Source organism: Stegodyphus dumicola, chromosome 2 (genome assembly GCF_044657685.1).
Source record: "Stegodyphus dumicola isolate Sdum_Otavi_A_Nest chromosome 2, ASM4465768v1".
NCBI classification, from domain to species: Eukaryota; Metazoa; Arthropoda; class Arachnida; order Araneae; family Eresidae; genus Stegodyphus; species Stegodyphus dumicola.
The window spans coordinates 117,755,416-117,827,504 of NC_140769.1; the positions used below are offsets into that span (position 1 = coordinate 117,755,416).

Sequence of the window (72,089 nt, forward strand, 5' to 3'; positions counted from 1 at the left end):
AAAATATATGAAAGAATTTATTTTTAATCCATTTCAGCGATTGAGTGGACTGGGAAACATTTTCTTAGAGCTCAGGGGGAAAAAAGGCTCTTTCCATGAGAACTAACACGCTTAAGCTTTAAAAATATAGGAACAAATTTATTTTTAATCCATTTCAGCGATTGAGTCTACTGGGAAACATTTTCTTAGAGCTCAGGGGAAAAAAAGGCTCTTTCCATGACAGCTAACACTCTTGAGCTTTAAAAATATAGGAACAAATTTATTTTTAATCCATTTCAGCGATTGAGTCTACTGGGAAACATTTTCTTAGAGCTCAGGGAATGTGTCTCCAGGTTGAATGCACAGCACACACGGATGGGAAGTCGAAACTCGAGTGGCTTAAAAAATAAATATACGAAAGCTGGGTTATCGAGCTGACTAGGAAAAATTTTCAGAGTTCTGGAAATAATTCTGAGTTCAAGCATGGGACATGAGAACCGAAATGTATTACAATCATCATGTCATCATTGTTTTCGAAAGCCAAAAGAACATCTCATGAAAGAACATCTTTTTTTCCTGGTTGTGGGATGGAGTAGAGATGCTGCATCTTGAACAACCCACACTGATCTGAACAGAAAAATGAAATGTTCTTATAGATATAAGAAATGAATTGAAAGTGAAAGTAAAAATGAAATTGTATTGGCTGGAAATATTTCTTGGCTGTTGAATTGGAAAAATATTTCCAAAGCTATTAAAAAAAAAAAAAAAAAAAAAAAAAAACCTCTTCCTTTTTTTTCTATTAATTTGATGTCTTCACTTTGTTTACTTTGGAATGGAGAAACCCAAATACTTTTTAAAACATATCCTTTTTAAAAACTTTAAAACATATCCTTTTTAAAAACTTATCTTATCTTATAAACTTTAAACTCATCCTTTTTAAAACATATAATTCCTAGAATGAGTCATGGTCTATTTTTAGAAACAGTGAGACAACATTCCCACACAAAAGGGGGTAGGGTTAATTTTTATCATGTCTAGAAGACATGATAAAAATTAACACAAATTTTTTTTTTTTTTTTTACATCTCAGAATTTTTTTTCTGAGCTCTGAAAATTTTTTCCCAGTCGGTAACCAATTGAAAAATTTCCAATCGGCTTTTACTTTCACTTTCAACTCTTTTCTATAAAAGCATTCCACGTTTTCTGTTCAGAACCGTGCGGGCTCTCCATGGTGCAACATGCTTTTTTCTCTCTCTACCTCATCTGCAGCTAGGGTGTTTTTCCTTCTTCAAGAAGTGGAATTTTTTGGGAATACCTTACAATTTCACGAGCTAGCTGTTTCTTATATTTCGAGGAGATTTCAATGAAATTGTTTATAGATGTCATCTATTGCAGATGGGGAAAAAGTCTATACTGGATCGCTGGAGACATCTCATCCAGATAGGTCACGTTATATTTTTTCCCACACCTAAATAAACTGGACATGAGCCATCCTTTTGTTTTCTCATCCAACAAAGATAGACACTGCAGACCGTTTTGGGTTTTCACTCTTCGCGAACCGAGACGAGCCGCAGCCACACTTTGCGTTTTCTATGAGCGCAATAATGGATTACGTGAGCAGCCATTTTGTTTCCCATCTCACCCAGATAGGTCATGTTGTATTTTGTTTCATGCACCTAGCCAATTTTGGACATGAGCCATCCTTTTGTTTTTTTTTTGCCTATCGAACCAAGATAGACTCTGGAGACAATTTTGTTTCTCAACGGAAAAGTAAATTTTCTGAATGGGTACCGGTGTTCGCGTTTAGGGGAAAATGTTTCCTGTTTGAAAAGCTAGGGTTTTCGTTTGGATTTCGTCAGCAACCGTTTATCAGGTACTAGCGAAATTGGATGATCCATCCATGGATCAGAATTTCCCATCTGTAATTTGGATGGATCAAGATTTCAACATAGTTTAAGAAAAATCCTTCAATCCTATTTGAAAAGAGATGTCATGATATTGAAAGACATTTTTCCATGACGGACATTGAAAGACATTTTCCCATGACTGACATTGAAAGACATTGAAAGACATTTTTTCATGACGAAATCTCTCTATCCCACAGCTTCTTCTAAAGTGAACTTAAAGAGATTTTTCATACCGGGTTTTCAATTTTCACCTCAAACCATACCGTTGACGACGTGTGAGACACAAACCATGACATAAATTTCAGTTTCTATGACAGCTAACACGCTTGAGCTTTAAAAATGTATGAAAGAAGTTATGTTTAATCCATTTCAGCGATTGAGTGGGCTGGGGAAAAAAAAGGCCCTTTCCATGACAGCTAACACGCTTGAGCTTTAAAAATATACGAAAGAATTTATTTTTAATCCATTTCAGCGATTGAGTGGACTGGGAAACATTTTCTTAGAGCTCAGGGGAAAAAAAGGCTCTTTCCATGACAGCTAACACTCTTGAGGTTTAAAAATGTATGAAAGAATTTCTTTTTAATTCATTTCAGCTATTGAGTGGGCTGGAAAAAAAAAGGCCCATTCATGAGAGCTAACATGCTTGAGCTTTAAAAATATAGGAACGAATTTATTTTTAATCCATTTCAGCGATTGAGTGGACTGGGAAACATTTTCTTAGAGCTCAGGGGAAAAAAAGGCTCTTTCCATGACAGCTAACACTCTTGAGGTTTAAAAATGTATGAAATAATTTCTTTTTAATTCATTTCAGCTATTGAGTGGGCTGGGAAAAAAAAGGCCCTTTCATGAGAGCTAACATGCTTGAGCTTTAAAAATATAGGAACGAATTTATTTTTAATCCATTTCAGCGATTGAGTCTGTTGGGAAACATTTTCTTAGACCTCAGGGAAAAAAAGGTTCTTTCCATGACAGCTAACACGCTTGAGCTTTAAAAATGTATGAAACAATTTGTTTTTAATCCATTTCAGCGATTGAGTGGGCTGGGAAACATTTTCTTAGAGCCCCGGGAATGTGTTTCCAGGTTGAATGCACAGCACACACGGATGGGAAGTCGAAATTCGAGTGGTTTAAAAAATAAATATACGAAATTTGGTTCATCGAGCTGACTAGGAAAAATTCTCAGAGTTCTGGAAATAATTCTGAGTTCAAGCATGGGACATGAGAACACAAATGTATTACAATCATCATGTCATCATTGTTTTCGAAAGCCAAAAAAATTCCTCATGAAAGAACATCTTTTTTTCGTGGTTGTGGGATGGAGTAGAGATGTTGCATCTTGAACAACCCACACTGATCTGAACTGAAATATGAAATGTTTTATAGATATAAGAAATGAACTGAAAGTGAAAGTAAAAATGAAATTCTATTGGCTGGAAATATTTCTTGGCTGTTGATTGGGAAAAATATTTCCAAAGCTAAAAAAAAAAAAAAAAAAAACTCTTTCTTTTTTTTCTATTAATTTGATGTCTTCACTTTGTTTACTTTGGAATGGAGAAACCCAAATACTTTTTAAAACATATCCTTCTTAAAAACTTATCTTATCTTATAAACTTTAAACTCATCCTTTTTAAAACATATAATTCCTAGAATGAGTCATGGTCTATTTTTAGAAACAGGGAGAAAGCATTCTCACACAAAATGGGGGTAGGGTTAATTTTTATCATGTCTAAGAAGACATGATAAAAATTAACAAAGTTTTTCTTTTGTTTTTTTTTTTTTACATCTCAGATTTTTTTTTCTGAGCTCTGAAAATTTTTTCCCAGTCGGCAACCAAGTGAAAACTTTCCAATCGGCTTTCACTTTCACTTTGAACTCTTTTCTATAAATGTATTCCACGTTTTCTGTTCAGAACCGTGTGGGCTCTCCATGGTGCAACATGCTTGTTCTCTCTCTACCGCATCTGCAGCTCTATGACAGCTAACACGCTTGAGCTTTAAAAATGTATGAAAGAAGTTATTTTTAATCCATTTCAGCGATTGAGTGGGCTGGAGGAAAAAAAGGCCCTTTCCATGACAGCTAACACTCTTGTGGTTTAAAAATGTATGAATGAATTTATTTTTAATCCATTTCAGCGATTGAGTCTGCTGGGAAACATTTTCTTAGAGCTCAGGGGAAAAAAAGGCTCTTTCCATGACAGCTAATACGCTTAAGCTTTAAAAATATATGAAAGAATTTATTTTTAATCCATTTCAGCGATTGAGTCTGCTGGGAAACATTTTCTTAGAGCTCAGGGGAAAAAAAGGCTCTTTGCATGACAGCTAACACGCTTAAGCTTTAAAAATATATGAAAGAATTTATTTTTAATCCATTTCAGCGATTGAGTGGACTGGGAAACATTTTCTTAGAGCTCAGGGGAAAAAAAGGCTCTTTCCATGAGAACTAACACGCTTAAGCTTTAAAAATATAGGAACAAATTTATTTTTAATCCATTTCAGCGATTGAGTCTACTGGGAAACATTTTCTTAGAGCTCAGGGGAAAAAAAGGTTCTTTCCATGACAGCTAACACTCTTGAGCTTTAAAAATGTATGAAAGAATTTTTTTTAATCCATTTCAGGGATTGAGTCTACTGGGAAACATTTTCTTAGAGCTCAGGGAATGTGTCTCCAGGTTGAATGCACAGCACACACGGATGGGAAGTCGAAACTCGAGTGGCTTAAAAAATAAATATACGAAAGCTGGGTTATCGAGCTGACTAGGAAAAATTTTCAGAGTTCTGGAAATAATTCTGAGTTCAAGCATGGGACATGAGAACCGAAATGTATTACAATCATCATGTCATCATTGTTTTCGAAAGCCAAAAGAACATCTCATGAAAGAACATCTTTTTTTCCTGGTTGTGGGATGGAGTAGAGATGCTGCATCTTGAACAACCCACACTGATCTGAACAGAAAAATGAAATGTTCTTATAGATATAAGAAATGAATTGAAAGTGAAAGTAAAAATGAAATTGTATTGGCTGGAAATATTTCTTGGCTGTTGAATTGGAAAAATATTTCCAGAGCTATTAAAAAAAAAAAAAAAAAAAAAAAAACCTCTTCCTTTTTTTTCTATTAATTTGATGTCTTCACTTTGTTTACTTTGGAATGGAGAAACCCAAATACTTTTTAAAACATATCCTTTTTAAAAACTTATCTTATCTTATAAACTTTAAACTCATCCTTTTTAAAACATATAATTCCTAGAATGAGTCATGGTCTATTTTTAGAAACAGTGAGACAACATTCCCACACAAAAGGGGGTAGGGTTAATTTTTATCATGTCTAGAAGACATGATAAAAATTAACACAAATTTTTTTTTTTTTTTTACATCTCAGAATTTTTTTTCTGAGCTCTGAAAATTTTTTCCCAGTCGGTAACCAATTGAAAAATTTCCAATCGGCTTTTACTTTCACTTTCAACTCTTTTCTATAAAAGCATTCCACGTTTTCTGTTCAGAACCGTGCGGGCTCTCCATGGTGCAACATGCTTTTTTCTCTCTCTACCTCATCTGCAGCTAGGGTGTTTTTCCTTCTTCAAGAAGTGGAATTTTTTGGGAATACCTTACAATTTCACGAGCTAGCTGTTTCTTATATTTCGAGGAGATTTCAATGAAATTGTTTATAGATGTCATCTATTGCAGATGGGGAAAAAGTCTATACTGGATCGCTGGAGACATCTCATCCAGATAGGTCACGTTATATTTTTTCCCACACCTAAATAAACTGGACATGAGCCATCCTTTTGTTTTCTCATCCAACAAAGATAGACACTGCAGACCGTTTTGGGTTTTCACTCTTCGCGAACCGAGACGAGCCGCAGCCACACTTTGCGTTTTCTATGAGCGCAATAATGGATTACGTGAGCAGCCATTTTGTTTCCCATCTCACCCAGATAGGTCATGTTGTATTTTGTTTCATGCACCTAGCCAATTTTGGACATGAGCCATCCTTTTGTTTTTTTTTGCCTATCGAACCAAGATAGACTCTGGAGACAATTTTGTTTCTCAACGGAAAAGTAAATTTTCTGAATGGGTACCGGTGTTCGCGTTTAGGGGAAAATGTTTCCTGTTTGAAAAGCTAGGGTTTTCGTTTGGATTTCGTCAGCAACCGTTTATCAGGTACTAGCGAAATTGGATGATCCATCCATGGATCAGAATTTCCCATCTGTAATTTGGATGGATCAAGATTTCAACATAGTTTAAGAAAAATCCTTCAATCCTATTTGAAAAGAGATGTCATGATATTGAAAGACATTTTTCCATGACGGACATTGAAAGACATTTTCCCATGACTGACATTGAAAGACATTGAAAGACATTTTTTCATGACGAAATCTCTCTATCCCACAGCTTCTTCTAAAGTGAACTTAAAGAGATTTTTCATACCGGGTTTTCAATTTTCACCTCAAACCATACCGTTGACGACGTGTGAGACACAAACCATGACATAAATTTCAGTTTCTATGACAGCTAACACGCTTGAGCTTTAAAAATGTATGAAAGAAGTTATGTTTAATCCATTTCAGCGATTGAGTGGGCTGGGGAAAAAAAAGGCCCTCTCCATGACAGCTAACACGCTTGAGCTTTAAAAATATACGAAAGAATTTATTTTTAATCCATTTCAGCGATTGAGTGGACTGGGAAACATTATCTTAGAGCTCAGGGGGAAAAAAGGCTCTTTCCATGACAGCTAACACTCTTGAGGTTTAAAAAATGTATGAAAGAATTTATTTTTAATCCATTTCAGCGATTGAGTCTGCTGGGAAACATTTTCTTAGAGCTCAGGGGAAAAAAAGGCTCTTTCCATGACAGCTAACACGCTTAAGCTTTAAAAATATATGAAAGAATTTATTTTTAATCCATTTCAGCGATTGAGTGGACTGGGAAACATTTTCTTAGAGCTCAGGGGGAAAAAAGGCTCTTTCCATGACAGCTAACACTCTTGAGCTTTAAAAATATAGGAACAAATTTATTTTTAATCCATTTCAGCGATTGAGTCTGCTGGGAAACATTTTCTTAGAGCTCGGGGAAAAAAAAGGTTCTTTCCATGACAGCTAACACTCTTGAGCTTTAAAAATGTATGAAAGAATTTTTTTTAATCCATTTCAGGGATTGAGTCTACTGGGAAACATTTTCTTAGAGCTCAGGGAATGTGTCTCCAGGTAGAATGCACAGCACACACGGATGGGAAGTCGAAACTCGAGTGGCTTAAAAAATAAATATACGAAACCTGGGTTATCGAGCTGACTAGGAAAAATTTTCAGAGTTCTGGAAATAATTCTGAGTTCAAGCATGGGACATGAGAACCGAAATGTATTACAATCATCATGTCATCATTGTTTTCGAAAGCCAAAAGAACATCTCATGAAAGAACATCTTTTTTTCCTGGTTGTGGGATGGAGTAGAGATCCTGCATCTTGAACAACCCACACTGATCTGAACAGAAAAATGAAATGTTCTTATAGATATAAGAAATGAATTGAAAGTAAAAATGAAATTGTATTGGCTGGAAATATTTCTTGGCTGTTGAATTGGAAAAATATTTCCAGAGCTATTAAAAAAAAAAAAAAAAAAAAAAAAAAACCTCTTCCTTTTTTTTCTATTAATTTGATGTCTTCACTTTGTTTACTTTGGAATGGAGAAACCCAAATACTTTTTAAAACATATCCTTTTTAAAAACTTATCTTATCTTATAAACTTTAAACTCATCCTTTTTAAAACATATAATTCCTAGAATGAGTCATGGTCTATTTTTAGAAACAGTGAGACAACATTCCCACACAAAAGGGGGTAGGGTTAATTTTTATCATGTCTAGAAGACATGATAAAAATTAACACAATTTTTTTTTTTTTTTTTACATCTCAGAATTTTTTTTCTGAGCTCTGAAAATTTTGTCCCAGTCGGTAACCAATTGAAAAATTTCCAATCGGCTTTTACTTTCACTTTCAACTCTTTTCTATAAAAGCATTCCACGTTTTCTGTTCAGAACCGTGCGGGCTCTCCATGGTGCAACATGCTTTTTTCTCTCTCTACCTCATCTGCAGCTAGGGTGTTTTTCCTTCTTCAAGAAGTGGAATTTTTTGGGAATACCTTACAATTTCACGAGCTAGCTGTTTCTTATATTTCGAGGAGATTTCAATGAAATTGTTTATAGATGTCATCTATTGCAGATGGGGAAAAAGTCTATACTGGATCGCTGGAGACATCTCATCCAGATAGGTCACGTTATATTTTTTCCCACACCTAAATAAACTGGACATGAGCCATCCTTTTGTTTTCTCATCCAACAAAGATAGACACTGCAGACCGTTTTGGGTTTTCACTCTTCGCGAACCGAGACGAGCCGCAGCCACACTTTGCGTTTTCTATGAGCGCAATAATGGATTACGTGAGCAGCCATTTTGTTTCCCATCTCACCCAGATAGGTCATGTTGTATTTTGTTTCATGCACCTAGCCAATTTTGGACATGAGCCATCCTTTTGTTTTTTTTTTGCCTATCGAACCAAGATAGACTCTGGAGACAATTTTGTTTCTCAACGGAAAAGTAAATTTTCTGAATGGGTACCGGTGTTCGCGTTTAGGGGAAAATGTTTCCTGTTTGAAAAGCTAGGGTTTTCGTTTGGATTTCGTCAGCAACCGTTTATCAGGTACTAGCGAAATTGGATGATCCATCCATGGATCAGAATTTCCCATCTGTAATTTGGATGGATCAAGATTTCAACATAGTTTAAGAAAAATTCTTCAATCCTATTTGAAAAGAGATGTCATGATATTGAAAGACATTTTTCCATGACGGACATTGAAAGACATTTTCCCATGACTGACATTGAAAGCATTGAAAGACATTTTTTCATGACGAAATCTCTCTATCCCACAGCTTCTTCTAAAGTGAACTTAAAGAGATTTTTCATACCGGGTTTTCAATTTTCACCTCAAACCATACCGTTGACGACGTGTGAGACACAAACCATGACATAAATTTCAGTTTCTATGACAGCTAACACGCTTGAGCTTTAAAAATGTATGAAAGAAGTTATGTTTAATCCATTTCAGCGATTGAGTGGGCTGGGGAAAAAAAAGGCCCTTTCCATGACAGCTAACACGCTTGAGCTTTAAAAATATACGAAAGAATTTATTTTTAATCCATTTCAGCGATTGAGTGGACTGGGAAACATTTTCTTAGAGCTCAGGGGAAAAAAAGGCTCTTTCCATGACAGCTAACACTCTTGAGGTTTAAAAATGTATGAAAGAATTTCTTTTTAATTCATTTCAGCTATTGAGTGGGCTGGGAAAAAAAAAGGCCCTTTCATGAGAGCTAACATGCTTGAGCTTTAAAAATATAGGAACGAATTTATTTTTAATCCATTTCAGCGATTGAGTCTGTTGGGAAACATTTTCTTAGACCTCAGGGAAAAAAAGGTTCTTTCCATGACAGCTAACACGCTTGAGCTTTAAAAATGTATGAAACAATTTGTTTTTAATCCATTTCAGCGATTGAGTGGGCTGGGAAACATTTTCTTAGAGCCCAGGGAATGTGTTTCCAGGTTGAATGCACAGCACACACGGATGGGAAGTCGAAATTCGAGTGGTTTAAAAAATAAATATACGAAATTTGGTTCATCGAGCTGACTAGGAAAAATTCTCAGAGTTCTGGAAATAATTCTGAGTTCAAGCATGGGACATGAGAACACAAATGTATTACAATCATCATGTCATCATTGTTTTCGAAAGCCAAAAAAATTCCTCATGAAAGAACATCTTTTTTTCGTGGTTGTGGGATGGAGTAGAGATGTTGCATCTTGAACAACCCACACTGATCTGAACTGAAATATGAAATGTTTTATAGATATAAGAAATGAACTGAAAGTGAAAGTAAAAATGAAATTCTATTGGCTGGAAATATTTCTTGGCTGTTGATTGGGAAAAATATTTCCAAAGCTAAAAAAAAAAAAAAAAAAAAAAAAACTCTTTCTTTTTTTTCTATTAATTTGATGTCTTCACTTTGTTTACTTTGGAATGGAGAAACCCAAATACTTTTTAAAACATATCCTTTTTAAAAACTTATCTTATCTTATAAACTTTAAACTCATCCTTTTTAAAACATATAATTCCTAGAATGAGTCATGGTCTATTTTTAGAAACAGGGAGAAAGCATTCTCACACAAAAGGGGGGTAGGGTTAATTTTTATCATGTCTAAGAAGACATGATAAAAATTAACAAAGTTTTTTTTTTTTTTTTTTTTTACATCTCAGATTTTTTTTTCTGAGCTCTGAAAATTTTTTCCCAGTCGGCAACCAAGTGAAAACTTTCCAATCGGCTTTCACTTTCACTTTGAACTCTTTTCTATAAAAGTATTCCACGTTTTCTGTTCAGAACCGTGTGGGCTCTCCATGGTGCAACATGCTTGTTCTCTCTCTACCGCATCTGCAGCTCTATGACAGCTAACACGCTTGAGCTTTAAAAATGTATGAAAGAAGTTATTTTTAATCCATTTCAGCGATTGAGTGGGCTGGAGGAAAAAAAGGCCCTTTCCATGACAGCTAACACTCTTGTGGTTTAAAAATGTATGAATGAATTTATTTTTAATCCATTTCAGCGATTGAGTCTGCTGGGAAACATTTTCTTAGAGCTCAGGGGAAAAAAAGGCTCTTTCCATGACAGCTAACACGCTTAAGCTTTAAAAATATATGAAAGAATTTATTTTTAATCCATTTCAGCGATTGAGTGGACTGGGAAACATTTTCTTAGAGCTCAGGGGGAAAAAAGGCTCTTTCCATGAGAACTAACACGCTTAAGCTTTAAAAATATAGGAACAAATTTATTTTTAATCCATTTCAGCGATTGAGTCTACTGGGAAACATTTTCTTAGAGCTCAGGGGAAAAAAGGCTCTTTCCATGACAGCTAACACTCTTGAGCTTTAAAAATATAGGAACAAATTTTTTTTAATCCATTTCAGCGATTGAGTCTGTTGGGAAACATTTTCTTAGAGCTCAGGGAAAAAAAAGGTTCTTTCCATGACAGCTAACACTCTTGAGCTTTAAAAATGTATGAAAGAATTTTTTTTAATCCATTTCAGGGATTGAGTCTACTGGGAAACATTTTCTTAGAGCTCAGGGAATGTGTCTCCAGGTTGAATGCACAGCACACACGGATGGGAAGTCGAAACTCGAGTGGCTTAAAAAATAAATATACGAACGCTGGGTTATCGAGCTGACTAGGAAAAATTTTCAGAGTTCTGGAAATAATTCTGAGTTCAAGCATGGGACATGAGAACCGAAATGTATTACAATCATCATGTCATCATTGTTTTCGAAATCCAAAAGAACATCTCATGAAAGAACATCTTTTTTTCCTGGTTGTGGGATGGAGTAGAGATGCTGCATCTTGAACAACCCACACTGATCTGAACAGAAAAATGAAATGTTCTTATAGATATAAGAAATGAATTGAAAGTGAAAGTAAAAATGAAATTGTATTGGCTGGAAATATTTCTTGGCTGTTGAATTGGAAAAATATTTCCAGAGCTATTAAAAAAAAAAAAAAAAAAAAAAAAAAAAAAAAAAAACCCTCTTCCTTTTTTTTCTATTAATTTGATGTCTTCACTTTGTTTACTTTGGAATGGAGAAACCCAAATACTTTTTAAAACATATCCTTTTTAAAAACTTATCTTATCTTATAAACTTTAAACTCATCCTTTTTAAAACATATAATTCCTAGAATGAGTCATGGTCTATTTTTAGAAAGAGTGAGACAACATTCCCACACAAAAGGGGGTAGGGTTAATTTTTATCATGTCTAGAAGACATGATAAAAATTAACACAATTTTTTTTTTTTTTTTACATCTCAGAATTTTTTTTCTGAGCTCTGAAAATTTTGTCCCAGTCGGTAACCAATTGAAAAATTTCCAATCGGCTTTTACTTTCACTTTCAACTCTTTTCTATAAAAGCATTCCACGTTTTCTGTTCAGAACCGTGCGGGCTCTCCATGGTGCAACATGCTTTTTTCTCTCTCTACCTCATCTGCAGCTAGGGTGTTTTTCCTTCTTCAAGAAGTGGAATTTTTTGGGAATACCTTACAATTTCACGAGCTAGCTGTTTCTTATATTTCGAGGAGATTTCAATGAAATTGTTTATAGATGTCATCTATTGCAGATGGGGAAAAAGTCTATACTGGATCGCTGGAGACATCTCATCCAGATAGGTCACGTTATATTTTTTCCCACACCTAAATAAACTGGACATGAGCCATCCTTTTGTTTTCTCATCCAACAAAGATAGACACTGCAGACCGTTTTGGGTTTTCACTCTTCGCGAACCGAGACGAGCCGCAGCCACACTTTGCGTTTTCTATGAGCGCAATAATGGATTACGTGAGCAGCCATTTTGTTTCCCATCTCACCCAGATAGGTCATGTTGTATTTTGTTTCATGCACCTAGCCAATTTTGGACATGAGCCATCCTTTTGTTTTTTTTTTGCCTATCGAACCAAGATAGACTCTGGAGACAATTTTGTTTCTCAACGGAAAAGTAAATTTTCTGAATGGGTACCGGTGTTCGCGTTTAGGGGAAAATGTTTCCTGTTTGAAAAGCTAGGGTTTTCGTTTGGATTTCGTCAGCAACCGTTTATCAGGTACTAGCGAAATTGGATGATCCATCCATGGATCAGAATTTCCCATCTGTAATTTGGATGGATCAAGATTTCAACATAGTTTAAGAAAAATCCTTCAATCCTATTTGAAAAGAGATGTCATGATATTGAAAGACATTTTTCCATGACGGACATTGAAAGACATTTTCCCATGACTGACATTGAAAGCATTGAAAGACATTTTTTCATGACGAAATCTCTCTATCCCACAGCTTCTTCTAAAGTGAACTTAAAGAGATTTTTCATACCGGGTTTTCAATTTTCACCTCAAACCATACCGTTGACGACGTGTGAGACACAAACCATGACATAAATTTCAGTTTCTATGACAGCTAACACGCTTGAGCTTTAAAAATGTATGAAAGAAGTTATGTTTAATCCATTTCAGCGATTGAGTGGGCTGGGGAAAAAAAAGGCCCTTTCCATGACAGCTAACACGCTTGAGCTTTAAAAATATACGAAAGAATTTATTTTTAATCCATTTCAGCGATTGAGTGGACTGGGAAACATTTTCTTAGAGCTCAGGGGAAAAAAAGGCTCTTTCCATGACAGCTAACACTCTTGAGGTTTAAAAATGTATGAAAGAATTTCTTTTTAATTCATTTCAGCTATTGAGTGGGCTGGGAAAAAAAAGGCCCATTCATGAGAGCTAACATGCTTGAGCTTTAAAAATATAGGAACGAATTTATTTTTAATCCATTTCAGCGATTGAGTGGACTGGGAAACATTTTCTTAGAGCTCAGGGGAAAAAAAGGCTCTTTCCATGACAGCTAACACTCTTGAGGTTTAAAAATGTATGAAAGAATTTCTTTTTAATTCATTTCAGCTATTGAGTGGGCTGGGAAAAAAAAAGGCCCTTTCATGAGAGCTAACATGCTTGAGCTTTAAAAATATAGGAACGAATTTATTTTTAATCCATTTCAGCGATTGAGTCTGTTGGGAAACATTTTCTTAGACCTCAGGGAAAAAAAGGTTCTTTCCATGACAGCTAACACGCTTGAGCTTTAAAAATGTATGAAACAATTTGTTTTTAATCCATTTCAGCGATTGAGTGGGCTGGGAAACATTTTCTTAGAGCCCAGGGAATGTGTTTCCAGGTTGAATGCACAGCACACACGGATGGGAAGTCGAAATTCGAGTGGTTTAAAAAATAAATATACGAAATTTGGTTCATCGAGCTGACTAGGAAAAATTCTCAGAGTTCTGGAAATAATTCTGAGTTCAAGCATGGGACATGAGAACACAAATGTATTACAATCATCATGTCATCATTGTTTTCGAAAGCCAAAAAAATTCCTCATGAAAGAACATCTTTTTTTCGTGGTTGTGGGATGGAGTAGAGATGTTGCATCTTGAACAACCCACACTGATCTGAACTGAAATATGAAATGTTTTATAGATATAAGAAATGAACTGAAAGTGAAAGTAAAAATGAAATTCTATTGGCTGGAAATATTTCTTGGCTGTTGATTGGGAAAAATATTTCCAAAGCTAAAAAAAAAAAAAAAAAAAAAAAAAAACTCTTTCTTTTTTTTCTATTAATTTGATGTCTTCACTTTGTTTACTTTGGAATGGAGAAACCCAAATACTTTTTAAAACATATCCTTTTTAAAAACTTATCTTAACTTATAAACTTTAAACTCATCCTTTTTAAAACATATAATTCCTAGAATGAGTCATGGTCTATTTTTAGAAACAGGGAGAAAGCATTCTCACACAAAAGGGGGGTAGGGTTAATTTTTATCATGTCTAAGAAGACATGATAAAAATTAACAAAGTTTTTTTTTTTTTTTTTTTTTACATGTCAGATTTTTTTTTCTGAGCTCTGAAAATTTTTTCCCAGTCGGCAACCAAGTGAAAACTTTCCAATCGGCTTTCACTTTCACTTTGAACTCTTTTCTATAAAAGTATTCCACGTTTTCTGTTCAGAACCGTGTGGGCTCTCCATGGTGCAACATGCTTGTTCTCTCTCTACCGCATCTGCAGCTCTATGACAGCTAACACGCTTGAGCTTTAAAAATGTATGAAAGAAGTTATTTTTAATCCATTTCAGCGATTGAGTGGGCTGGAGGAAAAAAAGGCCCTTTCCATGACAGCTAACACTCTTGAGGTTTAAAAATGTATGAATGAATTTATTTTTAATCCATTTCAGCGATTGAGTCTGCTGGGAAACATTTTCTTAGAGCTCAGGGGAAAAAAGGCTCTTTGCATGACAGCTAACACGCTTAAGCTTTAAAAATATATGAAAGAATTTATTTTTAATCCATTTCAGCGATTGAGTGGACTGGGAAACATTTTCTTAGAGCTCAGGGGGAAAAAAGGCTCTTTCCATGAGAACTAACACGCTTAAGCTTTAAAAATATAGGAACAAATTTATTTTTAATCCATTTCAGCGATTGAGTCTACTGGGAAACATTTTCTTAGAGCTCAGGGGAAAAAAAGGCTCTTTCCATGACAGCTAACACTCTTGAGCTTTAAAAATATAGGAACAAATTTATTTTTAATAAATTTCAGCGATTGAGTCTGCTGGGAAACATTTTCTTAGAGCTCAGGGAAAAAAAAGGTTCTTTCCATGACAGCTAACACTCTTGAGCTTTAAAAATGTATGAAAGAATTTTTTTTAATCCATTTCAGGGATTGAGTCTACTGGGAAACATTTTCTTAGAGCTCAGGGAATGTGTCTCCAGGTTGAATGCACAGCACACACGGATGGGAAGTCGAAACTCGAGTGGCTCAAAAAATAAATATACGAAAGCTGGGTTATCGAGCTGACTAGGAAAAATTTTCAGAGTTCTGGAAATAATTCTGAGTTCAAGCATGGGACATGAGAACCGAAATGTATTACAATCATCATGTCATCGTTGTTTTCGAAAGCCAAAAGAACATCTCATGAAAGAACATCTTTTTTTCCTGGTTGTGGGATGGAGTAGAGATGCTGCATCTTGAACAACCCACACTGATCTGAACAGAAAAATGAAATGTTCTTATAGATATAAGAAATGAATTGAAAGTGAAAGTAAAAATGAAATTGTATTGGCTGGAAATATTTCTTGGCTGTTGAATTGGAAAAATATTTCCAGAGCTATTAAAAAAAAAAAAAAAAAAAAAAAAAAACCCTCTTCCTTTTTTTTCTATTAATTTGATGTCTTCACTTTGTTTACTTTGGAATGGAGAAACGCAAATACTTTTTAAAACATATCCTTTTTAAAAACTTATCTTATCTTATAAACTTTAAACTCATCCTTTTTAAAACATATAATTCCTAGAATGAGTCATGGTCTATTTTTAGAAACAGTGAGACAACATTCCCACACAAAAGGGGGTAGGGTTAATTTTTATCATGTCTAGAAGACATGATAAAAATTAACACAATTTTTTTTTTTTTTTACATCTCAGAATTTTTTTTCTGAGCTCTGAAAATTTTGTCCCAGTCGGTAACCAATTGAAAAATTTCCAATCGGCTTTTACTTTCACTTTCAACTCTTTTCTATAAAAGCATTCCACGTTTTCTGTTCAGAACCGTGCGGGCTCTCCATGGTGCAACATGCTTTTTTCTCTCTCTACCTCATCTGCAGCTAGGGTGTTTTTCCTTCTTCAAGAAGTGGAATTTTTTGGGAATACCTTACAATTTCACGAGCTAGCTGTTTCTTATATTTCGAGGAGATTTCAATGAAACTGTTTATAGATGTCATCTATTGCAGATGGGGAAAAAGTCTATACTGGATCGCTGGAGACATCTCATCCAGATAGGTCACGTTATATTTTTTCCCACACCTAAATAAACTGGACATGAGCCATCCTTTTGTTTTCTCATCCAACAAAGATAGACACTGCAGACCGTTTTGGGTTTTCACTCTTCGCGAACCGAGACGAGCCGCAGCCACACTTTGCGTTTTCTATGAGCGCAATAATGGATTACGTGAGCAGCCATTTTGTTTCCCATCTCACCCAGATAGGTCATGTTGTATTTTGTTTCATGCACCTAGCCAATTTTGGACATGAGCCATCCTTTTGTTTTTTTTTTGCCTATCGAACCAAGATAGACTCTGGAGACAATTTTGTTTCTCAACGGAAAAGTAAATTTTCTGAATGGGTACCGGTGTTCGCGTTTAGGGGAAAATGTTTCCTGTTTGAAAAGCTAGGGTTTTCGTTTGGATTTCGTCAGCAACCGTTTATCAGGTACTAGCGAAATTGGATGATCCATCCATGGATCAGAATTTCCCATCTGTAATTTGGATGGATCAAGATTTCAACATAGTTTAAGAAAAATCCTTCAATCCTATTTGAAAAGAGATGTCATGATATTGAAAGACATTTTTCCATGACGGACATTGAAAGACATTTTCCCATGACTGACATTGAAAGCATTGAAAGACATTTTTTCATGACGAAATCTCTCTATCCCACAGCTTCTTCTAAAGTGAACTTAAAGAGATTTTTCATACCGGGTTTTCAATTTTCACCTCAAACCATACCGTTGACGACGTGTGAGACACAAACCATGACATAAATTTCAGTTTCTATGACAGCTAACACGCTTGAGCTTTAAAAATGTATGAAAGAAGTTATGTTTAATCCATTTCAGCGATTGAGTGGGCTGGGGAAAAAAAAGGCCCTTTCCATGACAGCTAACACGCTTGAGCTTTAAAAATATACGAAAGAATTTATTTTTAATCCATTTCAGCGATTGAGTGGACTGGGAAACATTTTCTTAGAGCTCAGGGGAAAAAAAGGCTCTTTCCATGACAGCTAACACTCTTGAGGTTTAAAAATGTATGAAAGAATTTCTTTTTAATTCATTTCAGCTATTGAGTGGGCTGGGAAAAAAAAGGCCCATTCATGAGAGCTAACATGCTTGAGCTTTAAAAATATAGGAACGAATTTATTTTTAATCCATTTCAGCGATTGAGTGGACTGGGAAACATTTTCTTAGAGCTCAGGGGAAAAAAAGGCTCTTTCCATGACAGCTTGTAAGGATCTTAAGTTTTACTAACGTTTATTTTATTTTAAATCTTTACTATCACTTCTTATTTTCTACTTCCGGCCAGAATTATAAGCGTGAAGGAGTTTATGCAAAGTTGTCTGGCGAACGCCAAGTATTTAAGTGTGGCCTTTTTGCCAAGCAGAAGAGAGGAAGCCGTGAGTTCGAAGCAGGCCGCTTACCTTAGAAGTTACGCAGTTGCTACTTTGCCTTCCAGGCCAGAGGTTTTAATCCTCTTGATAAATTAAACGTATTGTAGTGTTCACAGTCTCTGTGCTACATACGCTTTCTGTTATTATAAGGCCAATCTTATTCTAAAGTTAAATTAGAGTTTAGTTTTATTTTGATATCTTTTAAGTTAGATCCCGAGTGGAGGGTCATTGTATTCCGAAGTACGGAAGTCATTGTATATAAAGAAAAAAAATAAAGGGTTTTGTATACCCTTCGTCTGTATCCTGTCTACTTACTACAATTAGTGAACATAGCTTTAGTAAGCTCTCTGTTCTAGTCAGGTCATTGTATGTTTCCGAAGAAGGTTAGAAGAAACATTGAACCTGATAGTGGCGCCCGACGAAGAATAACCATGGCCGAGTTTCAAGAAGAACCTGTGCTGCCTGCAGAAACAGCTCAGAATCCAGAAATGCCAGCTGCCGCCCTGGAAGGATTTGGGTATATTGTCCAGACCATGCGCGCTTCGATGAAACCGGAAGCAACGTTTAATGGAAACTCACAGGTAACCAGTTTTTTGGAAAAATTGGATGACCACTTCATGCTCTACCCCGTGCACGAGTTTCAAAAAGTTACCTTAGCTACCAGCGCTTTGAGGGGCCAAGCGCTTAACTGGTTCAAATGTATCGGCAGAAGTCTCTTGGGTCAAGCAGGAAGTCCCACCTATACCTACGAAAATTTCAAGACTGCCCTACTAAAAGCCTTCCCTGTTGTAAGGGATCGTGCGAAATTAGAAACAGAACTGTTCAGTATATATCAACAAAGAATGGAAAACCTCTCCAGGTTTATTTTAAGAAAAATTCACGTTTTCAAGCTCTTGTATGGAAACCGTCCGGATCCTGAAATAATTCAAGTGATTTTGCCGAGGTTACTACCCCAAGTGCAAGACTTTATTGAATTGAGAAATCCGACTACACTGGAAAAATTATTTGAGCTAGCAATCCAGTTTGAAAGTAGAAGAACGGCGGACGTCGAAAGAAGACGCCAATATCAACAGCGAAACCAATTTGGTACGCCAAGACTACAGCAAACTCAAGCACATGGCTACGGAGAAAAAGCGAATCAGTGGGCAAGGAAACCCGAGCATTCAAAAACAGCCGGCGAACGTCGACAGTTCAATAGCAACCCAGGAAAAAAGTCTCAAGGCCAGTGGAGAAAGAAGGAAAGCACCGAAAGAAAAAATAATTTAAACTAAAACGGATTTCTGCTGACGAGAGGGTGCGGAAATCCGAAGGCCACGAAAACCCCTCTTCCTACAAGTTAAATACAGTAATGGTGAAAAATTTAACTCTTCCGAAGATTGAAGTCTTGGTAAATAATATCCCGGCCACCGCACTCCTGGATACCGGCGCGCAGTGTTCCTGTGTGGCAGAAGTCTTTTTTAGAAAGTATTTTCGCAAATACCGCATATATAATGCGGATAATACAACAGTATTAGCGGCGCAAGGAGAACAATGTAAGTGCGTAGGTAAAGTACCTTTGTACATCCGTATCAAGGACGAACAAGTAAAGGTGATGTTTTTTATAGTAAAGAATTTGCAAGCACACTTAATACTAGGAATAGACTTTCTTTCAGACGCACAAGCTACACTGGATTTTAATGAAGCGTCTCTTAAACTGACGATGAAACCAGTGCGTGTAGAAAAGGTTGAACCGCCAAGGGTAAATCTCGACCACCTGCCTAATGACGAGCAAGATAGAATCCGACAAGTGGTAAGTGAATTTGCTTCCTTATTTAGTGATATTCCAGGATTTACCCAGGTTACTAACCATAGTATTGACACCGGAGATGCATTGCCGGTTCGTCAAAAACCATACCGGTATGATAAGAATAAGGAAAAAATTATAGAATGGCATATTACCGATATGCTACGTAAAAAGATCGTAACGCCTATCTCAAGTAGTTATGCTAGTCCGGTGGTTTTATGTAAGAAAAATAATGATTATCCTTTGGAGCATCCAAAAAGGTGGAGATTCGCTATTGATTACCGTAAATTAAATTCCATAACGAAATATCCGGTATATCCGTTACCGATTATAGAAGAAATTTTAAGGAACATAAAATCAACCAAATTTATGACAACTTTAGACTTAACGAATGGTTATTTTCAAATAGGGATCAGGCCTGAGGACGTGCCTAAGACTGCTTTTATAACCAAGTCTGGCACTTATGCATTTTTGCGAATGCCGTTTGGCCTTTCAGGCGCCCCAGCAACATTTCAGCGATGCATGGACATTGTGTTAAGACCTGTTCTCGGAAAGTCCACATTTATCTATTTAGACGATATCATTATTACTAGTGATAATCTAGACCAACATGTACAGGATTTAAGACAGGTGTTTTCTTTATTAAATGAGGCCGGTCTAAAAGTTAATGTCGAAAAATGCAAATTTGCAGCCCCTGAATTAAAATATTTAGGTTACAAAATATCGCAAAAAGGGATCGAGACAGATGAATCAAAAATAATCGCTGTACAAAAGTATCCGACTCCAAACACGGCAAAGAAGCTCTCTTCTTTTCTAGGACTTTGTTCATATTATAGGTCCTTTATAAAAGATTTTGCGGCTATCGCTGAGCCATTGTTAAAATTAAAAAGGAAAAAGGCAAGATTCTCGTGGACGGCCGAAGCCAATAGTGCTTTCGAAAAATTAAAACAAGCATTAACGCAAGCCCCTGTGTTGAAATTTCCTGAAAAGGATGAAAATTTAGAAATTTCAGCGGATGCTTCGGATTATGCGGTAGGAGCGGTACTTTCGCAAAATCAGCAGCCAGTAGCATTTTTTAGCCGAACTTTAAATCAAACACAAAGAAACTATTCCGCGACCGAGAGAGAGGCACTTGCAGTTCTGTTAGCAGTGCAAAAGTTCCGAGTCTATTTTGGAAAGGCGCCGATAACAGTATATTCTGATCATGCGGCGGTAACTAGATTGTACTCTGGAAAAAATTTATCCCCAAGGTTAATAAGATGGGCACTCAAGCTGCAAGAATATAATCTGGTAATCAAGCATACCCCCGGAAAGGAAAATATCGTAGCAGATGCCCTGTCACGAATTAAATTAGACGAACAGGGTAATACCGTAAAAGTTGCAATGCTGACAGCGTGTACAATAAATTCCCGAGAAACTGTAATAACCGAACTGGGTAAGGATCCTGAGTTTGGAAGTATTTATGAGTATTTGAAGGATCCTGAAAATTTTAGCCACCAAGATATTGTGGCGATAAGAAATAGGGCGGCCCATTACGAACTAATAGATGGTCTATTATTTTATACAAAAACTACGAATTCCAACAACGAATTTCGACCTGTTATCCCAGCTAGTCTTAGATTAAATATCCTGCAAGAGCTCCATGACAGCCCTTTAGCTTCTCATGCTGGTATTCGAAAAACTACTCAACGCGTACGCGAGGCAGTCTACTTTCCTGAACTGCAAAAGTTAACAAGGGCGTATGTCCAGTCCTGCCCAACATGTCAAGCCGTTAATTATATTAATTTCCGCCCGGCCGGGTTTCTAAATAGTATTAAATCCGAATTTCCAAATGAAATAATCGGCATCGATTTATTGGGCCCTTTCCCAAAAAGTCAGTTAAACAAAAGTCGCTATCTCCTTGTTATAGTTGATCATTTTAGTAAATGGACCGAAATTGTTCCCTTAAAACGAGCCTCCGCGAAATTAGTTACCGATTCTATTTTAAATAAATATATTTTAAAATACGGGGCGCCCCTAAAAGTTATATCGGATAATGGTCCTCAATTTGTAAGTAATATATTTGAAGACATGTGCCAAAAACTGGGCATACGTCATTTAAAAATGGTCCCGTATCGGCCGCAATCAAATATAGCGGAACGGGTCAACAGAAATATAGTGAAAATTATCCGTAGTTATGTTAAAAATTTTCATAAAAGCTGGGATAACTATGTCAATGAATTTGCTTTCGCCCTTAGGACCGCAAAACATGATACAACGGGCAAAACTCCTGCTGAGTTATTTCTAGGCAGAAAGATTATAACACCGTTAGATAAATTATTTTATGTGCAACAAAGAGCCCCAGAATTTAAAATGGGTGATATAGAAAAACTAATTAAGGAAGCAAAGAAGAATACGGAAGTAGCACAAAGAAAACAGAAGCTCTATTATGATTTGAAACGACGGGGAGTAACTTATAAAGTAGGGGATGAAGTACTAAAAATTAAGCATTCACTTTCTTCAGCACCAGAAGATAAAACTGCCAAATTTTTCCCACGCTTTGAAGGACCATATGTTATAGAAAAAATAACTCACGCTGTTGTAGTATTAAAGGCAAGAAATGGCGAAACCTGTTCCGCAAACATTGACCAGATAAAACCATTCTATGACCGTAATAAAATGCAAATCTTTTCAGATCTTTTGCAGGATCCGGTACGGCAGACACCGCAGGTACAAGTTCCAGAGGTGGGAAAACGACAAGTACAAGGGCAAGCCAATGAGAGACAGAAGCAAGTGAAAAGAAAATTGCCCCGCGGAAAAATTGAAGGTACAAAGAAAAAGAAGTCGTTCCACCGTCCAAAAAACAGAGTTCACGAACACCCCCAGAATGAAGAAGGGAGAAGGACGACGTATGTGGAAAAGACCGGGAGAAAGGACGGCAACTATAACCCGGCTGTGAAACGGAAGATTGACTCATCCGACAGAACTCTCCGCAGCAAAAGTCGCCGAACTGCGGAAGGGCCATCAGCGGCGGAGGAAAAAGTACAAGAAAAATTTGAACGGCCAACAACGAGGTCCAAGCAGGATCACGACAGAAGTTTCCCGGTTCCACCAAGACCAGCTGCCTTCAAGCGGCCAAGACCACAAGCAGAGGACAGAAGGAAGATGTTCAAGGGTGGCCGTAGTGGTGAAAAACGGAAGCTTCCAGAGGAAAGCACTGAAGGGCGAGCCCGTACAAGAAGGAGGATCAACCAAGCAACGGTCTGCAGCACCTTTAAAGACTGGGCCCAGAAAAGGATGTCTGAATATTACAAAGATAAGTAAAATTTTGTGTTACTTTACAAACTTAAGTTAATCTTTCATTCTTACTGCAAGTGGCAGATTTGAAGAAGTTTTACCTCATGCGAGGTCTACCTTTATCGCCAAAAGGGCGAGAAATGAGTTGTGACCGATTTTCTTATTATGTTTTTCAATTACTCGCGCGTAAAACTAAAGTTGATGTATAATAGCGTTGTATAAAGACTTAAATTGTATAAATTTTATTTAAAACATTCTAACAAGAAAGAAGTTTTAGTCTGAAAGACTTTTTGAAATGTAGTATTATTTCAATGTAGAAAGAATTGGCACTTGCTTTGAAAAGAATAGAAGTTAACAATGTACTACTAATGTATGTTTTCAAATGTGTAAAATTAACGGCATCTTCATATGTTCTTGTATACATGTGAACTGTTATTTTGAATGTTTAGAAATACCGTGATATGGTAAAAGTGAAAGTAATGTTAAAAAATTTTGTTATTCGTGTGACTGTAAAGATTAAATCATGCTGAATATGTGTTAAAGGTTGAATGATGTAGTTAGGCTCTCTGACGCTACACTTTAGAGTTAGCCACTTTCAGAATAGTACCTCAGGGTCTAGAGTTGAAATTAGGGTGTGTTAAGAGGTCTCGTATGTTGAATTTTAACACGTTAGTGTTTTGATTGTAGGAGGAAGTGTTGAACACATAGACAGAAACACATTCGTGTTTGGTGTTTTTACAACACATGTCAGAGAGCACGGGGAGAGATAATTAAAATAGTCATGAATGAAATAAGAATGTTAAGAAAAGTATATTCTATATGTTATTTGCAATGTCATTCTGTAACATTTCATTAAACTAGTTTTCCTTCCAGATCTCTGGAAGGAACCAGAATTGAATAAAGCTCCTGTTTTGATGCAGTACAGATGAAAAAGAAAAAAGATTGTTGTATATTCCGGGAGCTGCTATTGTAACAAATTTCTTTCTTTTAAAATTTTCTAGTTTCTAGCTAAGTTATGTTTGTAAAAGTTTGGCCTCGCGTTAGTTTCTAGAGCTAAAAGTTTTCAACAAGGTCGTTTTAGACCTCAGTTTCAAACTAATTAACTCTGGCGGGAAGTATGTAAGGATCTTAAGTTTTACTAACGTTTATTTTATTTTAAATCTTTACTATCACTTCTTATTTTCTACTTCCGGCCAGAATTATAAGCGTGAAGGAGTTTATGCAAAGTTGTCTGGCGAACGCCAAGTATTTAAGTGTGGCCTTTTTGCCAAGCAGAAGAGAGGAAGCCGTGAGTTCGAAGCAGGCCGCTTACCTTAGAAGTTACGCAGTTGCTACTTTGCCTTCCAGGCCAGAGGTTTTAATCCTCTTGATAAATTAAACGTATTGTAGTGTTCACAGTCTCTGTGCTACATACGCTTTCTGTTATTATAAGGCCAATCTTATTCTAAAGTTAAATTAGAGTTTAGTTTTATTTTGATATCTTTTAAGTTAGACCCCGAGTGGAGGGTCATTGTATTCCGAAGTACGGAAGTCATTGTATATAAAGAAAAAAAATAAAGGGTTTTGTATACCCTTCGTCTGTATCCTGTCTACTTACTACAATTAGTGAACATAGCTTTAGTAAGCTCTCTGTTCTAGTCAGGTCATTGTATGTTTCCGAAGAAGGTTAGAAGAAACATTGAACCTGATAAGCTAACACTCTTGAGGTTTAAAAATGTATGAAAGAATTTCTTTTTAATTCATTTCAGCTATTGAGTGGGCTGGGAAAAAAAAGGCCCTTTCATGAGAGCTAACATGCTTGAGCTTTAAAAATATAGGAACGAATTTATTTTTAATCCATTTCAGCGATTGAGTCTGTTGGGAAACATTTTCTTAGACCTCAGGGAAAAAAAGGTTCTTTCCATGACAGCTAACACGCTTGAGCTTTAAAAATGTATGAAACAATTTGTTTTTAATCCATTTCAGCGATTGAGTGGGCTGGGAAACATTTTCTTAGAGCCCAGGGAATGTGTTTCCAGGTTGAATGCACAGCACACACGGATGGGAAGTCGAAATTCGAGTGGTTTAAAAAATAAATATACGAAATTTGGTTCATCGAGCTGACTAGGAAAAATTCTCAGAGTTCTGGAAATAATTCTGAGTTCAAGCATGGGACATGAGAACACAAATGTATTACAATCATCATGTCATCATTGTTTTCGAAAGCCAAAAAAATTCCTCATGAAAGAACATCTTTTTTTCGTGGTTGTGGGATGGAGTAGAGATGTTGCATCTTGAACAACCCACACTGATCTGAACTGAAATATGAAATGTTTTATAGATATAAGAAATGAACTGAAAGTGAAAGTAAAAATGAAATTCTATTGGCTGGAAATATTTCTTGGCTGTTGATTGGGAAAAATATTTCCAAAGCTAAAAAAAAAAAAAAAAAAAAAAACTCTTTCTTTTTTTTCTATTAATTTGATGTCTTCACTTTGTTTACTTTGGAATGGAGAAACCCAAATACTTTTTAAAACATATCCTTTTTAAAAACTTATCTTATCTTATAAACTTTAAACTCATCCTTTTTAAAACATATAATTCCTAGAATGAGTCATGGTCTATTTTTAGAAACAGGGAGAAAGCATTCTCACACAAAAGGGGGGTAGGGTTAATTTTTATCATGTCTAAGAAGACATGATAAAAATTAACAAAGTTTTTTTTTTTTTTTTTTTTTACATCTCAGATTTTTTTTTCTGAGCTCTGAAAATTTTTTCCCAGTCGGCAACCAAGTGAAAACTTTCCAATCGGCTTTCACTTTCACTTTGAACTCTTTTCTATAAAAGTATTCCACGTTTTCTGTTCAGAACCGTGTGGGCTCTCCATGGTGCAACATGCTTCTTCTCTCTCTACCGCATCTGCAGCTCTATGACAGCTAACACGCTTGAGCTTTAAAAATGTATGAAAGAAGTTATTTTTAATCCATTTCAGCGATTGAGTGGGCTGGAGGAAAAAAAGGCCCTTTCCATGACAGCTAACACTCTTGAGGTTTAAAAATGTATGAATGAATTTATTTTTAATCCATTTCAGCGATTGAGTCTGCTGGGAAACATTTTCTTAGAGCTCAGGGGAAAAAAAGGCTCTTTGCATGACAGCTAACACGCTTAAGCTTTAAAAATATATGAAAGAATTTATTTTTAATCCATTTCAGCGATTGAGTGGACTGGGAAACATTTTCTTAGAGCTCAGGGGGAAAAAAGGCTCTTTCCATGAGAACTAACACGCTTAAGCTTTAAAAATATAGGAACAAATTTATTTTTAATCCGTTTCAGCGATTGAGTCTACTGGGAAACATTTTCTTAGAGCTCAGGGGAAAAAAAGGCTCTTTCCATGACAGCTAACACTCTTGAGCTTTAAAAATATAGGAACAAATTTATTTTTAATCCATTTCAGCGATTGAGTCTGCTGGGAAACATTTTCTTAGAGCTCAGGGAAAAAAAAGGTTCTTTCCATGACAGCTAACACTCTTGAGCTTTAAAAATGTATGAAAGAATTTTTTTTAATCCATTTCAGGGATTGAGTCTACTGGGAAACATTTTCTTAGAGCTCAGGGAATGTGTCTCCAGGTTGAATGCACAGCACACACGGATGGGAAGTCGAAACTCGAGTGGCTTAAAAAATAAATATACGAAAGCTGGGTTATCGAGCTGACTAGGAAAAATTTTCAGAGTTCTGGAAATAATTCTGAGTTCAAGCATGGGACATGAGAACCGAAATGTATTACAATCATCATGTCATCATTGTTTTCGAAAGCCAAAAGAACATCTCATGAAAGAACATCTTTTTTTCCTGGTTGTGGGATGGAGTAGAGATGCTGCATCTTGAACAACCCACACTGATCTGAACAGAAAAATGAAATGTTCTTATAGATATAAGAAATGAATTGAAAGTGAAAGTAAAAATGAAATTGTATTGGCTGGAAATATTTCTTGGCTGTTGAATTGGAAAAATATTTCCAGAGCTATTAAAAAAAAAAAAAAAAAAAAAAAAAAAAACCTCTTCCTTTTTTTTCTATTAATTTGATGTCTTCACTTTGTTTACTTTGGAATGGAGAAACCCAAATACTTTTTAAAAACTTATCTTATCTTATAAACTTTAAACTCATCCTTTTTAAAACATATAATTCCTAGAATGAGTCATGGTCTATTTTTAGAAACAGTGAGACAACATTCCCACACAAAAGGGGGTAGGGTTAATTTTTATCATGTCTTCTAGACATGATAAAAATTAACACAATTTTTTTTTTTACATCTCAGAATTTTTTTTCTGAGCTCTGAAAATTTTTTCCCAGTCGGTAACCAATTGAAAAATTTTCAATCGGCTTTTACTTTCACTTTCAACTCTTTTCTATAAAAGCATTCCACGTTTTCTGTTCAGAACCGTGCGGGCTCTCCATGGTGCAACATGCTTTTTTCTCTCTCTACCTCATCTGCAGCTAGGGTGTTTTTCCTTCTTCAAGAAGTGGAATTTTTTGGGAATACCTTACAATTTCACGAGCTAGCTGTTTCTTATATTTCGAGGAGATTTCAATGAAATTGTTTATAGATGTCATCTATTGCAGATGGGGAAAAAGTCTATACTGGATCGCTGGAGACATCTCATCCAGATAGGTCACGTTATATTTTTTCCCACACCTAAATAAACTGGACATGAGCCATCCTTTTGTTTTCTCATCCAACAAAGATAGACACTGCAGACCGTTTTGGGTTTTCACTCTTCGCGAACCGAGACGAGCCGCAGCCACACTTTGCGTTTTCTATGAGCGCAATAATGGATTACGTGAGCAGCCATTTTGTTTCCCATCTCACCCAGATAGGTCATGTTGTATTTTGTTTCATGCACCTAGCCAATTTTGGACATGAGCCATCCTTTTGTTTTTTTTTGCCTATCGAACCAAGATAGACTCTGGAGACAATTTTGTTTCTCAACGGAAAAGTAAATTTTCTGAATGGGTACCGGTGTTCGCGTTTAGGGGAAAATGTTTCCTGTTTGAAAAGCTAGGGTTTTCGTTTGGATTTCGTCAGCAACCGTTTATCAGGTACTAGCGAAATTGGATGATCCATCCATGGATCAGAATTTCCCATCTGTAATTTGGATGGATCAAGATTTCAACATAGTTTAAGAAAAATCCTTCAATCCTATTTGAAAAGAGATGTCATGATATTGAAAGACATTTTTCCATGACGGACATTGAAAGACATTTTCCCATGACTGACATTGAAAGACATTGAAAGACATTTTTTCATGACGAAATCTCTCTATCCCACAGCTTCTTCTAAAGTGAAATTAAAGAGATTTTTCATACCGGGTTTTCAATTTTCACCTCAAACCATACCGTTGACGACGTGTGAGACACAAACCATGACATAAATTTCAGTTTCTATGACAGCTAACACGCTTGAGCTTTAAAAATGTATGAAAGAAGTTATGTTTAATCCATTTCAGCGATTGAGTGGGCTGGGGAAAAAAAGGCCCTTTCCATGACAGCTAACACGCTTGAGCTTTAAAAATATACGAAAGAATTTATTTTTAATCCATTTCAGCGATTGAGTGGACTGGGAAATATTTTCTTAGAGCTCAGGGGAAAAAAAGGCTCTTTCCATGACAGCTAACACTCTTGAGGTTTAAAAATGTATGAAAGAATTTCTTTTTAATTCATTTCAGCTATTGAGTGGGCTGGGAAAAAAAAAGGCCCATTCATGAGAGCTAACATGCTTGAGCTTTAAAAATATAGGAACGAATTTATTTTTAATCCATTTCAGCGATTGAGTGGACTGGGAAACATTTTCTTAGAGCTCAGGGGAAAAAAAGGCTCTTTCCATGACAGCTAACACTCTTGAGGTTTAAAAATGTATGAAAGAATTTCTTTTTAATTCATTTCAGCTATTGAGTGGGCTGGGAAAAAAAAGGCCCTTTCATGAGAGCTAACATGCTTGAGCTTTAAAAATATAGGAACGAATTTATTTTTAATCCATTTCAGCGATTGAGTCTGTTGGGAAACATTTTCTTAGACCTCAGGGAAAAAAAGGTTCTTTCCATGACAGCTAACACGCTTGAGCTTTAAAAATGTATGAAACAATTTGTTTTTAATCCATTTCAGCGATTGAGTGGGCTGGGAAACATTTTCTTAGAGCCCAGGGAATGTGTTTCCAGGTTGAATGCACAGCACACACGGATGGGAAGTCGAAATTCGAGTGGTTTAAAAAATAAATATACGAAATTTGGTTCATCGAGCTGACTAGGAAAAATTCTCAGAGTTCTGGAAATAATTCTGAGTTCAAGCATGGGACATGAGAACACAAATGTATTACAATCATCATGTCATCATTGTTTTCGAAAGCCAAAAAAATTCCTCATGAAAGAACATCTTTTTTTCGTGGTTGTGGGATGGAGTAGAGATGTTGCATCTTGAACAACCCACACTGATCTGAACTGAAATATGAAATGTTTTATAGATATAAGAAATGAACTGAAAGTGAAAGTAAAAATGAAATTCTATTGGCTGGAAATATTTCTTGGCTGTTGATTGGGAAAAATACTTCCAAAGCTAAAAAAAAAAAAAAAAAAAAAACTCTTCCTTTTTTTTCTATTAATTTGATGTCTTCACTTTGTTTACTTTGGAATGGAGAAACCCAAATACTTTTTAAAACATATCCTTTTTAAAAACTTATCTTATCTTATAAACTTTAAACTCATCCTTTTTAAAACATATAATTCCTAGAATGAGTCATGGTCTATTTTTAGAAACAGGGAGAAAGCATTCTCACACAAAAGGGGGGTAGGGTTAATTTTTATCATGTCTAAGAAGACATGATAAAAATTAACAAAGTTTTTTTTTTTTTTTTTTACATCTCAGATTTTTTTTTCTGAGCTCTGAAAATTTTTTCCCAGTCGGTAACCAATTGAAAAATTTTCAATCGGCTTTTACTTTCACTTTCAACTCTTTTCTATAAAAGCATTCCACGTTTTCTGTTCAGAACCGTGCGGGCTCTCCATGGTGCAACATGCTTTTTTCTCTCTCTACCTCATCTGCAGCTAGGGTGTTTTTCCTTCTTCAAGAAGTGGAATTTTTTGGGAATACCTTACAATTTCACGAGCTAGCTGTTTCTTATATTTCGAGGAGATTTCAATGAAATTGTTTATAGATGTCATCTATTGCAGATGGGGAAAAAGTCTATACTGGATCGCTGGAGACATCTCATCCAGATAGGTCACGTTATATTTTTTCCCACACCTAAATAAACTGGACATGAGCCATCCTTTTGTTTTCTCATCCAACAAAGATAGACACTGCAGACCGTTTTGGGTTTTCACTCTTCGCGAACCGAGACGAGCCGCAGCCACACTTTGCGTTTTCTATGAGCGCAATAATGGATTACGTGAGCAGCCATTTTGTTTCCCATCTCACCCAGATAGGTCATGTTGTATTTTGTTTCATGCACCTAGCCAATTTTGGACATGAGCCATCCTTTTGTTTTTTTTTGCCTATCGAACCAAGATAGACTCTGGAGACAATTTTGTTTCTCAACGGAAAAGTAAATTTTCTGAATGGGTACCGGTGTTCGCGTTTAGGGGAAAATGTTTCCTGTTTGAAAAGCTAGGGTTTTCGTTTGGATTTCGTCAGCAACCGTTTATCAGGTACTAGCGAAATTGGATGATCCATCCATGGATCAGAATTTCCCATCTGTAATTTGGATGGATCAAGATTTCAACATAGTTTAAGAAAAATCCTTCAATCCTATTTGAAAAGAGATGTCATGATATTGAAAGACATTTTTCCATGACGGACATTGAAAGACATTTTCCCATGACTGACATTGAAAGACATTGAAAGACATTTTTTCATGACGAAATCTCTCTATCCCACAGCTTCTTCTAAAGTGAAATTAAAGAGATTTTTCATACCGGGTTTTCAATTTTCACCTCAAACCATACCGTTGACGACGTGTGAGACACAAACCATGACATAAATTTCAGTTTCTATGACAGCTAACACGCTTGAGCTTTAAAAATGTATGAAAGAAGTTATGTTTAATCCATTTCAGCGATTGAGTGGGCTGGGGAAAAAAAAGGCCCTTTCCATGACAGCTAACACGCTTGAGCTTTAAAAATATACGAAAGAATTTATTTTTAATCCATTTCAGCGATTGAGTGGACTGGGAAATATTTTCTTAGAGCTCAGGGGAAAAAAAGGCTCTTTCCATGACAGCTAACACTCTTGAGGTTTAAAAATGTATGAAAGAATTTCTTTTTAATTCATTTCAGCTATTGAGTGGGCTGGGAAAAAAAAAGGCCCATTCATGAGAGCTAACATGCTTGAGCTTTAAAAATATAGGAACGAATTTATTTTTAATCCATTTCAGCGATTGAGTGGACTGGGAAACATTTTCTTAGAGCTCAGGGGAAAAAAAGGCTCTTTCCATGACAGCTAACACTCTTGAGGTTTAAAAATGTATGAAAGAATTTCTTTTTAATTCATTTCAGCTATTGAGTGGGCTGGGAAAAAAAAGGCCCTTTCATGAGAGCTAACATGCTTGAGCTTTAAAAATATAGGAACGAATTTATTTTTAATCCATTTCAGCGATTGAGTCTGTTGGGAAACATTTTCTTAGACCTCAGGGAAAAAAAGGTTCTTTCCATGACAGCTAACACGCTTGAGCTTTAAAAATGTATGAAACAATTTGTTTTTAATCCATTTCAGCGATTGAGTGGGCTGGGAAACATTTTCTTAGAGCCCAGGGAATGTGTTTCCAGGTTGAATGCACAGCACACACGGATGGGAAGTCGAAATTCGAGTGGTTTAAAAAATAAATATACGAAATTTGGTTCATCGAGCTGACTAGGAAAAATTCTCAGAGTTCTGGAAATAATTCTGAGTTCAAGCATGGGACATGAGAACACAAATGTATTACAATCATCATGTCATCATTGTTTTCGAAAGCCAAAAAAATTCCTCATGAAAGAACATCTTTTTTTCGTGGTTGTGGGATGGAGTAGAGATGTTGCATCTTGAACAACCCACACTGATCTGAACTGAAATATGAAATGTTTTATAGATATAAGAAATGAACTGAAAGTGAAAGTAAAAATGAAATTCTATTGGCTGGAAATATTTCTTGGCTGTTGATTGGGAAAAATACTTCCAAAGCTAAAAAAAAAAAAAAAAAAAAAACTCTTCCTTTTTTTTCTATTAATTTGATGTCTTCACTTTGTTTACTTTGGAATGGAGAAACCCAAATACTTTTTAAAACATATCCTTTTTAAAAACTTATCTTATCTTATAAACTTTAAACTCATCCTTTTTAAAACATATAATTCCTAGAATGAGTCATGGTCTATTTTTAGAAACAGGGAGAAAGCATTCTCACACAAAAGGGGGGTAGGGTTAATTTTTATCATGTCTAAGAAGACATGATAAAAATTAACAAAGTTTTTTTTTTTTTTTTTTACATCTCAGATTTTTTTTTCTGAGCTCTGAAAATTTTTTCCCAGTCGGCAACCAAGTGAAAACTTTCCAATCGGCTTTCACTTTCACTTTGAACACTTTTCTATAAAAGTATTCCACGTTTTCTGTTCAGAACCGTGTGGGCTCTCCATGGTGCAACATGCTTGTTCTCTCTCTACCGCATCTGCAGCTCTATGACAGCTAACACGCTTGAGCTTTAAAAATGTATGAAAGAAGTTATTTTTAATCCATTTCAGCGATTGAGTGGGCTGGAGGAAAAAAAGGCCCTTTCCATGACAGCTAACACTCTTGAGGTTTAAAAATGTATGAATGAATTTATTTTTAATCCATTTCAGCGATTGAGTCTGCTGGGAAACATTTTCTTAGAGCTCAGGGGAAAAAAAGGCTCTTTCCATGACAGCTAACACGCTTGAGGTTTAAAAAATGTATGAAAGAATTTATTTTTAATCCATTTCAGCGATTGAGTCTGCTGGGAAACATTTTCTTAGAGCTCAGGGGAAAAAAAGGCTCTTTCCATGACAGCTAACACGCTTAAGCTTTAAAAATATATGAAAGAATTTATTTTTAATCCATTTCAGCGATTGAGTGGACTGGGAAACATTTTCTTAGAGCTCAGGGGGAAAAAAGGCTCTTTCCATGAGAACTAACACGCTTAAGCTTTAAAAATATAGGAACAAATTTATTTTTAATCCATTTCAGCGATTGAGTCTGCTGGGAAACATTTTCTTAGAGCTCAGGGAAAAAAAAGGTTCTTTCCATGACAGCTAACACTCTTGAGCTTTAAAAATATAGGAACAAATTTATTTTTAATCCATTTCAGCGATTGAGTCTGCTGGGAAACATTTTCTTAGAGCTCAGGGAAAAAAAAGGTTCTTTCCATGACAGCTAACACTCTTGAGCTTTAAAAATGTATGAAAGAATTTTTTTTAATCCATTTCAGGGATTGAGTCTACTGGGAAACATTTTCTTAGAGCTCAGGGAATGTGTCTCCAGGTTGAATGCACAGCACACACGGATGGGAAGTCGAAACTCGAGTGGCTTAAAAAATAAATATACGAAAGCTGGGTTATCGAGCTGACTAGGAAAAATTTTCAGAGTTCTGGAAATAATTCTGAGTTCAAGCATGGGACATGAGAACCGAAATGTATTACAATCATCATGTCATCATTGTTTTCGAAAGCCAAAAGAACATCTCATGAAAGAACATCTTTTTTTCCTGGTTGTGGGATGGAGTAGAGATGCTGCATCTTGAACAACCCACACTGATCTGAACAGAAAAATGAAATGTTCTTATAGATATAAGAAATGAATTGAAAGTGAAAGTAAAAATGAAATTGTATTGGCTGGAAATATTTCTTGGCTGTTGAATTGGAAAAATATTTCCAGAGCTATTAAAAAAAAAAAAACTCTTCCTTTTTTTTTCTATTAATTTGATGTCTTCACTTTGTTTACTTTGGAATGGAGAAACCCAAATACTTTTTAAAACATATCCTTTTTAAAAACTTATCTTATCTTATAAACTTTAAACTCATCCTTTTTAAAACATATAATTCCTAGAATGAGTCATGGTCTATTTTTAGAAACAGTGAGACAACATTCCCACACAAAAGGGGGTAGGGTTAATTTTTATCATGTCTAGAAGACATGATAAAAATTAACACAATTTTTTTTTTTTTTTACATCTCAGAATTTTTTTTCTGAGCTCTGAAAATTTTGTCCCAGTCGGTAACCAATTGAAAAATTTCCAATCGGCTTTTACTTTCACTTTCAACTCTTTTCTATAAAAGCATTCCACGTTTTCTGTTCAGAACCGTGCGGGCTCTCCATGGTGCAACATGCTTTTTTCTCTCTCTACCTCATCTGCAGCTAGGGTGTTTTTCCTTCTTCAAGAAGTGGAATTTTTTGGGAATACCTTACAATTTCACGAGCTAGCTGTTTCTTATATTTCGAGGAGATTTCAATGAAATTGTTTATAGATGTCATCTATTGCAGATGGGGAAAAAGTCTATACTGGATCGCTGGAGACATCTCATCCAGATAGGTCACGTTATATTTTTTCCCACACCTAAATAAACTGGACATGAGCCATCCTTTTGTTTTCTCATCCAACAAAGATAGACACTGCAGACCGTTTTGGGTTTTCACTCTTCGCGAACCGAGACGAGCCGCAGCCACACTTTGCGTTTTCTATGAGCGCAATAATGGATTACGTGAGCAGCCATTTTGTTTCCCATCTCACCCAGATAGGTCATGTTGTATTTTGTTTCATGCACCTAGCCAATTTTGGACATGAGCCATCCTTTTGTTTTTTTTTGCCTATCGAACCAAGATAGACTCTGGAGACAATTTTGTTTCTCAACGGAAAAGTAAATTTTCTGAATGGGTACCGGTGTTCGCGTTTAGGGGAAAATGTTTCCTGTTTGAAAAGCTAGGGTTTTCGTTTGGATTTCGTCAGCAACCGTTTATCAGGTACTAGCGAAATTGGATGATCCATCCATGGATCAGAATTTCCCATCTGTAATTTGGATGGATCAAGATTTCAACATAGTTTAAGAAAAATCCTTCAATCCTATTTGAAAAGAGATGTCATGATATTGAAAGACATTTTTCCATGACGGACATTGAAAGACATTTTCCCATGACTGACATTGAAAGACATTGAAAGACATTTTTTCATGACGAAATCTCTCTATCCCACAGCTTCTTCTAAAGTGAAATTAAAGAGATTTTTCATACCGGGTTTTCAATTTTCACCTCAAACCATACCGTTGACGACGTGTGAGACACAAACCATGACATAAATTTCAGTTTCTATGACAGCTAACACGCTTGAGCTTTAAAAATGTATGAAAGAAGTTATGTTTAATCCATTTCAGCGATTGAGTGGGCTGGGGAAAAAAAAGGCCCTTTCCATGACAGCTAACACGCTTGAGCTTTAAAAATATACGAAAGAATTTATTTTTAATCCATTTCAGCGATTGAGTGGACTGGGAAATATTTTCTTAGAGCTCAGGGGAAAAAAAGGCTCTTTCCATGACAGCTAACACTCTTGAGGTTTAAAAATGTATGAAAGAATTTCTTTTTAATTCATTTCAGCTATTGAGTGGGCTGGGAAAAAAAAAGGCCCATTCATGAGAGCTAACATGCTTGAGCTTTAAAAATATAGGAACGAATTTATTTTTAATCCATTTCAGCGATTGAGTGGACTGGGAAACATTTTCTTAGAGCTCAGGGGAAAAAAAGGCTCTTTCCATGACAGCTAACACTCTTGAGGTTTAAAAATGTATGAAAGAATTTCTTTTTAATTCATTTCAGCTATTGAGTGGGCTGGGAAAAAAAAGGCCCTTTCATGAGAGCTAACATGCTTGAGCTTTAAAAATATAGGAACGAATTTATTTTTAATCCATTTCAGCGATTGAGTCTGTTGGGAAACATTTTCTTAGACCTCAGGGAAAAAAAGGTTCTTTCCATGACAGCTAACACGCTTGAGCTTTAAAAATGTATGAAACAATTTGTTTTTAATCCATTTCAGCGATTGAGTGGGCTGGGAAACATTTTCTTAGAGCCCAGGGAATGTGTTTCCAGGTTGAATGCACAGCACACACGGATGGGAAGTCGAAATTCGAGTGGTTTAAAAAATAAATATACGAAATTTGGTTCATCGAGCTGACTAGGAAAAATTCTCAGAGTTCTGGAAATAATTCTGAGTTCAAGCATGGGACATGAGAACACAAATGTATTACAATCATCATGTCATCATTGTTTTCGAAAGCCAAAAAAATTCCTCATGAAAGAACATCTTTTTTTCGTGGTTGTGGGATGGAGTAGAGATGTTGCATCTTGAACAACCCACACTGATCTGAACTGAAATATGAAATGTTTTATAGATATAAGAAATGAACTGAAAGTGAAAGTAAAAATGAAATTCTATTGGCTGGAAATATTTCTTGGCTGTTGATTGGGAAAAATACTTCCAAAGCTAAAAAAAAAAAAAAAAAAAAAACTCTTCCTTTTTTTTCTATTAATTTGATGTCTTCACTTTGTTTACTTTGGAATGGAGAAACCCAAATACTTTTTAAAACATATCCTTTTTAAAAACTTATCTTATCTTATAAACTTTAAACTCATCCTTTTTAAAACATATAATTCCTAGAATGAGTCATGGTCTATTTTTAGAAACAGGGAGAAAGCATTCTCACACAAAAGGGGGGTAGGGTTAATTTTTATCATGTCTAAGAAGACATGATAAAAATTAACAAAGTTTTTTTTTTTTTTTTTACATCTCAGATTTTTTTTTCTGAGCTCTGAAAATTTTTTCCCAGTCGGCAACCAAGTGAAAACTTTCCAATCGGCTTTCACTTTCACTTTGAACTCTTTTCTATAAAAGTATTCCACGTTTTCTGTTCAGAACCGTGTGGGCTCTCCATGGTGCAACATGCTTGTTCTCTCTCTACCGCATCTGCAGCTCTATGACAGCTAACACGCTTGAGCTTTAAAAATGTATGAAAGAAGTTATTTTTAATCCATTTCAGCGATTGAGTGGGCTGGAGGAAAAAAAGGCCCTTTCCATGACAGCTAACACTCTTGAGGTTTAAAAATGTATGAATGAATTTATTTTTAATCCATTTCAGCGATTGAGTCTGCTGGGAAACATTTTCTTAGAGCTCAGGGGAAAAAAAGGCTCTTTCCATGACAGCAAACACGCTTGAGGTTTAAAAAATGTATGAAAGAATTTATTTTTAATCCATTTCAGCGATTGAGTCTGCTGGGAAACATTTTCTTAGAGCTCAGGGGAAAAAAAGGCTCTTTCCATGACAGCTAACACGCTTAAGCTTTAAAAATATATGAAAGAATTTATTTTTAATCCATTTCAGCGATTGAGTGGACTGGGAAACATTTTCTTAGAGCTCAGGGGGAAAAAAGGCTCTTTCCATGAGAACTAACACGCTTAAGCTTTAAAAATATAGGAACAAATTTATTTTTAATCCATTTCAGCGATTGAGTCTGCTGGGAAACATTTTCTTAGAGCTCAGGGAAAAAAAAGGTTCTTTCCATGACAGCTAACACTCTTGAGCTTTAAAAATGTATGAAAGAATTTTTTTTAATCCATTTCAGGGATTGAGTCTACTGGGAAACATTTTCTTAGAGCTCAGGGAATGTGTCTCCAGGTTGAATGCACAGCACACACGGATGGGAAGTCGAAACTCGAGTGGCTTAAAAAATAAATATACGAAAGCTGGGTTATCGAGCTGACTAGGAAAAATTTTCAGAGTTCTGGAAATAATTCTGAGTTCAAGCATGGGACATGAGAACCGAAATGTATTACAATCATCATGTCATCATTGTTTTCGAAAGCCAAAAGAACATCTCATGAAAGAACATCTTTTTTTCCTGGTTGTGGGATGGAGTAGAGATGCTGCATCTTGAACAACCCACACTGATCTGAACAGAAAAATGAAATGTTCTTATAGATATAAGAAATGAATTGAAAGTGAAAGTAAAAATGAAATTGTATTGGCTGGAAATATTTCTTGGCTGTTGAATTGGAAAAATATTTCCAGAGCTATTAAAAAAAAAAAAAAAAAAAAACCTCTTCCTTTTTTTTCTATTAATTTGATGTCTTCACTTTGTTTACTTTGGAATGGAGAAACCCAAATACTTTTTAAAACATATCCTTTTTAAAAACTTATCTTATCTTATAAACTTTAAATTCATCCTTTTTAAAACATATAATTCCTAGAATGAGTCATGGTCTATTTTTAGAAACAGTGAGACAACATTCCCACACAAAAGGGGGTAGGGTTAATTTTTATCATGTCTAGAAGACATGATAAAAATTAACACAAATTTTTTTTTTTTTTTTTTTACATCTCAGAATTTTTTTTCTGAGCTCTGAAAATTTTTTCCCAGTCGGTAACCAATTGAAAAATTTCCAATCGGCTTTCACTTTCACTTTCAACTCTTTTCTATAAAAGCATTCCACGTTTTCTGTTCAGAACCGTGCGGGCTCTCCATGGTGCAACATGCTTTTTTCTCTCTCTACCTCATCTGCAGCTAGGGTGTTTTTCCTTCTTCAAGAAGTGGAATTTTTTGGGAATACCTTACAATTTCACGAGCTAGCTGTTTCTTATATTTCGAGGAGATTTCAATGAAATTGTTTATAGATGTCATCTATTGCAGATGGGGAAAAAGTCTATACTGGATCGCTGGAGACATCTCATCCAGATAGGTCACGTTATATTTTTTCCCACACCTAAATAAACTGGACATGAGCCATCCTTTTGTTTTCTCATCCAACAAAGATAGACACTGCAGACCGTTTTGGGTTTTCACTCTTCGCGAACCGAGACGAGCCGCAGCCACACTTTGCGTTTTCTATGAGCGCAATAATGGATTACGTGAGCAGCCATTTTGTTTCCCATCTCACCCAGATAGGTCATGTTGTATTTTGTTTCATGCACCTAGCCAATTTTGGACATGAGCCATCCTTTTGCTTTTTTTTTGTCTATCGAACCAAGATAGACTCTGGAGACAATTTTGTTTCTCAACGGAAAAGTAAATTTTCTGAATGGGTACCGGTGTTCGAATACTTTTGTGGCCGACTGTACATCCCTCTGTTTGTTACGAAGTACGAAAGATACGCCATGAAGGAAATATTATGATATCAACCTGTACTGATAAGATCAACCGGTGGTCCACAAAGCTAACATTCGCCACCTGGGCATTGATTGTTTTTCACTTTCTCTGCTTTTGGTTTTTTCCCCTTTCTTTTCAGATCAACCCCCAGGCGAATGGCCGTGTGGACATTCGCTCCTGCAACTCAACCGCCTTTTCCTAAATCTGGCAACAGCTACAGCAGCTGGCAGAGGTTTGCGGGCGCCGCTTTTTCGGATGGCCTAGAGTCTCCTTTTCCCATCGATAGAAAGATTTGTGTCAACGATAGGGGAATGGCCGGTTTATCGATTACGAGTTTCAAAGTCCGTCTCGTGTATGAACCTTTGTGTTTAGAGGCAAAATGAATTTTGCGAAATCTTGGAGCGAATTTAAAGAAATACTTCGCAGACACGAAGTAGAAACTGTAACAAAATATGTTTACTACTATGGAAAGTCATTCGATAAAGAGAGTAAGTAATTTTTGAAGATGTAATGAGTAAATAAAAATCCTCTAGAATGTAAATGCTTTCTTTGGTTGTTTAGTTGATATTTGGCCATTTTGTTCCAAAGAACTTATCGGCACTAATTTGTATTAATTTTATTGCGTAAGATCTAGTTGATGTTGCGAGATTCGGTCCAAGTTGAAAAAAGGGTTTATAGACGTTCATATTCATTAATTTTGTTGCATAAGGTGTAATAGCGTTATGTTTGATTTTTATTTGGTTTCATTGTCAGGTATTGCATGTTTTTTTTTTTTTTTTTTTTTTTTTAAATAGCTGATGCTTCACGAAACATTCCGTACTATATTAAACATTAAACAAGATATACCGTGTTAGATTTGAAAATTTTTATTGTTGTTTCTTGAGAAACTCGACAATTGTCTCGATGACTACTATATTTTTCATCCTATTTTAGTGTATGAATGCAGTCTGTTGATTTGAAATATAATCATTTAATAGTCTATAAAGAAAATCCATTCTTTAGTTTTATCATTAACAACATGTTTCAAAATAACCTTATAATAAACACTACCAATTCAAAAAATATTCTGTTTTATTTTCAGGTAAATAGTTCACCATAAAATTATAATGCATTGAAATATCAGGAAGTTATAATAATAAAGATATTGAATTTTAGAAAACAGGAAAGTTTTCTGAAATGTATATATATTTCTTTAGTGATGTGATATATATATTTCTTTAGTCTATGAATGCTACTTATCTTGTGTGTAAAGTCACATTACTGTCTATTTTGACTCTTAGCACCAATGGACTAGCAGATAAGATAGCTGAATACTGGATGTTTGATCAAGGTACAAATACTGTTGAATGGATTAGCTGCATGGGAATTTTCCTGTTCTCCTTATATATAAGTGAATACAAGACAGTTTCCCATTAGACCTTCTCAAAGGCATCCTTTTTGCGTAAGGCAGCTAGCTCATTCTATACTTTACCTAGCATATATAATTTTAATATGAGACAAAATGACATAATATTTTTACATAATACATAATTTTTTACATAATTTAATGCTTTTAATATCTCTCTATGTTTGCAGTAGGTGCTGCTTAATGTGATTACATTTGCCCATTTTTGATAATATAAGATGATGAGAAAAGTATCTTTTAAAATAGGAATTGAATTAACTATAAATATAACTAGCCACTTTCTTAACATTTTAATTAGGAAAAATAAAGGTTTGTTTATCAATTGTTTACAGTCTTCATTGCAAAAGTTCATTTGAGTAGTCCATAATGTTTCTGAAATTTATTGGACCAATTCTATACCTATAATCTTAATACTTGGAGGGCATCCTTGTTTAAAGAGATTTTGCCAATGTAAAATCTGAAATTGGGCAAAAACGCAAGTGTATTTTGGCAAAGATGTTTTCAGGAATTTTTACCTCCCTTTTGAAGAAGAGGGAACTGTGCTGAAGCCCTTCCAAATCAATAGCTATTGAAAATTCGTATGAAATTAAGTTTTTTTTTTAATTTTATTGTTTTGCGCTTTTTTCTAAATGCTTGATTAAAATCATTTTCGTTCTTCAGTTTAAGAAATTTATTGTATAATATTTTGATTATATTAACCAAATTGAGCAAATAAAATTGCAGCAAATGATGCATTTTTTATGTTTCCATATATGAAAGAGCAGAACTTAGAAATTCAATAGCAATATACACGACATCAGCTGCAATACATTAAGCAGTGTCTACAGTATGTAGTATATATAGAGACAGTTAAATGTATAATATGTTTATAGAGATCTGTAATTTCTTTCTTTTAAAAATCAAAGCTTATCAGATTGTGATCTAAATCAAAATTTTCTTTCCAGTTGAACTAACTCCAGATTTACGATTAAACTGGTTAGATGATATTCCCTATTTCCACTTTGGGCGAAAAACCTATGTTTGCCATCAAGGAAAAGATCTGAATAAACGTCAAAAGGAAAATTATGCTAAAGAAAAAAATGAAAAGGTAAAATAACATTGTTATATTTAAAAATTTATACAAAAATATCACCTCTTGGATTATATATATATATATATATATGTGTTTTTTTTTTTTTTTTTTTTTTTTTTTTAATGTCAAACTGATCATGCTTTTGGTAAAGCATATTCCAAGAACCAGACAACTAAAAAAGTTAATTTGTCCAGCTGTAATTAATGTTACCCGAATGTACAGGATGCCTCAGTTCAAGGTAGAAGTTTATTTAACTTTTTGTTCTAAGATGGTCTTAGTAATTTTAGAGAATTTTTTTTTAAGGAAAAAATATAATTCTGTCACGTATGAGCAAGATGTATTGAAGGTATTCTATGATAAAGTATACACACTTTTTGACATAAAAACAAAAGGTATTTTTAGAGTCACAATGTAAAAAAGAGAAATGATTTTTTGTGTTTCTTTATTCAACATATTTTTCTAAATAGTTTTTTTTTTTTTTTTTTTTTTTTTTTTTTTTTGCCAAAAGAGGGTTTTGAACAGTAATATTTTCCTAAATAAATAATTCAGTAATTGACATGCAAATAAAATGATGTTTTCAGGCCAGAAATAAAGGCTTTTTATGCTAATTATATTCTAACCAATTTGCTACAAATAGAAATAAGTTGTTCAAAGTGAAGTTTTATTGGTTATGTTTCTTTGAAGAAGTAATTTGATCTATTGTTATAAAAATGGAAGATCCTTTTTACAGCTTTTTTTAAAGGAAAGAAATGACGAAATGACTCCTCTTTTTTTTTTTTTTTTTTTTTTTTTAATAATTTGCTATGAACAGAAAGTTTTTAAAATTGAACCTTTATCAATAATTAGTTTTAGATGACTGTGCTGGAATTTCTAAATTTTACTGTGATAAATATGTTACAGGTAGTGCCAACCCGAAAAAGAAAGATTATGATATCTCGGAAAATTAAGGAAAAACTAGCCAATAAAGATAGTATTGCTGGTGAAGAAGTTTTCATGTTTAATTTACCTAATAGCCAAGATCATCAAAATCATCTAATGGGTAACATGGCTGCAGTAATAGAACCTATAGATGCTAGAGTGTGGCATTTCATAGCTTCTAAAGTTAAGAATGGAAAATGCAATGCCACTGTAATTGCAGAGCTATTAGAAGTATACGTTTCAACTGAATTGGGAGAAACTGATAAAACGCGCAGACGATTTTATCCAGAAATGGAGGCAATAAGGAAAATAATAAGCCAAGCAAAATCCGATATTAGAACTAGTAAAATTGACCAGGAAAATACAGAAATGTTAATAAATAGCTGGGATACTTCCAAGTGTTCTGTTTTTTTTAGACCATGTACTGAAAATACATATGATGGTACTGAGCCAAATGACTTTACAGATTCAAAACTAAATCTGCTATTTGTATATCAAAGTGAAGAAATGAAAAATTTATATGTCTTATATGGTTCTAATCTTGTTCTTCTCGACGCGACCTATCAAACCTGTAAGTATGCTCTCCCACTTTATTTTTTAGTTGTCAAAACAAATGTGAACTATCAAATAGTGAGCATAATAATTACACAAAATGAAACAGCCAAAGCATTAGAAGAAGCTCTTATAATTATTAAAAATTGGTCGCCTCTCGTTAGACCAAAATATGGGATGGTTGATTTTGCAATGGAAGAAATTACAAGTTTGGAAAATGTCTTTACAGGAATTAAGGTTTTTATATGTAGTTTCCATCGAGAGCAGGCATGGTCAAGATGGGCTTCTAAAAAAAAGAATGCAGTGGTTCCCAAAGAAGAGCTTTTGTGTAAATTACGTGCCATAGCAAATGCTCCAACTCAAGATGAAATGGTTGCAGCAATAGAGGTATTAAAATCATGGAAGCAATATGAAGCTGTGAAAGATTATTTTGAATTAACATGGTTCAAGGAAATTGAGAGATGGGCTTTGGCTTACAAACCAAATGACTTATTCATAAACTCGAACAATGGTGTTGAACGCTTAAATGAGGAACTAAAATATAGATATCTTCAGGGATATAAAAACTGTATGCTGTCTGAAATAATTAAGATCTTGGTTGAGAAATTTCTGCCAGAAAGATATAGAATTTATGTCAGAAAAAATCTGAGTATGCTTTCGCAGGCCAGATTATACAATGAACATGTACCAAATTATTTAATCAATAAGCCAAAATGGTTAATTGATCACATAAAAACAAAATTAAGAGCTGCTGAAGTTTATGTGGGTAGTATAAAAAAAATTTCACATGGCTTCTTTAAAGTTTCTTCTGAAACTAAGCATGATGCAGTTTATTCTGTCACGTTTGATGAACAGAAACAACTGTGTCAATTCACATGCTTAGATTTCAGAAGAAACCGACTGCTGTGCAAGCATATTGTGTTTGCTGGCATGAAGTTTCCAGCCTGGAGTTTGGAATGTACTGCAGAATGGCTATTTTCAATACCTATTTTCAAAGTTGATGAAGATTTAGTCTCAAGAAATATTTCAGGCACCAGAAAACGAAACTATTCATCAACTGAAACTCCTTCAGATGGAACATCAGATAATTTACCCACCATATCTGAAGAAGCAACGTTGAGTAAAAAAAGAAATTTGATCAATGAGTGCGATGCAAATTACAGATCAATTCGGTCACTCCTTTGAAATTTAGATAGCGAAAATTTACACAATGTAGCCAACTCTTTGAAGGAGATTTTCGAGTCTGCTTCAAAAACAGTTATGCTAGATGAAAATACTGGTCTACCGCTTCAAATTGAAAAAAAAAAATTAAACTAAAAAAAAGTAAAAGAATTGTCAAGAAGTATGGTCAACTAAACCTCCATCGCCGTAGAAATACCAGAGTTGGAATAAAGGTGGATATACATAAAGAAACCATTTCAGTAGATGGCCAGTAATTAAAATTAGTATAAAACCTAAAGCAGGCTACAAAGAGCCTTTGGCAAAGGTGACACCCCCACCTCTGAGTGGATAATAGAGTAATCTCGGGGACCTGCATGCCATGGATACACTAATACTTATTTTCAAATAAAATAATAAATTTCATACTTTTAGGATAATCTTAAATACTGAATATTATCATACTTGAAATACTTTAGTATGTGCATTTATTTTCGGATTCTTCAGAATTTATAGTGAAAAAACTGCTACAACTATATACTATCAAATACCAGATTTCAGACAATTAAAATTGACGATAATTCAAAGTATAACATATAAGTTTTGTACAATTCAATAAACATAATACATGTTATTATTTAGTAATATTTATTTCCTGAACAACTTTACAAACACTTATTTGAGAGTCATATAACTTATTTCTATTCAATAATGCTGCAGCTGCATTGATTGTCACGATCAAGACATATGAGCAATATAGTATTTAATGCACTCAAAACTGAATCTGGTAAAGACTTACGGCATATTGGTTACCAAATGCATCTAAAGCAAACCAGTATGCAGGGTTAGTTTTACAGGTTCACTTGTTTTCAAATTAGCAACTCTGTAAAAGTTTTACTCTTGGTTGTACTGACACTGCCTGTTCTTTCTCATATCTAATTGTAGTTATTTGGTTGTAATATGCAGTAAAGGTAAGAACACTGGTGTAATATGCTGTAATTTTTATGTTAGATAGCCCAGTTACATGACTACAACATTTTTCCACTACTTTTTTTACACTGTAAACTCGGTTTAGAAAGTTATTTTCCATGATTTTGGGGTGTTGTATAATACATCATATGGAATAACTACAGTTAAATGTATTCATTCAAAAGAGGATATATTGTCTTGCTGAATCTTTTCCTGTACTTATTGTTTGATTTAATATTTCCAATGTGGTGGATTGACCATCATGGAATCATAGCATCCAGTAGATCTTTCAATATAACTCCATTCAGATATTCACATTTATATTATTGTAAATTAACGTAGAAGACAGATTGACAGATATTCTCAGTTCATAGTGCCAAAGTGTTTTTTAATAATGCTAAAATACAATTAAAAAAAAAGATTACTCATGTTATTATGTAGAATTAATGTTAAAATTCCATACAAGAAACAAGCATCGATTAATTGTGTTATATAGAATTAAAGAATAAACAGTCAGGTAGAAATTTATAAATGCATAAAACACAACAAAAGGCAGGGCTGCATTTATTCATCCAGTTCATTGAAAAAGTTGTGGCTTTCCTAGACCCCTACCCCTTGTCGAACATGTAGGTTGTTTCGAATGTTGTCATGAGTAACTAACATAAAATATAATTTTTACCCCAAATTAGTATGTTATAATTTTTGAATAAAAGAAGAGTGAGATAAGTGGTTATTCTAGCCGAAATAAAGTGTGCGTCGAGTTCCAGTAAAGACCCAAAAATGTCATCTGGGAAAGCTGAGAAAGGGGAAACGAGCTAGCTTTAACCTGAGTCTAGAGATGCATATAATACATACATACAATACAGATAAGTGTGAGTAAACTGGTGCACTTAAATTATAACATAAGTCACAAATGTACATTACAGGTAAAGCATGTCAATTTAAATAATATGTGTATTAAGTATGGCCATAGGCCATTTACAATTATTTGGGTCATTCACATTATAATCGTAAACCCTTATAACAGGGTTGTCTTCAAATCTTTAAATTCAGAAAAACTTCTAAAATCGTAATTTTTTCTATAGAAGAATTTCTATCCTCAGAAAAATAAATGTTAAAGAATTGAAATATAAAATTTGTGCATTTTATGCAGAAAGTAAAAAGAAATTCATTATTTCATTATAAATTTAATCATAAACAAAAATCTGCTTAATATTTTTAACAATAATAAGAGAATTTCAAAGATTATTTCAAGTATTTCATTTTGATGTCCAGTGATATTAAAAATTGTTTTAAATTTTGACTTACAGATGCCCTAGAGGAGTTGCATGGTATCTAAAATTTCTATGAAACACAGTTTGAAAACCTTCAGACTACTCGAAAACTTCAGATTATGTGAAAAAAGAAATGTAGATGTAAAGAGCAGTGATTAAAAAGTTTTAATGACCAAAATATTTTCATTCCATCAGATTATTTGTGTATTTTGAAGAAGACACAATCAGATAATAAGATCACAAATAGAGGATGTTTTTTTTTTTCTTTTTTTTTGGGGGGGGGGTATTATTGCATATACCATACATTTTAACATATAGAATATTCTTGGATTGTCTACTGAAAAAAGTACATAATATATGTAAATTTTAATATATAAGAAGTAATGCAAATATTTCAATAAATGAATGGATAAAAAATGGTCTTCTTAAACAACCTCATGTTTAAATTACTTAGAGGAATTTATGCGAACATGTTTCTGTTGGCATTAATTAAACATTAACAAATGTAGATGAACACAAATTGCATAATGTATTTTAATTGAATATATGTTTTGGAATGAAAAATGTAAACAGCCTTAATATACTTAATAACTCGGATTTGTAATGCATATATTTTTATTTCCAGTGGCAGACAAAAGTATTTATACAGACACACTATCAAATAAACACACACAAACAAATATATCACACACTAAATAAACAGAGAATAAGGAAGCCTATTTACTACTGCTTGAACATACTCTAGGCTTCCAGTAACAGCCACAGAGATCCTGTACAAAGAGAGCCATGCATTTTGCAGATGGTGGAGGTTCGTATCTTGGGCTTTTATCACAAAGGACGAATACAGAATTTTTTAATCAAAAAGTTTTGCTGAATAATGACGAGTTAAAATACAAGTTATTATGATGGAATTAGCCTTTGGGTATCGGAAATGAATATGTAGTTGAAGAACGAAGGTTTGCTTTAAATTACAGATTTCTAATACATTAATTTAATTATGTGTTTTAAAAATATCATTTTAATATAATATTTTTCTAATACATTTATTTTATTATCCAAAATTATTTTCTAATTAATGGAAAGATACAGCATAACTTTCAGTGATCCATTGTCAAAAAAAGGCTTCTTCTGGACAGCTTAATAATAGTACAAGGAAATAAGCTTATTTTATGCATGCCTTGTGGCATGAGATAATGAATTTCTGAAGTATTTTAAAAACTGTAAAAATATGTACATATACCATAGAAATGATTTTTAACACTAAATAAAATTCAATACGTGCCCATAGTAAGATCAACTTATGAAAGCTTTTTTACCAAACTGGAAATCATTGCATAAGGAGGAAAATTTCCAAAAGCCATTTTTAAATTTTTATAATATGACTAACGATAAGGTATTGCTTTTTGATCAATAACATGGGTTGTTTGAACTAATAAAGAAAAACAGCTGAATGCACATATTAGTAACCTTAAATTGCATCAGTATTACAGCGAGTTAATTCTAAATCACAAAACACTTCTGTAAGACAGTCAGATACAGCTGCTACAAAAAATTTTCTATGGAAGTGGTTGTCTTAGGTGATATTTGATGTCAATGTTATTAAATTACCACTTTTGTTATCATCATAGTGTGATATGCATCTCTCTGTGTATACATTTTGAATCTGAAATAATGCATTCAGCATAGCATATATACTTTAGGGATAATTGGGTGTAAAGAAAAGTCAATAAATACAAATTTATTCGCATACAAAAATAATTGTATGGTTAAAATGTACACAAAATGATGAAAATACATAGTTTTTTTTATTATTAATTACCAGACATAAACAGCACATAAATCTTAACACTAAGCAGGATTATAATTTAAAAAGAAATCAATAGCAAACAAAAATCCACAAAATATTAGTTCACTTGAAGCATTACACATCTTAATATCTGCTGCAAGAATGAAAAAGAAACATGTGCCTACATGAGAAGCAACAGAAAGAAATTGGAGAGTATGGTTAAATAATAAAAACCAAATCCTTAATATCATCTACTGACAGAAAGAGAACAAAATGCAAATAAGAAGCAAATTTCTTAAAAGCTAACAATAAAGAAGAGATTAAAATTAGGATGAACTGTCATATTTTTATTGACATAAAACATCAGATGCCACTTGAAATCAAATGTTAAGTGAAGTGGTGCCCCCACCCCAGTATAATTTTTCGATGTAGAGAAATGAAAATCGTAGACAAAACAAAATTTATAAATTTCTTTCCTCCAGACATAAGTTTGTGCTGTTTAGTACAAAATTTAAGACACGCATCTCAGCTGTTCGGAGCAAAATTTTAACGCTGTCTTTGCTTGATCATTGTATATGAAACAACACAGTCAGAGAATATTATAGATATTCAAAGAAGTATTCAGTTGGTATTTCTCTAAGATTATATTACATATATAAGAAAGTGCTTGTGTGGTATAGTATTATAATGTTTATAATAACACATTATACTATATTTAATTTTTTTACTAAATCAACCCCGTTTATTCGTATATATATGCACACACAATTAAGTACACAATATATTAAAATAGATATATCACCTAAAAAAGATATATCCCTATGAACAAAACAAAAATTATGGGTCATTCAAATAAATAAAAATTCAGTGATTCTTTTGCTCCCTACGTAATTATTACTTTAAATCGTACATATACAATCAGTAGTCTAATATATATTTTACAATCAGGCATTATTACTACTTAGTCAACAATACAGACATATCTAAATTTTCATTATTGTTTACACTCATTACATGCACAATTGCGGTTTTTTATTTTAACAACAGAAATGAACTAAACATATCAATACTCTTGATCATTGTATCAGCAATATGAGCAAGTTTCTGTGTATCATACAGATTTATTCGCATTGCGCCCAGTCTCGTATACCGCAAAAAAATAAATAAATAAAATAAAATATGAAGGTGAAGGCCCTTTTCCGTTCCGCAAAATTTTCCACAATTCCGCCTAAAACGTAAACAAGCGTCTACGGAGAGAAGGCAACTTTTGGGATCATGAATCTGATCCTCCCGTCTTACGCGCATCTCAGTTTGCGCATCATGTGACGTTAACAGATACGTCAAAAATGTGTCTGTTTACATTTTGCATTTGACTTCGTGCGTTTTATGCTGCGTTAGTATGTGAATTTTGCTTTCACATATTTATAATGAACTGAAGAATCTCTCAATAAAAGACCCTTCTTACGGCCAAATACTTAGGAATATTGTGAGGATTCTGCTTCAGAATATTATAATATATAGCACCAATTTAAATGAGCTGGGTGGTGATATCAATGATCATTCAAGACAATAGATCTGAAATTCACATTTCCGCTTTGATTACGATTGGTAACATCTTTCAGAAAACTGTAATTTCAAAATCTTACAACTGTTCTATTTGCAAAAAGTGTTTTTCAAATGCCAGCAATTTATAGCATCATTTGAAGAACATACATTCCAATAAAAAGCATATTTCTACTGCTGAAATATTTAATTCCAATTCAGATCATGCATTTTATAAAGTCGTCAATGATAATTCGATTTCATATACTTTTGCTTCAAAATCCAGTATAACTTCAAAAAAGTTTTAGCTGCCCTGATTCCAAAAAAATGTTTCTCAAGTAACAGCAATCTAAAATGTCACTGCATGAAATTGCATATATCACAACAAACAACATTACTCAAAGCAAGTAAAAATAAAGTTTTCCAATTTAAATGCAGTTTATATAGTCGTCAGTTCAACAATAATAAAAATTTATTATTTTCACAATCAGATAGTGCATTTACTGCCCTTGAGTGTTCATCATTAAAAAATTATATAAATGCACATTATGTAATGAAGGTTTTCCAAAGGAAAACTTTTCATTACATTTGCAAATGGAACATGAAATAGTCATTGAAAAAGAAAGAGATTTCTCTGTGTTTAATGATTTCATGTTGTGAAAGGAGAATTTTGAAATGGAAACATAATCTAAATTTTTTTAACTTACAAAGAAACATGACCCATTACATGTAAAAGATATTTATTTTGTATGCCATCATTCAGGACATTATTTTATATCTAAAGTGCAAGGCATGGGACATTTAAAAATACAAGGGAGTAACAAAATTAATGCTTATTGCCCAGTAAGCCAGTTTAATAATGGAAAATGTACTGCTTATATAGAAAAACCCATTGTAAGTCATAGAAAGGGTATAGGGCATCTGTCTCTTACAAAATTAGAACGGCAGTTATACCATTCTAATGTTAATTTATGTAACTTAAATTGCTGGAAAAGTATCTTTTGATGAAATTTTAGATAAAATTCAAGATTCTGTATATGATACTGCATCTTTTGACAAAGAATGATTTATGGAATATTGAAAATTCGGTACTCTTCCGTTATCAGAACCAGAATCAGAAATGTATGCATGTATGGCTGGATGGATGTGTTCATGTATGCATATATATATGTACATATGAATGTATACATTTCTGAATCTGGTCCCAGTAACAGAAGTGTACCGAAAATTCTTATAATCCACAATCAAATGCTGTAAGGCATAAAAATGATTGTATAAATGTTAATGAAATGCCTGGGGTTAATGAAATTACTAGTGAGGATAACAACTCTTTTATTTTATAAGCCTTAAAATAGAATTTTAGAAAGTTATCCTGAATTTTAAAATGATGATTTCACATTAATGAAAATGAATGACTCCCAGAGGCACTTTCTTCAGAAGTTGGGATCAGACTATATATGTATAAATGGTACACATAGGTTGAACGGTTACAGAATTGAATTAATCACACTTCTTTTACTTGATGCTTTGCTTCACGGCTTTCCCTGTGCATTTATTATTACAAACAGAACTGAGCAGGAAGTTTTGTCTGTTTTCTTTGCACATCCGAAAGATAAAGTATGTCAGTTAACACCCGAAGTATTTATGAATATGAATACAAGCTAGTTTTGGCTCACCAGCGGCCGAACGGTAAAGTCACTGAACGCTGGTAGTTTGGTCCGAGGTTCAAGTCCCTCAAACGGGCTGTCTGCATGGGCATTTCCATGTTTTTCCCCATGTGTAATGTGTATACGAGCCAGTTTCCCTTAGAATGTCCTCCACAAAGGCATCTCTCCCCTTAGGCAGATGGCCATCAAGTGCTTTGCCATAATAAAATAAACCAAACCAACAAACTAGTTTTGATTAAAAAGTCTTCCATGAAGGTATTTCTTCCCCCACATGATCTTTGCCATATTCCAGTTCCAACAATCAAATCAACACATTGTTATTTAACTACTTAATTTGAAGATTTTTGGGCCCACCAGCGGCCGAGCGAGCGATAAAGTCGCTGAACACTAGTAGTTCGGTCTGAAGTTCGAATCCCGTGAACGGGCTGGCTGCATGGGCGTTTTCGTGGTTTTCCCCATGTGTAACGTGTATAGGAGCCAGTTTTCCATAGAAAGTCCTCCACGAAGGCATCCCTCCTCTTAGGCAGATAGCCCTCGAGGCTTTGCCATAATCACACGCACACATTTTGAAGATTTTATAACAGATTATGAAATATGCAATATTATATTGATGCAAAAATATATTTTTTACTCAATTCTGGAGGAGGGGGCAAGTGTTCATTTTCCCGTTTCCTGCAGATTCCTACAGTCTAGCATTTTCAAACCTAAAACATGATAACCCTAAGTAACATATCACCATCATTGGTACGCATTAGAGCAAACAGATCACTAGAATTTGCATATCTTCTATGTCTATTTGCTTCAATATTAAATCAAAGTTTGTAATAGTTAATGTGAAAGGCTTGAAATAAACAGTATGCATGATTGTTTAGAGCTCATATTAGCAATATCATTATTGTTTAGAGCCTGTTCTCTGGAAGTAATTTACAAACTTGCTGGGAATTTTATTAAAAATGATATACTTTTCTGTAGTTGCTGCATAAAAAGTAAAAGCCGTGTGTTGGCCATCCCTGGTGTAGGACGGTAAGGATAAAAATTGCCTTTCTCTCAACATGTTGCAATGCAGTGAATATAACTGAGCTTTAACTTCAAATATCTTGAGTTATACTTTGTGCAGCAAATGAATGACATATGTGTTATCCTTGTTTCATTCTTACTTTTAAGCAATTCTACTGCAGAACGTAGCTTGAGAGTTATACACCAGAAATATGAAATACTTGTCAGCTGGACTAACACGACAGATTTACATCAGTGGACAGGGCCGTCCCTAGGCCATTGGCTGCCTGTGTATTTTCCTAAAAATACAGTGCCCAAATTTAAAAAAAAAATTCTTAATGATTAGTTGAATTTTTATTTCATACTCACTAAGTACTTATATGTGACAAATTGTATAAAAAGTATTTACATGTGACAAGTACAATGAATTAAAAATATTTAGTTGTGGTATCGCGAGTGTTCAGCTGTTGCATAATTTTACAGCTGCACCGCGCTAGGAACGGCCCCGACAGTGGAAGATAACCATATTCAAATCATGACAAAATTACTTTGGCAACAACACAATCAACTGGCTATTAAATTGCTGGTGAAGGTTACTTATCAAGTTCCTATAATTAATAAATATCCTTATTCAGGACTTAATTTCTAAACTTAGAAGTGCCAGAACCCTATGCTAAACTGTCAGCAAAGGAAAAGAAAAGTAAATAAATAAATAAAATGACTGTTACAATCATTAATAATTTAAAAATTAAATAGTTAATTAATACCAAATTAATTCATTATTATTTAATTAATATTAATAAGTATCAATTATTTTTAATTAATGATTGTTATTTAATTAATAAATTATTAAAGTAATTAAAATTAAGTAAAATGTAAAGAGATAAATTAAAATTTAATAAGCGATTTGTAATACAGTTTTACTGCAAAAAATTAAATGTTTGAGATCAAATTTTTGTTCAGTTGCATAAAAGAAGTGCCAGAGCCTTATTTATGATTTATTCCAAAAACTAAGAAGTACCGGAGCCAGGCTCCGGTGCAATTTAAGCTCTGTCTCTATTAACTTTTTAATAAACTTACACATTTAGTCATTATGAATATCTTAAACTTCCATTAAGTTATAAGGTTATTCTTGGTCTAATAATGGAATTTTAGTCTTATAACCCTAATATAATTATCACTTGAGATATTATGACAAAGCTTTATGAAAGATTTTAAAACAACCTTTTTATTTAAACTGAACTTTTAACAAAACAGAGCATGGCCTGAACTTAGAGCATAACCACAGCTAGTGGCGATGCAAATAAATGCGAACAATCAAATAAATGAAAAATGTTGATCAGTAGTCTAAGACTACATAGTTAATTATTAAGCTAGCCACTAATTTACTGGCACATCAGATTAAAGTATCGGTGGCATGAGAACACAAAGCTGATACTTTTAATTATACTAGAGCTGGAAGAATCTGACCATCCAACACAGATGCCAGAAACACTCTCTAAAGATCCAAAATCCTCAATTTAAATAATGGAGGTAGAAATAAGAGGAGAGGTCTTAACTGGTTTTCCTCGTGTACTGCCCTGAAGCAGTAGTGCACCTCTCGTGGAAACCAAACTATTCAGTGACTATCCATTAAGATCAATAGGTTTTAACATAATCGGCGGTAAACATTTTGTAATTACATCGTAAATATACATATAAATATATATATTTTCTTTTTCCGTAATACTTCAAAGTCATAAGTATGTAAAAAGAAAATATTTTAAAACAATGTATTATTCTGAGCGGAATTAAATGCTATACTTTCCCAGAAAAGTTTAATTTGAATGAAATATTTTCACATGTTCTTGTTAATTACATTACAAAGAAATTTTAAGTTAATTTGATTTTATTTGGTTAATGATTACAAAAATTAAGATCAAAGTTTATTATAATACTAAAATCAAAATTATGCATTATTTCTTTCCTATTTAATGAGCTTCTTCCTGAAATACCTTCTCAAATGCAGAATGATTTTTTAGCTTCTGAGGCATCCTTTAAAAATCAGAGCTACTTTATAATTAATGCTCAGTTCAGTTAATTTCAAATTAGAGCAGCTGTTATTTCCATAGTAAAATACGTTAAATATTGCTACTGATTTCCATGTACTTAACTTTCTATGAGTATTTTTGAAATGGATTAAAAAAGTTTATTTTTAATATTGTTTAAAACTTGTAACTGATTTATTACAAAATGTAAGGAAAGAATTCTTTTGATACTTACAGTCAAAAGTCTTTAATCTGGACGTCCATAATCCGGACCTCAAAGCTACAAACTTTCTGCGCATGCGTCAACACAGAAATTATGGTTTCATATTTTTAATTGTATAATTTCTGCATGCCATCTTACCAGATTTAAATTTATGATAATTTAAATCTGGAAAAACCCCTAATCCGGAATCACTGAAGTCCCGACGAGTCCGGATTAAAGACTTTTAACTGTATTATATTTTTTTATATCCTTAATTTCAACAATGCATATTCTAAAAATTATTTTTTACTAATTCCTTAAGTACACATCTGTCTACCTCACTTTTATGTACTTTGTGTGTTTTTGGACAAGTCCTGCTCATCTGGATATGTGCTCTGCACTTTAATGGTCAATAGCCAGGCATTTGATAGATAAAATTAAGTACACATCTTGTAGACTGTGCTTTACAGCACTTTTTAACAGATTGCTTTCCAGTATGAATAATTCTTGCTGAAATAGCAAATAAAAAATTCCTGCTAAAAATTTTCAATTTATGTTTACAATTAAATGTTAAGGTTATTATATATTTAAATAATATTTATAATCATTATAAATTTAGATATATTTAATAACTAGATTTCTTCACAATAACGTTAACAGGGGTTTATGAAAGAATAAATCCTTCATTTCCAAATACATTTATAATAATTTAATAAATATTTATGTATTTTATGCTTTTTACAAGGATAATGTATACTCATATATTTAATATTTTTCGAAATGTGCAAATCTTAAATTTCTGTGTATTTACTATATTTTTCAAGTCAAGTAATTAACAGTAATGTAGCATATATCAGAATTTTTTACATATGAAATATGTATAAATTGAATGAAAATTAGATGTATTATTTTTTAATATGCACTCAAATGTCAGTTTTGCCTTGAAATTCCTCCATGAAGGCATATTTTCCTTTAGGCATATAGCTCTTGCATTCCTTACCTTATTTAAAAAGATTAACCTGACCTATGTGCCTAATTACAAAGTATTTAAACATCCATAATTTTATATTTACACTCAGCCATCAAGTTTCAAACTTTTGACTCAAAACATGTGTTTGGATACATTCATTATGAAATTCAAATTTTTTAGTAAACATATTTTCACGTAGCATTCAATACCTTCCTTGGCGATTATGCCCAGTTTAATAATTCTCTGATAATATAATAAATAACAACTTTCCATTTCACATTTAAACATTAATCTCATTGTCATCGGATCACAATCTTGATTTCCTTACTCTGCATAATATTGCTTCATTTTTTAAAACAGTTAAAACAACTAATTGATCTGAATTCACAAATGCATACATTATACAAGTAATTAAAAATATATAAATTATACAAATTTTCACACTTAATACTATTTAGATGTAAGGAAACTGAGGTTTAAAGAGTGTTATATTTTTCCGAAATTTTGACATTTTAAATGTATCTTAAGGTATTTTTCATTTTTTACGCATAACATGAACATTTTGCTAAAATCTATATTTTTGTTATCCAGTAGCTTAGAATTTCCTAAAACAAATTTATAATCAAAATCACTGTTGCAAGTTATTGAAAAATAACCAACACATAATTTTTACATAAATGCCACCAAACTGTACAAAGTACTATCATCCATCCAACAATTGAATGTTTCTTTTATGTAGAAGTGTCCCCCGTTTTCGATTTGTGTTGAACTGTCATGTGTGGAAAAAACACTATCAAAGAGCTCTGGATGTAAAAACAAAAAATTCTGCCTCTGGAGACAGTAAGTGAAAATACATGCAAGATCGAAGTACTGTAGGCAGTTCAGGTAGAATGTTATAGCTAACATTCAACCTGAAATGGTCTTTACTAATATCTCAACTATGAACTAGCAATAAAAATGTTGCAAATTTACTAACTGTAGTCTACTACTATAATAGTTTATGTTACATAATCCTTAGCCATTGAAAGGCTCCTCAATGATAAAATCACAAATATCTGAATTATTAAGTAAACTGCAGCTATGGCTCTTACAGTTATTTTAAAATTAGATACTTCTATTTAAGCTTCATGTCTATTAATTTCATTTTAAAATCCAGGTTGATGTATGTTTTTTAAGACAAAACACAGAGCATCAATGATAATTCTGAGCACCTTGTTCTCCAGCTGTTACACAGACAGTCGATTCATTGGCAGCAACCATCCAGTAAGATGATGTACATAAAAACACGTTATTCATGGATTGATAAACCTCTTTATTTTAGTACTGAGTAATGAATCATGTTTAGTTACAGAAAGAATTCTTATACTTTCTTTGTCAACCTTGTCCTTGACATATAATATACCTCTTTTAAAATGATAAATTATCACAAATAATACTTAGGTATTATTAGCTTGACATTGTAAATATATTGAGAATAACATGATGAATATGAATGTCTAAAGTATTTATTTTTTCCAAAAAGTAACAGTTTTTTCAAAGAAATTGACTTTAATTTTCTTGTTTTCACACTATTGTAATAACAATTTAATGCATTTGTCTCACATGCACGACTTAATGATATAATTAAAATCTCTTGTACAGATGATGAAATGTCAATAGTTTAATTCATAGTTGAAATGCCAGTTGTAACACCAACTTCTCACATAGCTGATGCAACAGAATGTGCTCATATGTGTCGTAAATAAGCTTTTTAATACACTTTAACGCATAAGCTTAGTATAAGCAATAAAGAAATTTCAGGAACAAATAATAGACACTCTCTATCATGGTCCTGTGATTACCTGCTAAGAAATAAACTAGCATAACGTATATTTCCTCATTATTTGCACATGTTTTAGCAATAATTTACAGAAGATAGGCATGCTTAATTAACAACAATCATAGATAATATTTCATTATTATTTAATGTATATAATTAATTTAATGTTTAATGTATAAAAAGAAATAAACTTTTTTAATGAAAAGTGCACTACTTAATAACTTTCATTAGCAAAAATTTTATTTTTTTATCTCCAAGCATAAATTAATTTTTTTAACAAACACCGATTTATTAATTGAACTGTATTTCACTGTAGATCAAATACAGATGTAATACAATTTCATCCATTCTCAACACATGACGCAAATTTCAAAACCACAGAGTACTTCACGTAAATAAACAAAATTTCACGAAGTGCACGGCAGCATATGCGCAAATTGAGATGCGCACAGGAGGATCAGATCACGATCCCAAAAGTTGCCTTCTCTCCGTAGACGCTAGTAAAACGTAAACAAAGTATCGAGACTTCGTAATCGATTACAAAGTGCAAAGCTATCAGCTAGTCGTCATCGATGGGGAAAGGAGACTCTTGGCCATCCGGAGGGCGTGTCTAGATGGTGGGTAGATGCCGAACTCTCGGCCAATCACGGCTCTCGGTCTCTTCTGTGAGCTGCGAATAGCAGGAGCACTGTTTACAAGTGCAAGGCAAAGTTGTGTTTTTGTTACTTCTCGCTCTTCAGCGCATGCTCAAGAATTACCATCCAGGCGAAACTAGTCGATTTGTGCATGACGTCAAAAATTCGAAAAGTGGGGTAGGGTTTGGAAATACGCGTCGGGGTTCTATGTTTGATATACCATCAAGCTACAAGTCACAAATTATTCTATTTTTTCAATCCTTAAAGAGCAGACATAACCGATAAGTGCACCAAAAGAAAGATTTGTTTTGCAGTTGCATATTTCTTCATAGTGCATGAAAAACAGAATTGATTCGCAGGTATGTAGAAATGTTTAAAACTAGAATATTTAAGTAGTTTATTTAAATAAGCATAAAAATATCATTTACTTTTTTATAAGCATAAAAATTCTTCATGGTGATTGCTTACTGCTGACTGAAGTTCCTGTTATAAGTGATGTAAGGTCGAACACCACTTAACTAATGTTGATATTCGATCTCCGCGTAATGCCAGTTGTGGAATGACACTGTAAAAATTCTGAGCCACCTCTAATCTCTGTTTATGAAAAAGATTATGGCAATTATTAAATTTAGGAAATAAATAATTTTTTTTTTTTATAAAAGAATGGTAGGTATGTGCTGAAACTTCAGCGTAATTATAAATAAAGGAAGGGCTCATAATAATGGAAAATCACTTGAAATCTGCATATTTTTTAAAACAAACAGTATTTTAAGGATGCCTTGGAAATGTATTCAAGTTCATTTTTACTAGAACTTGCAATTTAGCAATATTTTGATTTTCTTGTGACTACTGGTAATTTCAGTAGGTAGTGAAGTTTCATTTTATGATCGTGAGAAGTGACTGAAAACTTTCGGACATTTGGTTGGAAGAAGAAATAAGGGTTGATCTTTACATTATGGTAACTTGGCGATTTTTTGGCGAAAATTTGCGGACCAACTCTCCTACAGCAACCCTCCATATTTTTTTTCCCGCCGCCCTTTTGTCTTCACGAAGTAAAGACATGTTTCTTTTCTTTTTATCTCCTGAACACTTCTTCCAACAATCTACTAGCCGAATTACACTTATGCTAGAAATTTTATCAAACAAAACTGCTTAATCATGACAAATATTCACTGCAAAATTAGGAAAAACTGCACAATACCATTCTCCTTATGCATTTTTCAAAATAACACATACACATAAACCATGTACACGCCGACTTATTTTTACTTAAAAAAACATCCCAGAATTGCACAAAAATGGCATTGTGCACACTCTTCACTATATCCATGTACACTGCTTTTTTCTCATAAATTACAAAAATTTCATGAAAATACATGACAATTTTCTCAATCTTTAAACCCGGTAAAAAGAACATATATGAAATTACCTGATCGCGAAAAAGTATTTACCCTTTCCAAATATGAACATTTCCACATATAAAATAAATAAAATATCCAAAAACCTTTACCTCTAAATCATCTATTACATTATACATGTCACCAACGAATTCATACCGCAAGCATTACAAATACTTAGTATCAAATATTTAAATTATTTCCATGCACGTTTATTTCAACTTAAACGTATACCAAATTCCTACAAGCATAAAATTCACAAAATAACTATCATTTCATTAAAATATCACTAAACCATGTACACGTTGACTTATTTTTACTTAAAAAAACGGTTGATCTTTACAATATGGTAACTGGTAGTTTGGCAACATTTTGTAGGCGATAAAGGTTTACTAACTGGGACTTTGGTAATAATGTGAGCAGTACTCAGTTCCGATTACGCATTATTTTGTGTGAGGGAAATGAGAGATCATTTGATATGTCATGTGATATTAATGGACGAATTACGGTTCTTGAATCGGAAAAGGGGGGAAATCGGGAAAAAATCTGGAAATTTTGTATTTGGTTTATTCTGTGTTGTGTGAAACAGTGTTCGTGAATTTTTGGATCCCATGGCCGTAACTAAAGAAAAGTTTATCGGACACGTAATCAAGATTCTGAAGAAGATTAGGTAAGTTAGTATTTTTAATTATTTGAGGATATTATTTTTATGCATTGTTCTAAATGTAAGGTGGAAGTAAAGGAATTTGGTATTATTGGGAAAATTGTTATTAGCAATGATTTAGTTTAAAGTAATTAGGATTGTAAGGTAATTTTTATTAATTTAATGTATGTGCTCATTTATATTTTAAGTAGTGTTTTTGAATTTAATTATATTTTAATTAAATGATAGTTATTTTGTGAATTTTATGTTTGTAAGAATTTGGTATACATTATCAGGTAATTTCATATATGTTCTTTTTACCGGGTTTAAAGATTGAGAAAATTGTCACGTATTTTCGTGAAATTTTTCTAATTTATGAGAAAAAAGCAGTGTACATGGATGTAGTGAAGAGTGTGCGCAATACCATTTTTGTGCAATTCTGGCATTTTTTTTAAGTAAAAATAAGTCAACGTGTACATGGTTTAGTGATATTTTAATTAAATTATAGTTATTTTGTGAATTTTATGTTTGTAGGAATTTGGTATACGTTTAAGTTGAAGTAAACGTGCATGGAAATAATTTAAATATTTGATACTAAGTATTTGTAATGCTTGTGGTATGAATTCGTTGGTGACGTGTATAATGTAATAGATGATTTAGAGGTAAAAGTTTTTGGATATTTTATTTATTTTATATGTGGAAATGTTCATAATTGGAAAGGTTAAATACTTTTTCGCGATCAGGTAATTTCATATATGTTCTTTTTACCGGGTTTAAAGATGCAATGCCATTTTTGTGCAATTCTGGGATGTTTTTTTAAGTAAAAATAAGTCGACGTGTACATGGTTTAGTGATATTTTAATTAAATGATAGTTATTTTGTGAATTTTATGTTTGTAGGAATTTGGTATACGTTTAAGTTGAAGTATGCGGTATGAATTCGTTGGTGACGTGTATAATGTAATAGATGATTTAGAGGTAAAAGTTTTTGGATATTTTATTTATTTTATATGTGGAAATGTTCATATTTGGAAAGGGTAAATACTTTTTCGCGATCAGGTAATTTCATATATGTTCTTTTTACCAGGTTTAAAGATTGAGAAAATTGTCATGTATTTTCGTGAAATTTTTCTAATTTATGAGAAAAAAGCAGTGTACATGGATATAGTGAAGAGTGTGCGCAATGCCATTTTTGTGCAATTCTGGGATGTTTTTTTAAGTAAGAAAAAGTCGGCGTGTACATGGTTTATGTGTATGTGTTATTTTGAAAAACGCGTAAGGAGTATGGTATTGTGCACTTTTTCCCAATTTTGCAGGGAATATTTGTCATGATTAAGCAGTTTTGTTAGATAAAATTTCTAGCATAAGTGTAATTCGGCTAGTAGATTGTTGGAAGAAGTGTTCAGTAGATAAAAAGAAAAGAAACATGTCTTTACTTCGTGAAGACAAAAGGGCGGCGGGAAAAAAAAAATAGAGGGTTGCTGTAGGAGAGTTGGTCGCCAAATTTTCGCCAAAAAAATGCCAAGTTACCATAATGTAAAGATCAACCAAAAAAACATCCCAGAATTGCACAAAAATGGCATTGCGCACACTCTTCACTATATCCATGTACACTGCTTTTTTCTCATAAATTAAAAAAATTTCACGAAAATACATGACAATTTTCTCAATCTTTAAACCCGGTAAAAAGAACATATATGAAATTACATGATCGCGAAAAAGTATTTACCCTTTACAAATATCAACATTTCCACATATAAAATAAATAGAATATCCAAAAACTTTTACCTCTAAATCATCTATTACATTATACACGTCACTAGCGAATTCATACCTCAAGCATTACAAATACTTAATATCAAATATTTAAATTATTTCCATGCACGTTTATTTCAACTTAAACGTATACCAAATTCCTACAAACATAAAATTCACAAAATAACTATCATTTCATTAAAATATAATTAAATTCAAAAACACTACTTAAAATATAAATGAGCACATACATTAAATTAATAAAAATTACCTTACAATCCTTAATTACTTTAAACTAAATCATTGCTAATAACAATTTTCCCAATAATACCAAATTCCTTTCCACCTTACATTTACAACAATGCATAAAAATAATATCCTCAAATAATTAAAAATACTAACTTACCTAATCTTCTTCAGAATCTTGATTACGTGGCGGATACACTTTTCTTACTTCTGTTTCAGAATCTTTAAAATCATACTTATCTTTCAAAGCAGGATACCAGGTAAAATAAATAACATAATAAAACATCTTTATTTCTCTCTCGCACAACCTTAAAAAACATTTATTACTATCCTTTTCAATACCACTAAATACCCATTTCGAATTCACTTTAGTTACAGCCATGGGATCCAAAAATTCACAAACACTATTTCACACAAAACAGACTAAAGCCAAATACAAAATTGCCAGATTTTTTCCCGATTAAAGAACAGTAATTCGACCATTAATATCACATAACATATCCCATGATCTCTCATTTCCCTCACACAAAATAATGCGTAATCAGAACTGAATACTACTCACATTCTTAACAAAGTCTAACTAACCTAATCTTCTTCCGAATCTTCCTTACATGGTGGATACACTTTTATTATGGATTCAATAAAATTACTGAACGATTTTTTTTTTCGAATTTGATAAAAAAAAAAAATTGTCTTTATCACATCTACAATTCACTTTAGACAGCGCCATACAATCCCAAAATTATTCAACCCTACTTCACACAACACACAATAAAGCTTAATACAAAATAATATACATCCACAGATACTTGTCCAAATTCCCCCCTTTTCCGATTAAAGAACCGTAATTCGTCCATTAATATCACATGACATATCCCATGATCTCTCATTTCCCCCCACACAAAATAATGCGTAATCGGAACTGAGTACTGCTCACATTATTACCAAAGTCCCAGGTAGTAACCTTTATCGCCTCCAAAATGTCGCCAAACTACCAGTTACCATATTGTAAAAATCAACCGAAATAAGTTACCATTGTAATTGGACTGAAATTGTACACTTTAACCATATTTTTTTGTGTTAAAGGATATTGCAAAATATATTTATATATATACAACAAAATTAAGTTTATGTTTTATTTACATAGAATGTTTTATTTACATTAGATATGTTTTATTTACATAGAACACCCAACTGTAAATTTAATCATATTCTTTCATGTTAAAGGATATTGCAGACAAAATATATATATTCAACAAAATTAAGGGAACTACTTACTCTGATATATGGCCTCAAGTCGCCAAATTTCTCGCCACGCTGCCATATCTAATTTTTTATCTACATTTCGAACTTTAAGCTTAAAATGTCTCCAAAAATGCGGTTTTCGCACATGCAAAAATTACGTCTTGAACACACAATTTAAGCTAAAAATCTGAAACAAAAACAAAAAATTTAGATAGCAAAAATGTAAAGTTTCTAACCAAAAATATTTGACAGGAATCCATGTACACAGCGATATGTTTTAACTTAAAAAAACATCTATGAATGGCACAATCTAGGCAACGAACGAATCTACGAACTACTCACACCTTACTTTTTAATAAATTAACATAACAACAATAAATTTCAAATAATACCATGTATGTAGCATCCTATTTAAACTTAAAAAACATCTTTGAATTGCACAGTCTAGGCAACAAACGAATCTACGAACTACGCACACCTCGCTTTAATAAATTAATATAACGATAAATTTCAAAGAATACCATATACACAGTGTTCTATTTCAACTTTAAAAAACATCTACGAATTGCACAATCTAGACGCTACGCACTAATCAACAAAATAAATTTCAAACAATTCAAGAAAACAACAATAACGACAGAAATTCATACTGAAAAAACAACGAACATAACATTCTACAAAATAAGAACAAGAATAAAATAAAATGCACTTACCGTGAATTAATGCTTTTTCGAACAGCAGAAATACCAACTTCATGCCGCCATGTAATCACTATTGTATTTATATGACAGGCAGGCACACTATCCAGAAAATTCATACTATGGTTCACAAATAAATAAAATCACAAATCCCTACTTCTATCATGCACAGCCACTAAAAATAATCTCCCAGACCCTCTTTCCACACCTCCAAATTATCTTCGTGAACCATCGAGCTCCAGCAAAAGATTTTTCAATGTCAACAGGGTTGCCATACAACACGTAATCATACCAAAAACCAATGCAGAACACATATCGCCACATTTGGTGAAATTAGGGCATATATCAGAGTTGTACCAAATTAAGTTTACTAGAGTATGTTCTATTTACAGATATGTATATATGCATGTATGTAATAAAAATCAATTAAACAAAAACATCCATAAGAACTTAATAAAATGTAATGCACAGTTTCTGAGTTTTTTAAAAAACAAAACGTTTATTGAGTTTTGGGGAAAATAATCTGATATTTTTCTTTGCACTGTCTTTCTTAGCATCAAATTGTTTGATGTCATCCATTTTGTTAATCATTTCACCATTGGAATATGCATCTGAATAACTGTGCATACTTTTCTTGATGTTCCTCATTTTGGATGACTAGTGAATGGGTTGCATTATTCATTTCATTTTTGTCATCAGAATCTGCTTCAAAGATATTTTTTAGCTTTGAACAAACTGCAAAATGTTTTTGTCTACCATAATTGTGGCTGTACACACATTATCATCATCATCTGCAGCTAAGTCTTCCGATAATACAGTAGGACAGTCCACTAATATAGAAACTTTCTCGGACATTTCATTAAGGTATCAGCTAAGTTTTAATATCCTCCTTCTCTATTTCTTTTGGTGCCAAAGAATCTGATTTTTACTCGCACTGCAATGTACTCCTCACCGAATTTCAAAACCAACTAATGAGGGATGAGATGTTTTTTCCGGAATTTGTGGCAAGAAGGGTGAAAGTAGCTTATATAAACAATATTGGTTATTCCAAGTGTATTTAAGCCAGTAAAAATATATTTACAGGTTTTATTATCAAAATATATTTACCCCTTGTTATTCCAAGTGTATTTAAGCCAGCAAAAATATATTTATAGGTTTTATTATCAAAATATATTTACTCCTTGTCGAAAGTTGTTGATTTTTGGTGGTACATGGATACCGAGTTTGTGCAATTCTTCGACTTGTTATTTTGGCTTGTGTAGTGGCGATTTTTGTGCCAAAAAACGGCGTTACACAAAACCGAAAGAAAAAGGCAAGGACTTGCAGAAATTCAATATCCATGTATACATCAACCTATTTTCACTTGAAAAAATCAGAGAATTGCACAAACTTGGCATTGTGTACTCCCTTGACTTTATCCATGTACACATCAACCTATTTTCACTTAATATCAGAGAATTGCACAAACTGGGCATTTGCACTACCTTGACTTTGACCATGTACACATCAAACTATATTTACTTAAAAAGTCAAAGGAGCAGCGAACAAAAAAATATATAGTCTATAAACTACATTTTAAATCAAACAATGGAATAACATAAAAAAGGAAATTTATCTTTGCACTACACAAAGGCACTACATATCCTACATCTTTGCACTACACTACATATCCATTTATCTTATTTATGAATTAACATCTTCAATCAAACAGAATTCTTTAACAGCATCCAAAAACTTCCTAAAATTGTCTGAACTAGAATCTGTATACTGGCATCGCTACATAAATTCACGAAATAAATAAATATCCTCCATAGCAACGTTCGACCATACGCATTACCGACATTTGGCTATATGCATTTCCATCGTGCAAATAGGACACCTAATCATGGCTACTAAGTAAACAGTCAAGTAAGGCTCTTTCTCCTCTTTTTCCAAATCGTACAGAAACTTCAAATTAATTTTACCACATTCAGCCTTTTTACTGTCTAAACCACAAAACAAGCAATATACTTTCTAACCAACGCACATTCACATTATGAATTAAACCGATCATGCAACCGATTACAACATAATAGGGTTCCTATAACATTCAACTACTCAGGCCATAAGTGAAACAACAACTTCGTGATAATACAAGGCATACCCTTCTCTCTTCTTCTTTCTATAACCTCGAAGCCAAGATAGCCTCCTTTCTAGGAAACATATGAAACCACATCTCTTTCATTTCATAGTTCTCTTAAATCTCACCTGTGCGGCTGGTATTTTCATATTTTGTTCATTCCCAGAAGTCTTTTTGTGTTAAGCGATTTTCGTTTCTTGTTAAGATGAAAAAAAATGCACAAAAATATATAGTAGTTTGTCGGGACCGTTGTATTTTTTCTTGTTAACTGATGTTTTGTTTTAAGCGTTTTCGCGTTAAACGTATTTCACTATGTGTATATATGTACATACATGTATGCATGTATATATATGTGTTTGTGTATAAAAGCAGATATATATGTGCATACATACATATATTTTTTAATTCGGTCCCGATGACAAAAGAGTACCCACGAGGCAGACTTTTGCTAATATGCATATTAAAGACTTCTATTGTTTCTAATATGACAATACTCTAAACTTCAAAAATGGCAGTTGAAAGAAGAATTTCTGAAATTATAGAGCACTTCTCATTATACTTTACTGATTTTTGACATTTTGGAATAAAGAATAAGATATTGACAATGGTAAATAAATTAATAAAGCTAACTATATTTCTAACTTGAAATTAAGACTGTGTAGTTTTGATGATCCTGGTAAGTTCTGTTACTACATTTTAATTTTCATTTCTGGGCTTGATATAGTTGTACATCCTTACTGATTTTTTTATTTCATCATTGTTTGATAAATATAGTAAAAATGTTGCTACTTACATCAGAGCAGACGTCTTTCCATTCACATTTAAGAAAAGCTTCAGAGCAAGTTTTCCTGGAATCCTGCGTATCCTTTTTAGTCTTCAGTTATGGTAGTTTTTACTTTTTATAACATTCCAGAATCTCTCTTTTGATAGGTTGGCTAAGCATGCTTTTCACTGGCATTTTTCATGCTTGAAGCATAGGATATTAACAAATTAGAGTAGCAGAAACTAATAACTAGTAACTAGCAGAAGGATAAATCAAGCATGTATCCTGGTACCTAGAGTTCACTACTAGAGGGTCCCATTGTAGTGTTAAGTGGTTTGACAGATTAGAATAATGGATATACTATTTCAGTCAATTAAGTATTTTTGCTGAGTATAGCTGCAAACAATTTTTATTTATATGTGGTTAATTAATTTTTCTCTTTTTAATTTGCTTAAAATGGTGAATGCATGAAAAACAACACGTACAGTATCATTTATTCATTAGGCGGTAGTTAAGTCATTTATCAGTGCAGTTTGGCATATGCTTCTTTTGAACTGGAAGGCTACAAAAATTGTGTAATCAGGTTTAGTTTCCCCCTCCCCCACTTAGAAGATTTTAATGTGAAATTTCATTAAATTTTGCCTGTGGGATAAGATTATAAAATTATTTTAATAATGTTTTGGAAATATTTAATTTTATATCATAAAGAAATTCTCTCTAAACTAAACTACAGATAATTTTTCTTGTCCAAGTTTTAAATCATTTTTATCAATTTTTTGTACAAATTATTTCAAAAATTAGCTTTTTCAAAAAAATTGTCAAACTATCTGTATATATCATAACTCACCAAACAGTATCAACATATTAATGAAAACAGTTAAAATGCAATTTTAAATACAAAAATGATGATTAAAATACAATTACTACAGTAATCAAATTGAAAGTACAATTTAAAATATAAGCATGATACATTAAAGATTTACATTGCTATGTAATATATTACTGTTCTACTCCCCATTTGCAAAACTAACTATTTTTTCTTAAAATAATATCAAAGAATTGCATAAATATCAGTCTGTTTCTACTTAAAACAACATCAGAATTTATTATTGCGCATGTTAAACATACGTATATTATATGCATTACTGTTTTTCTTCCAATGAACACAGAAATCTATTTTTACTTAAAAAAAAAAAAAAAAAAATCAAACATTGGTATAAATTGTGCAGATTATGTTATGTACTGTATATTATATTATGTGCATTACTGTTTCCCCCCCCCCACATACATGTCACATGTTTCATGTTTTGTTTTCACTTAAAAATATCATAAAATTTCACAAATTCAGCATTGCTTACCTACTGCGGTTGATTATAAATTATTAAATATGTATCTATAAAAAAATAAAATGCTGTAGGATAAACATAAAATGTTCAATCTTTTTCATAACTTATCAGGTTCAATGTTCCGTCTTACTTTCTTTGGGAACATGCAAGGACCTGACTCGGAACAGGGAGCTTACTAAAGCTATGTTCAATAACTGTGGGAAGTAGACAGGATACACAGGAAGGGTATACAAAACCCTTTATTTTTCATTCTTTACAATAATTTCCGTACTTCGGAATACAGAGACCAACTACTTGTGGTCTGAACGTAAGAATATAAAAATATAACTAAACTCTAACTTAAATTTGGAATAATCAACAAGGGCCTACATGTAAGATTGGCCAGATATTAACAGGAAGCCGTATGTAGTACAGAGAACTGTTAACACTACAATACGTTTAAAATTATCACGAGGATTAAACCTCTGGCCTGGAAGGCGAACAGCAACCGAGTAAAACTTCTAAGGCAAGTGGCCTGCTTCGACTAACTCCTTCCTCTCTCTCGCTTGGCAAAAAGCCACAACTTAAGTACTTGGCATTCGCCAGACAAATTTTGCATAAATAAGTTAACGCTTTTAATTCTGGCCGGAAGTAGAAAATAAGAAGTGATAGTAAAGATTTAAAATAAAAATAAACGTTAGTAAAACTTAAGATCCTTACAAACTAAACTCATTCTAAGCATTCGGAAGTGGTATCGCCTGTTTGAAGAAACAGGCTGTCTTTGCAAAGATAAAGCCATAGGCAGGCCATGTGTTAGCAAGAATGTGGAAAAGATAAAAGCAATATTTCTATGGAGCCTAAAGACATCAATTGATGAAATGAGTTATGAATTGAGACTTTGGCAAACAATATTGTGGCATGTTTTGAGAAAGGGATAGCAAATGAAACCTAACAGATTGCAGATGATGAACGCTTTACTTACTAGAGACGAAGACCAATGAAGGGAGCTTTACGTGAACATGCAGGAAAAATGTTAACATGATAATGGTTTTTTTCCCCACATCTTGTATTCAGTGATGATGCAGTGTTCGATATTAACGGGAAAGTTAACTGCCACAATGTGTGAATCTGGAGTCAGAAAACCCTCACTGTATTGTGGAGCATGAACAAAATTTGGCTAAAGTGAAAATGTTTTGTGCAACTTCAGTGACCAAATTCTATAGGCAGTTCTTTTTCATGAAAGAGACAGTAAATGGCAACACATATGTTGATATGTTGCAGATATGGTGTTTCCTGCAATTAAGGTAGACTTGAATAATTTTATCTTTCAGCAGGATGGTGCCCCTCCATACTGGAAGCTGGAGGTGTATGAATTCCTTAACAGTGTGATTCCTAATCAATGAATTGGCCATACCAGAACAAATGACAAAGTAATGTTTCCTTAGCCCCTGAGGTCATTAGACATTACCCCATGGGATGTTTTCTTTGTGGAAGGCAAAATGTATGTAACACCAGACATTCTCAAATGACTGTGGGAAAGAAATAGAACTGTGCAGTACAAGCTAAGCAAATAATGAACACATTCGAATTTACAAAAACTTAAATTAAAATTGACTATTTGATCGACCTATTTGATGAAAAGACTGAATAACAAAATAAACGAAAGTACCGTCTGACAAAAAGGCAAGAGGATCAAACAATTCCAAAAATGCATCCTCCCCCCCCCAAAAAAAAAGATTAAACATTTTCTGAAAAATAATTTACGTACAAAATATTCTCTTCATATATTTGGTAAGTATTCTTTACATGTGCATGTCTAAAATGTTCTCAGCATGTACTCGATATGGGTTCTTTGCATGTAATTGTACAAAATGCTTTCTCTATACTTCTATAGCATCATATTATCATATATTGTTACGAAATGTACAGGCACCCCGCAAAGAAGTTTTAGGATTGCCAAAAAATGGCAAGGGCAGGCAGGGTTGCCACATTTGGCAAGAAATCACCTATTTGGCGATATGCAATGGACGGATGGAGAACCTTTTAGACCGAATTCTTACCGGCTTAGCCCAGAATGTTCTCAAACACAAGCCGAAAGCAATATAAACCCTGCTAGTCCGCAGTCAGTGTGTGTGCGTGCCTCGTCTAACGAGCTGATAGTCAGTCATTGAGCGAGTGTCTCCAAGTCTAGCGTCGGGTTGTTCGTTTGGTGCATTGCCGAGTTTTGTCTTAGACTGTGCTGAGTCTAGAGCTATACTCTTGTATATCGTTGAGTGCATTGCGAGTTGTAGCGTGGAGAGTCTCCAGAGTACGTGGAGTTCCAAGAACGACCAAGCAGAGTCGAGAGCTGTACTCTAGTGCTTTGCCATGAAGCTGTCTCCACTGTCGCTGATTGTGTCAGCGTGTTTATAGTAGTTCATCGACGACTGTAAAACGTGTTTTGGAGCTGTCGTGACAATACTAGTATGGTGTCAGAAGTGGGATTTGTGAGTGAATGCCAGTGACCGACCCACCTGCGGAGGATAGCCATGGTGGAGGAAACGAAGACTTTGATGGACTTCCTAGCCGAGATGAAAGCTGAAATGAAAGCTGGACAGGAGGAGATAAAGGCTGAGATCAAGAGTGAAAAAAAAGCCATGCAAGAGAAATTCGAACAGATGGAAGTGGAACAAGAAAAGATTAAAAGCAAGATCGTGGAGCTTAGAAAGAATACCGGAGCAAAAATAGCAGCTGTGGAAGAACGATTTGAAGAAAAATTAAGGAAATTCCAGAAAGAAGTAGATGTTTTGAAAGAAAAGAAGACTGAGCTTAAAAACGAAGCTGAAGATTTCAAGGTTCCCCCAGTGTACTCTCATATGGTAATGAAACCAAGCACATACGATGGAAAATCATCATGGAGTATATATAAGACCCAGTTTTCCATCGTGGCGGAAAATAACAAGTGGGATTCCCACATGAAGGCTTCACAGTTGGCTGCGTCACTCTGAGGAGATGCTGCAGATATCTTAGGTGTCCTCTTCAAAGACCAGATTTCAAACTTCAATATCCTCTCGAATGCGCTGGAAATGAGATTCGGGGAAAAGTGAGCAAAGGACCGTAGCCGTCTGCAGTTGAAATCCCGCTAGCAGAAAATCACGGAAAGCCTTCAAGAACTTGCATCTGACATCGAGAGGTTGGCACATTAAGCATATCCTGACTGCCCACCTGATGTCCGATAAAATCTGGCCTTGATGCATTTCGTCAATGCGTTAAAGATGCTGAAATTCAGAAAGCTCTCAGATTGGCGGATCTGAAAGACCTAAATTCTGCCTTGGTCTACGCTGTGAAGTTCGAGTCGGCTCAACAAGCGACTCAAAGAGATCGCCATCCAATTAGAGTGGCTCAAATAGAAGATCCAGATTTTGATGTCTCGAAACTAAAAAAAGAAATGAGAGAGATTCGGGAGGTGTTAAGAAGATCTAATAAAAATAATACTGGGAAGAAAATCGTCAAGTGTTGGAACCGCAGATTGGAAGGACATCTCAGCAGGAACTGTCGTGAATCAAGACTGGGAGAGAGCTCCCGCGAAACAAAACCAGGGAAACTAAAGTGTGGCAATCTCACAGGGCGGAGGTTGCCCGGCAAAGATGCAGCCCCTCTGAAAGTTCTTCAAATCTCTTCAATGAATGGTGGAGATAACGGACTGTTCATCTAAGGATACGTGAATAAGTATCCTTGTAAAATGATGATAAATAAGAGAGCAAATGTAAACATCGTGATAACAGATGTAGCGACTTTGCGAACAGTGACAGGTGATAAGATTCCCATTGAAGGTCAAATTAACATCATCATTATCTTCAGAAATGAGACCTACCAACACTTAGCTTTCATTGCTAACATCGCGAACGAATTAATACTCGGACTGGACTTTTTGCGGAAGTACGACTTTACGTTGGACTTTAAACGTAACGAAATTCGCTCTGCAAAAGAAGATATAACTGTGTTTGAAATGAAGAGC

The 72,089-nt window shown here is 33.8% G+C and overlaps 1 protein-coding gene across 2 annotated transcripts; it reads left to right on the plus strand.

Moving 5' to 3' along the window:
* The first annotated feature begins 39,157 nt into the window (after positions 1–39,157).
* LOC118200214 (uncharacterized) lies at positions 39,158–44,652 on the plus strand. 2 transcript variants are annotated; one of them, XM_085811087.1, is made up of 4 exons: positions 39,260–39,398; positions 40,191–40,351; positions 41,260–41,402; positions 42,288–44,652. In XM_085811087.1, exon 4 carries the CDS (start codon positions 42,315–42,317, stop codon positions 44,040–44,042), a length of 1,728 nt encoding a protein of 575 aa, XP_085667213.1. In that variant the 5' UTR covers positions 39,260–39,398; positions 40,191–40,351; positions 41,260–41,402; positions 42,288–42,314; the 3' UTR covers positions 44,043–44,652. The 2 variants fall into 2 exon arrangements, with proteins under 2 accessions (XP_085667212.1, XP_085667213.1); XM_085811086.1 differs by lacking the exon at positions 40,191–40,351 and having other exon boundaries at positions 39,158–39,398.
* Positions 44,653–72,089: the final 27,437 nt, after the last annotated feature.

Bases quoted from the DNA above. Each gene is read 5' to 3' on its own strand.
- LOC118200214 (XM_085811086.1), top strand. From the start codon at position 39,290: ATGAATTTTGCGAAATCTTGGAGCGAATTTAAAGAAATACTTCGCAGA. The intron at 39,399-41,259 runs GTAAGTAATTTT...TTTTCTTTCCAG, and splicing joins AAAGTCATTCGATAAAGAGA to TTGAACTAACTCCAGATTTA. The intron at 41,403-42,287 runs GTAAAATAACAT...AATATGTTACAG, and splicing joins CTAAAGAAAAAAATGAAAAG to GTAGTGCCAACCCGAAAAAG.